This window comes from Anopheles coluzzii, chromosome 2, assembly GCF_943734685.1.
Source record: "Anopheles coluzzii chromosome 2, AcolN3, whole genome shotgun sequence".
Classification (NCBI taxonomy): Eukaryota; Metazoa; Arthropoda; class Insecta; order Diptera; family Culicidae; genus Anopheles; species Anopheles coluzzii.
The window spans coordinates 44,028,819-44,100,907 of record NC_064670.1 but is presented as its reverse complement, the minus strand read 5'-3'; the positions used below and the strand labels follow the sequence as shown (position 1 = coordinate 44,100,907).

Sequence of the window (72,089 nt, the reverse complement as noted above, 5' to 3'; positions counted from 1 at the left end):
ACGTTGGAGTTTAGAGGCCTCACCTTGGGTAAGGGGACATGACTAAACTCTTTAAATGATAAGTCGATAGATGTTGGATGGGCATAGTCTTATCCTGACAGTTCTGAATCTGACTCGCCATGGTCGGAGTTGGTTTTATTTATATTCAATAGATGTTATGGTGCAGTCCCGTGGTACAGTCATCAACTCGAACGACTCAATAACTTGCCCGTCATGGGTTCAAGCCCAGAATGGACCGCCCCCCGTAGCAAGGATTGATCTTTCGGCTACGTGGTAATGAATTAAGTCTCGAAAGCCTTCTCGAAAGAAGAAGAAGATGTTATGGGTCTCGTACATTTGGTTTTGGAATGTGTTTTTGTTCCAATTAAAGGTGATTAATATGAGGTGCAATTTATACATTGTTTATACATTGCAATTTATACATTATAGAGTGAGGTGTCGGTCATTTTGTGCCAATACTACGCTTTTAGAGTTTTTAAGAACGTTCTGGAAAGTTCCAACTGTTCTAGACATAAACGGATGCGTTAGTCGATCTTTGCCTAAGCTGCGTTTTTAGTGATAGGTTGCTATGCGTTCTTTGTCTGTCTACATTGCTGCAGTAACGCTTGAATTGCTTATGTTGCGCGTTTCGGTTATTTTCGATAAGTGTGTTTCAATTGTTTTTTTCCATGAACGGTGTGTTTTGAACTCTTCCGGATGTGTTGTTATGATATGATATGATTTGCAGAGTGTTATGATGAATGTGTTGATTTGGGATTTGGGTGTGATTTGGCTATCCGAAGTGTGTTACAATGTATTGATAGTGTGGTTTATTATAAGTTCTGTATTTTTGATATGCTACACGCCACAGTTCCAGGAAAACGATGCTTGTGATGCCCTTTAACGAAAGTCTCGACGTATTTGGCTGTTATTTCCAGCCAACATCAGTCAAAGCACATTTAACTACGTGGCGTTGTGAATTTTTTATATGGTTCAATTAAATATGATGCAAAGACGTGTGAAATCCAAGCAGGATAATTTACCCCTACTTTTTACTGCCAATCATTAGATCTCGAGGTCGATAAACAGACTAACGAGCCAAAAACAAACGAGCCTTAACAAAGAGATGGAGCCAAACCAATGGCAAAGATTAAGAAGTCAAAACGGATGAAAGATTGCCAGCCAGTAAGTCATGCGGGCGGATCGGTAAGCTAAATCCACCATGAAAAAGAAAAGCCCGAAACTCTAGCGGTACGGCTCGTTTGGCATGACTCAACGTTGTTTGATACACTGTGACGATGGGTGTCTTCGTTTGCTACACGCCATTCCTACGTTCCTTGGTAAAAAAACCAGAGATGGGCCTGGGTTTTGTGAAGCGTGCCAAGTGTAAGTAAGATGGATGGAATCGATGGAAAACCCAAACGATAATAATCGCGGCCCATGCGGCCGTGTTATATTCATGAACGATATATAGCAGTATTAAAGGTATTGAGAGCTGTTGATAGTGATACTTGGTGAACGTACCGTGCCAGATGTTGATAGACGTACTATTGTGGTAGATCAGGAATACATCGTATCACCGTACCGATGCTGATCACTAGGGTGACAAAAATGATTAGTGGAGCAAAGTACGTGATTCCTTTATTTTATTTTTTACATTCATTGTGTTTGCTGTTTAACTCATTACATTGTTCGATGTTGATGAGCAAAAAGCATAAAACGCAATTCTGAAAAATCTGTAAAATAATCTTAATATGAAATAAGCTCAGTTAGTCATTACACGTGCAGATATTATTATCTTAAACAAATGTATAAATGCATTTTAACATGATCAAAGATAAGAAAATCAGTTTAACATAAACTTTAAATCGCTCAAGTGATACCAATTACCCCTTCCAACTAGAATATTTTGCTGCTTTTCCGTATCGCAACCATAAAACTTGTTTATCTTCCAGAGAGCCCCTAATAAATAAAGGTGTTGCCTTGTTTTATCAATCGCCCAAAAAGTAGAACACGCCCTTTTTTGTCCAGGCTACCGTGACCATTTTACAGTTATTAATTTCCTTAGTGAGCCATACTTCTAGTCTTGCTAACTAAAAGACAGTAAAAAGTAATTTTGGAAACAAACAAAACACATTAGGAGCAAAATCTAGTAACAAATGCCAGAATGATATTTAAAGCAGCACATGACCGCAGAGAAAAAGGCTTTTTCTTGCATTGGCGTTTTAGCGTAAAACAGTGAAAAAAGGGAATTTATTATTCAAAAAACGATGGGGGAGTTGTTTGAACATTTTAGATCTTTTTTTATTGGAGGAATGAATAAAGCTCAAACGAAAGGAAATATTTACCGTTTTAGCCAAGCTGAAATCTATGTAAACTATTTAAATATCGCATGGAACGAAGACAAAATAAAAAAGTCTCCTCACCATTATCACCATTAGGCGAGAAAACAAAATTATCCCATGATCGGGTCCTGAGTAGACTTAAGAAGCGCCGTTAAAAGGTCGATAATATTTTAAATATTTAATCAGGTTGCGGAATCAGCCACCCGGCAAACACAGCTACAGGTGTATTTAATGCATTCATGAAGAATGCACAATTTTCCACTCTTCATTCTCTCTCGTCACCTCGAGGAATAATAAAGAATAATGTACATTTTTACATAAAATAGTTTCCAGGTGATCATCGACAGAAAGATTTTAAAAACTTTATGATACTTTGGACCTTTTTGTGGAATTTAATTTTACAAATCCAGTAAAACAAAACAAAATCGCTAGCTACTTGACAAGGTTTTCTTTCGCATTTAACCAGCCATTTTAAAAAGAAAAAAAATTTGCTGTTGTGAAAAGAAATTTCCTTAGATGTTTAAGTGTGAACGTAAGCTAAATAGAACGAAAGAAAAAACCCAAAGCCTGCCTATCAAAACAAACTTTTACCGCGCGGTTACATGAGGTGAAATATACAGCGAAATGAACTATTTGACAGGAGAAATATCTGACAGGTACAGCTAAAGGGTTGGGGGAGACACAACATCCGCTTTCGAAATTCTATAAAAAATAATAATCAGAACATTCCCTAATTCGAAGAAATTATGAACTGTTGACTGAAAATTGACGAAGTACTCGATATTGAAGTTATATAATGGATTTAATTACGATTTTGTGCACGTTATTTGTTTACATTGCACATCAGCTGATTGCTGTGATGCTTTATCCGTCAGCTATTTCGCCTGTCAAATAGTTCATTTCGCTGTATATTTCACCTCATGTGGCCTCGCGGTTAGACCCTTCACGATTCTAGTCAGCTTTATTATATGAAGTTTTACAGTTGGAGGCTGAAATCATGTAAACCAAGAACTGTGTAGAAACGAGGTCAAATATTAGCCAAATCAGATTGGCCATCTTGAATGCCATTTGACAACCGAAATCCCTTGAAAATTCATCATTCCCTCAAACATTTACTTGTACTTCAGACATACATACTCTTCCTGTAAAATGTAAGAACCAATTAATATTTTTCTTGCAATGACCAGACCGATTTATTATTTTAATTACAAGTAAAATTTTAATCGAAAAGGGCTCTTAGATGTCAAACTGCCTGTAACGAACTTTTGGCTACTTGTCAAATCGTTCTACAATACGGGACCTCGTTGCTACACAGTCCTTGATGTAAACACTCCATACAAAACCACACACAAAACTAGCCTACGATCTTCAGCCTAGATTATTCTAGCCTCAAAACCAGGATTAGATTCGAGTACCTGCTCAAAAAAAATGGTAAAACAGGGTGGTGTTTCTATTTACACCAAGATGCATTAAAGAGATCAGGTGGTGCAATCTACAATTAAAGTGTATGTAGTCGATGTGGTCTCATAGCATGTATTTTATAACCAAATTTGATCGTCTTTTTTGACACGACGGGTGAAAACTTTTGCTCAAACAGGCTCTAGTAGCTTGAAGAATACACAAAACATTTTTAAGATCTTTATTCAGAAGCAGAAGCAATAAAAATCAGTCTTCTAAATACATACACCTTGGGATAAGCCCATCTGTACATTATACCGACTTAGATAGCTGCTCGAAAACTGTTATACAATGCAAACAGCGGACAGACTGAAACTTCAGCCTACGAACTTAAAACGGAAAGGGCCTTTATGATGGCAATGTTAAAGCTAAAGTAGTAATTGCTTTTTACACAGACAGCTAAAAAAAATGAAAATGCGATTTGTATAATTGCAATACAAACATCGTACAAAAAAGTATTAGTCGTTTTTAACATTTCACTAGCCCCCTTTCTAATAGGACAAGTTTTCTTTAGTTGTGCAAGTAAAAACAATTGAACGTGAAATTCACGATACCGAATCATTTTGATTGAATTAGTCAGTTTTCATGCATGATGCCTACGTGTAAACTAGAGCAGCTTATCATCAAAATATCTATTATTAATATTTTAAAAACATACAAATAAACTCTTTCATTTCGGTGGAAAGTGCATAATTAATAAAAAAAATGATGATAATTTTGTTTATTCAAACACCTTGATTATTTGTTTGCTTCTATCTGTCTAACGCGACATTGGTTTAAAGTTTTGGGATCAACGTGCTCTACAAACCTTTAAACCACTTTTTTAAACTTTTTTTTTGAGCATTAGAGGGTTTAAGGAGTATTTTGATTCTTCAAACAAAACATGCCATTTTGGAAGCATGATCTATTGTCTCAAGTCGGTCTTGTACGCAATGGTTTTGCAGAAAAATCATTTTGTAGCTCGATAAACTTGTTCTGGATTTAATGAGTTTTTGCAGGAGGAAAAGAATTGGAGGCTCCTTGTAACTGGTGATAGGGGGAGGGGTTCTGACCGATAGGGGGGATGCTTGGGTTCTCTCGCCCGCGAGACCCCTATCGAGCACGGAGGCCCTCGATGAGACTTCTGTAGCCACTTTTATGTATGCTGGACCTACCATCTATGTTTAATCCGCTACTGTAGTGTAGGATAGAGTTGAAAGACATTCCTGAATAGCTTGGGACGATGACGTAGTATGACAAGCTTTACAACACTCCCGTTATGCGATCAAATCTATATGGGCATCTGAAATGCAGCTTTTGTGTCGATTCAAACTTACTTTCTTTTTCTACAAATTGCTCATTCTGACACAATGAATCATTTCTAGAATTTATTCATGCCAGGTTGAAAAAAACTGGTGCGAGTTTTTCAATTAATCTCAGAACATGTTGGCTTGCAGTTCCCATGATAAAAACAAATTTTTTAAAAGAAAGTTGTTTTAATCTCCTTTGCAAAAAGTAACTGCGTAATCAGACGATGGCATACTGACAATGAACGTCAGTTCATTTTTTTTCATTTGCAAGATTATCAGGAATCTTGCACGTCTCACGAATAATCATTCCACCTGGGTTGGTGATAGAAAAGTGCAAACAGTCTAGCGTCAAGGCAGAAGAAACGTAAAAGGTGTTGAAAGTGTTTTCTTAAACTAAAACCTTCGTTTAGGCATGGGGCGAACTACTGCCAGCATTGCGATTTTTTCTCATGTTACGCTGATAACGAATCGGCTACGGAGTATCATTTTACAACCTGAGCAACAGAGCTAGGTTGAGAGCATGAATTTGACGCACAAATCAATGCAGTACTCGAGTGCACTTGTCTTTTCTACGGTTCGAAGGCCACCCTAGCTGAATAACGTTGGTAAGGTAAAAGCAAAACCAAAACGGAACAAGATTTTCCACTACACGTTTTACTTTCCAGTCGAAGAGAGTAACTTCTTCTATTTCCTTCTGTGGCTTTTCCCGTTTGCTATGATTTCACTTGCACTTTAACCATCTATCTCGACCTCATGAGGCTTACAGGTTCGCGTTTTCCTCGTCGGTATGATGTGATTGTGTAGCCTTGCGCATCAGCACTTTCGGTCGCATCGAAGGCATCGTGGCATGTTCTTACTGCGCTCGTTCATTCAGTCCGCTTTGATTTCCACAATTCTGCCTACAAGTTTGTGTGTCTGTGTATGTAAAAAAATAACGAACAAAGTTTTAACTTCTTTTCCAACGTTGGTTCCACCGCAAAGAGTTGCTTACCCGTTTGTAATGCAATACATTTTCAACGTGTGATGAAAGGGCCGTTGGTTTGGTAGCTGCATTTTTTATGTTTCTCCAGAGTAGTACTCGACCGTTCTGATGTTCTGACCAACATAGAGGGTGATTTCTTATGTCTGGAACTCTCTATTTTCAATTGAATAGTCTATAAACTCACCGTTTTACTTTTTTACATAGGCAGGCTTTTCCTCCAGCTCTTTTATTTTTCTAGCACTTAAAGTTCGACTCATACGTTTAAAGCTACAACTATTATAAATAGGAAGCAATTGATAGAGAAAAGTTTACCGGTTGAACAATCGTTTGCAATTATTGCTGCATGGAGTACATTCTACCTCATAGAAGCATAAAAAGCTGTAACGAACCCGGTAAAAAATAGACTAGTAAAAAAACGAAACATTTTCACTCTCGCTCCAAAATTGTATCGGTTCGGAGAAATTCAATATGTATTTCTACATACATGGTACACTGCGTGTAGGATGTTATGTGTGGCATTAGCACACATTTAAATCCAGCTAGCCAAAAAACACAACAAGCTTGGTACACAACCTTACAAACTCGAAAATTAAATATGTGTAAACTATTGTTAATGCCTTATTACCCTTTCAGAGCGTGATGATTTCCAAATGATTTTCTTTATCTTGAATACACAAATTATGCCCTATACGGTTTATATATCATTTTAAATTATTTGTATATGCCTTTTTGAATGCATTTTCACCCGAAGTTAAAACGTAGTGTTGCATTTGTTGACATTTTCTGTCTGTATTGTTGTTTTCTTCGTAAGTCAAAATCATTTTTATCATACGCATTCCCAAGAATTTCACAATCCTTTTTCTACAAAAATTAGAAGTAAATTGAAAAAGTTGTAATAATTTAACGTAACAGCTTTATAGAGCAATAACTTCATCATCTAATGACCGCTTTCAAGGACCAAAACGAAGCAAAGAGACCGACCAGCATCCATGCAATACGCTCGAATGCAGTTTCTGACAATAAAAGTTAACTTTGAAAGCACTGCGAAGCAAAAGGAGTAAAACCACTTCTTGCCACTGCCTTCTTGCGAAAGAGAGTATTCCGTCCGTTCCCTAACCCGTCAAACTCCCACATACACACACACCTCCACATTCCTATAATCTTCACGATCACGTCAATTCATTCACTCTGTGGAAGCGTGAAACTGTGTGAAAAAGAATACTAAACTGCCATAAAAATCATTTTTCAAAGTCCTCACGTACAGTTTGAACCTGGTTCGGAGGTGCTGGAAGCTTGAAAACTTGTTCTTTCCTGGCACAGCAATGCTTCGAAATGAATAGTTTTTCTTTTTTCTTCTTTGAAACATTTCGTTACAAATTTCGTTCAATTTCCTTGCAAAGATAATTGAATGTCGATGTTGATGTATCGCTGCAGAATGATGTCGAAAACTATACTGGATATCCTTTAGCACTCGGAATATTACATTGTAAAGAGGAAGAAATAATAATCAGGTGTCAGATGCTTCATCGATTGAGATTTGAATGGTTTTGTTTTTGTTTGGTTTTGGTTTTGGTTTTGAATGGTATGAGTATTGTTTAAAATTACGAAAACTTAAGGCATTTTTAGCCCGTAATATTTTTACTAATTCAAATTGGTTCGGTCCCACTCCTGCATAACTTGCTTAACTGAAGCATAACTCTTAAGTTTTAGAAAAAATAAATATTTCCAATACTTCTACTCGAATCATTGCAAGAACTCATGACCGTGAGGCAAGACGAGGTGAAATATACACCGAAATGAACTATTTGACAGGCAAATAATCACATGTAAAGCTAAAGGGTTGGGGGAGATACAACATCCGCTTTCGAAAATCACTGGAAAAGAGTATCTTCTTAAGCGGTACATTTACAAATGGGAAGAAATGATGAACTGTTGACTGAAAATTAACGAAATACTTGAGTTATTAAATGGATTTAGTTGCGATTTTGTACACGTTATTTTTACATTGCACATCAGCTGGTTGCTGTGATGCGTTATCTGACAGATATTTCACCTGTCAAATAGTTCATTTCGCTGTATATTTGACCTCGTCTGGCCTTGCGGTGAAATTGCAAGATATTTTGATTCATTATCTGGAATACTTTGATCATAATTTCGAGCTGACAAAAAAGCCCTAAAATGGATTCTTTTCTATCGAACAGTGTATGGGACAATACGAAACTCTTGTACATTATACGTTTGTCCTTGGTTCAAGCTGGAATTCCTCAAAATATATCTTCTATAATACAAATTCTAGCAACGACTTACTGTGCGTTACTGCAGGGTTCTTGGGCCGTTTCGCTTGAAAAACAGACATGTTGCAGTATGAGCAAACTATGAAACAGCAGAGAAAACCCTAGTACCAGACTACTTTGATCTGTTACTTGATTACCTGTTTTCTTGCTCGTGTTTTCGGTTGCACACTTTCTCTCTTGCTCTACTTCTCCTATTGCTTTCTCAATCATTTATTTCACAGACAAATACATGATATTTTGTATCTTTTTAGTCACTGTCTATCTAAATTATGTGTCTTTTTCTGTATTTGACTCTAAATCCGCTTTTTAGCAGCTCAATAAAACAATAAAAGCTTTTTCTAATTTTGGGAGTTGCAATGATATTTAACGAAGAGCAGAAATATTATTCAATTCAATTTGGCTATGTTTCTCAATTTGAAATTTAGATTCCAAACAGTACATAAACAGAAACAAGCCTTGAACCAGTGGCGGATTTAACGGTACGCGGACTGAGCGGCCGCGGGGGGCCCCGCCAATTTAGGGGCCCCGTGGATGGTAATTCCAGCATATACAACAATGTGTACAGTAGTCTCATCGAGAACTTCTGTGCCCAAAAGGGGCCTCATGGACGAAGAGACTCATACTTGGTGTTTCGTACTTGGTGTCTAAAAATGATATGAGTGTCTAAAAATGATTATTGGTGTCTAAAAACGATGAGCACTTGCTTTTTTTCATTATTTCGTTTCATAGACTTGACAATCAAGTATAATTTGTAATTCGTTGTTAGGGAGTGTGTTAGATCGTCATCAAAAAGTTTGTGATCTAAGCGTTACACTGGATTCTAGTTTAAATTTCCGTTTACATATTGACAACACTGTTAACAAGGCATACTAGGCATACTGTTAACAAGATGCTAGGTTTTATCTTTCGTCAATTCCGATAATGTAGTCATGTCTTAAGTCTTATGTCGTTGTTTACTTGTATTGTGCGCTCGTGGGTGAAGTACTGATCAGTACTTTGGTTCCCGAATAGCACTACGATGATTACCACAATAGATGCAATACAACGGAAGTTTACAAGACTTGTTTTAAAATGCGACCAGAGGACTTACAACCATGATAGGTTATCGCTCGCGTTGCTTTTTGCTTGGTCTACAGACGCTCGAACACCTTTTAAGGTAAACCAATGTGAATTGGTTGCTAAAATAAAAAAAAAACGAATTGGACGTTGTTTATTAGAAACGAGCACCATCTACGTGCCTTCGAGACCTCTTCACTCTCGTAACTTGCTTGTTGATGAGTGCAGGCGTACCTTATATGGATACTGTTGAGACGTTATCAACAGTACTCTTTCTTTCGCCCGCAGTAAATTATTATTAATAATAACAAGCGTTTTATAAGCTGCCTTTAAGTTAGAATTTTATTAGGAGACGCTAAAACATCCGTCACTTGTCTCGGGCTAAGGCGAAAGAGTGAACTTTCTTCTCTCCCGTAGCCCCGATCGTGAGCCTTCGGGAGTGCTCGGCCCGATCAGTGTTGGACGTTGTCCACACTAAGCATTTACCGCGTCGCCCTCTGTCGGCAATTACAGGGAACAATACCTTCTGTGCGATTCGGTTGTTAATAATAATTAACAAATACTATGAGCCATTACTAGCTATGATAAGGCATTTCAATACATGGTCTAATCACTTTGATTGTAATTCAACGACCAACGCATTTAAAGATAATATTTTATTAATTTCCAATTTTGGCGACAGCGGATTATGGCAGATGTTAGGGGAATAAGATAGGGATTTGGTTTTGAATAGCGAAATAAATAAATTAAATTACTAATAAATAGATAATAAATAGATAATAAATAAATAAATAAATAATAGTAAAATAATAATAATAAAATAAATAAATAAACAAAATATAAACTTTAAGGGCCGAGTAGTTGGGAGATCTCAAGAACCCCCAACCCCCGCCAGCAAACCATTACGGTGAGTTACGATACCAACGGGGGGCCTCAACGCCTTTTACCGCTTAGAGCCCCCGACACCCTAAATCCGCCACTGCCTTGAACACAATCATAACATCGGTGAAAGACCATCTTCTTCTTCTTTGGCTCAACAACCGATGTCGGTCAAGGCCTGTCTGTACCCACTTGTGGGCTTGGCTTTCAGTGACTAATTGATTGCCCCCATAGCAGGATAGTCAGTCCTACGTATGGCGACGCGGTCTATTTGGGGATTGAACCCATGACTGGCATGTTGGTTAAGTCGTACGAGTTGACGACTGTACTACGAGACCGGCGAAAGACCATCACCCAATCATTATTCAGAAGTGAAACAAAGATTGGCATCTAGTAATGACTTTAAGGAAATTCATGATATATATTCATTTAAAAAACCATTAACTTTTTTTCTTGTTAGTCGGATCTAAATTGTCACACCCTTCTTCTTTTCATGTAATGACAATCTTACCATATGCCATCATCCGCCCGAGGGTTTGGAGTTTTTCCGTGTATCCGAGTTTGAATATGGGATGACACATGTAGCCATTCGGCACAAACAGGGAAGTCCTGATAGGAGTTTAAATAGGTGAGCCTATATTATCCCTCAGAGGTGCTTCGGGTCCTATTCCAGTGCTAAGCAAAGCGGTTGTAGCGCCCGAAATGTAACGAAGTACACCATGTAAGTATTTCTGCTTCGTTATTCATTCTGGATATACACTGCAAGACATATTTCCACATTTTTATTACTGGACATTTTGGACCACATCATCCAAACGTCAATCCTCCAAAGGTTTCCAATCCTCAATCCTCCTGATCCAGAGGTACTGACCAGCTAAAATTTTATTTTGTCTTATTTTGCACAACAAAAGTATAGGCTCAGGAATCTGTAAATGATTAAATAACGTATATCAGGATACTCAGTCGTACGAATGATGGTACGTATGGCTAGATACATATGGGGTCTAACCATCCATTCACATTTCTCCAATAAACATTCATACCCGTTTTAGGTTGTCCTAATATTGCACAACCCTTTTGGACGTACTTATGCATTCATTGGATGTGGCGTGATTTGGATTAACGCTTAATTTCCATGAAGCGATTTTAAATTACAAAGCTTAGTGAATTATGCATCAAAATAGTTTTCAAAAAAAATATATTCATGACTTTGTTCACACAAAACTCCATTTTCATTTAAAAGCCATTCTTCTGTCCAGCCATTGTCCTTTCCATATATTCGCCCCAAAAGCAATGAAACGCGGTTAGTGTGAAAATACCCTCCTAGCTACAGCAGCGTAGTCATTACCATGTATAGATTTAACTACGAAGCTGAATGGGTTTCAATGCGTTTCACATTAATTGTGGCGAGTATTATTTTCATTTAATTTAGTCATTCACGCCAACCCGCAATGTGCAATTGCCAGAAATTGCAATGCACGGAAAAGATGTATGTGTGTATGTATCCATTGAGGTTGTTTTGTTTTGTTTTTCATTTAACTGCAGTTGAGGTTTGATGGGAAAGAAAGGAAGAAGTGCATAATGGTCATTGTCCGATGCTCTGTTTTGTGTAAATTTGGCTTGGAACTAAATATCACTCGACATTTCGGGGCATTTGAAAGTCACATTATCCTGTATTTCGCGGGAGCCGAAAAATGACCTCACGCTATTTACGAAATGCTACATTATGATTTAAATATTTTGTGGATATGGGTGTTGTCGATTTTTTACGGTCTATCCTTGATTAATCGAGTGCAGAATAAGTACAGCTATTAAAAATTGGACTTTTTTCAAATGTTCAAACAGCCAGGTGAGACCAACCAGAATACCTCATGCAAACATGCTTAAATCACGTTAAAGTAGGAAAAAACAAAAGAATGGGGATATTTGGGATAAAGATTGAACGGAATGAGTAAAAAGAGGAGGAACTAGAAAAATGTAAAACGTGAAAAAATATCTCGCTGGGGACATATACTGTACTGGTAAAGACGGTTGCTGCAAACAACACCAAGAATACAAAGTTAAAAAAGAAAGGAACAAATGAAATTAAAAAGTTTGTAGCCAAGAACGTCTCCTCTCTCACCGACTATCTCAACCGCACGAGTACTCGTTCCGTCTAGTGGGTGGGTTGAGTGGATAGGGGTTTTTTTTAATCAGAAAGCTGTACACACATACCGAGCAGCATGTCATTACTGTTCCGAACGGTGGCAACTGTAGTCCCAGAACCGGAAGCGCTGTTATCAGCGGTTTGACAGCAACCTCGGCTTAGATCCTCGGCATTCCGTTTCTATTGTTTCGACAGCAATGAAGGCCCGTAGGTCACACGTTCACAAACTAACACAAAAGAATTTTAACCGGAGGTGTGCTATCGGTACCGATTGCATATTCAACCTCACTGTTAGCGACAATATAGCTTTTTCCTTCTAGTCCAGTTTTTTTTTTTTTTTTTTAATTTTTGTGGAACATTTGACGAAGCCACTGCCGCTGCAGTACAGCTATGTAGCATGATTTTTTTTCCTCCCGTTGGAGAGATTTTTCTTGCCCATGACGTTTATTACTTTCGTACGTTGTGGCCAAAACTACTGCGTAACACACATTCTACCTTTCGAATACAAATTTAAAATGTATGCATTCAATCGATGGTAAATTTTCATGAGAAGAAGCGTGCAAGTTTTCTAAAACTACCGTGCTGATATAAAATACATTTATTCAACTCTGGTAGATTAGATGATTGCTAAAAACTCCCAACTGGCTACGATAATTTGAATGAGATAAAGATGAATCAATAACGTCACAAACAAACAAACACAACTCGAGATGGTGTGATAAGAACATGACTTTGATTCTAGCCTTCCATTTGGCACAACGTCCTTCGCGGCCATGCCGGCTTTCGAGGCTTATTCAGTACCATGCAGCTTGGACTCAGGACGGGCATGTTATTGCGTCGTACTAGTTGACGACTAACGGTACCCCCCGATACTAGCATTAAGGACGATCGATACCGATCTGATTCTCAGGTTTAAGCAAGCTTCAAACCGCTATTCCCTGGCACGTAAAGAAACGTGTTGTAAGCGAACACGTGAGCGTACGTACGTATTCAACCGAACGGGGTTCTTCTTGCAGCGGCTTGAATCCAACACACGTCCTGTCGTTTTATATGCATTATCTTAAACCTTCTCTACAAAGACAAAGTAAAAACTGCAAGAAATAAATAAACATCACTACAGATCAACATTGCGAATAGCACCAAGATATAAGCAGTATGTAACACCGCTCTAATACTTATAGAAAAGTATGACAAACCATGCCGGAAACTGCAATATGGTCGAAAACCAAACTAAGATGACCATAGTAGCTAAACATGAATGAGGGAGAATAATGATGGTCTTGCCAAAAAATACCTGCGGAAAACATATGTATGCATGGCACGCTAACAAGGCACCATCGTCTTGCTGATGCACTCAGTTAGACCGACCCGAGCCTACAAAGCCACCGTGCTCTACCGATACCATTAAAATGCATCGGCTAGGAGGTTTTGTGGTGTTGCACCAAGCATAACGACACCGGTGGCACCCCATTCTAGTGTGTTTTGCCCCTAAAATTTACTACCGTCTCTCGATACCCGTTTAACACTGACCTCTATCAGTACTTGAAACACCCGTTGCCCTATGTGCCTTGTTCTATGGGTCAGAAGCAAACATCGAAAACCTAAAGCTACTATCAACATGGGAATGGCACCAACACCGGGGGTAGAGATATTAATCATCTAACAACGTTTCAAACCCAGTTATAACGATAGTAAAATTCGCTTCTGGATTGCTAATGCTGTTAGGGATTCTTGAAAGAGTTCTACTGATAGACTCATGTAGCTGCGGTGTTTAAACTGCTGCAATTAGTTTCTGTGCTACATCGTTTCAAGATTCACATGGTACCATTGGATCATTGCAGCGGAGATAGAACATGTTCTCGTCGGTGGCTCTTGAAGCAATAATGAGAGTCATTTGCTATTTACCACCTAATTGTATTCAACATTTCTTCACGAAAATTGCGTCCATATTAGTTTGAGGATAAGTATAGTTTGAAAACTAGCAAGACAGAATTGTGACTCCAGATTTTAGCTCCAGATGATCACAAATCGATTTATAATGTATTTACGCACGAGAGTACATAGATAAAATGTAACTGTCTCAAATGTTACACTTAACTGTCCATTCCTATACTGAGTTTGATCGTGAGCGATTAGCGATATCTATTATACAAAACCTACCGTAACTAAGATAGTAGTTTTTCGCGATTTGCGGAAAACTCGGAGAAGATAGATAAAATTAGTGCATACATGAATAGTGCAAAATACTATTCCATATCTTTTTTTTTGTTTTCTTATTTTTAAAACGATCTTTACCTAATTATTACAAAAAACTAATTAAGGGTCGTACCATAACTATACAGACACGTCCAAAAACAAGTTTTATACAAACTAATTCATTTAAAAATGGTTCAAAAATACGGTTAACGGGCTTTAAATGTATTTCGTAGTTTTTCAACATAATATTAGTTCAATAAAAATAAATTCCAAACAGTTTGTTTTGAATTGTTTGAAAATACAAACCAATGTATGAAATTTTTTTTGTAACATATATGTTTTATTTGCCATGACAGCCTTAAAAATTTAGTGACACAAAAACCTCAACAGCGAATTTTAACAGAACCCAAATGTTGGCTATTGTTACATACATAGTTATAGAATATTATAATATGCAGATATTTTCCTCCCACTACCCCCCTTACCCTTCACTGTTTGTATCTATCTCTTCCAGATTTTCTGCAAGTCTAAAAAACAACTGTCCATATAATTACGATAGGCGGTGTATTTAATGCAATGCTACAATGCTATAATAAAACTGACAGCTTTTCACGAAGAATTTGTTTACTCTGTATAGCACATTGACTGCACTCTCTTATATGCACACGGTTTATCCTATATAGGAGCACTCCTCAAGCACATTTAGCTAACGAAATTATCATACTATATATATGAACATATCGTGACGCATCCAATCAATAGAATGAGATTGAACAATTATTCACGTAAAACCATGAACGTGGATCCATGCGACATTGAAAACGTTCATGCACTTACTGACGCGCAGCAACCCTCCGGAGAGATTATGGCCTACGTCATTTCGTTCAGATGTTTAACTTCTTGTTTGGATGCCGATGGTAAAAACCGAACTTCCCGAGTTTGCACGAAAAGGAAAAACCGATTCCAGCACGATGACGCTCCAGTTTATTCGGTTAGTGCCTCTTCGGAGCTTTTTGCATGTTGATGCTTGAAATCGGGCCGTGAACGAAGAGATGTACAGTGAGTAGACGTTTGAGTGAGTGGACCTTAGCAAAATTGGAAATGAGTGTACGGTTGAATTAAGCACAAGGTACTGGGTAGCATAAGGCGACCTCAATTTGATTGTTTCGTTCTGTCACCTTTGATCATAGTAATAGCTTAATTGAGCTGCCGAACTCTATGATAATGAAAGTGGTTTTTAAAGACAAGTCTTTTAAAATAAATATTCAACAAACTACAGTAAATGTATAATTACAATCATATGTTTACGTCCGGAGTCTTTGAGAACATCTTTCTCAACTCATTATAATAATAAACAAATTTAAAAAAAAAGTTGAGTAAAAAAATACTCGCGTATTTTTAAGACTCAGTGCAAGATTTTGAAGAACACACAACAAAAAGAAAAAAAAACTTCAAATAATTTTCTTATAAGCTTGTAATTGTACTCTTTTGACGTTCCTTCCGACCCACAGAAATATCTGAAAGCTGCATATCCAATTCAAATTTACTATTAATTGAATGCGTTACAATACCCTTTTTATCATATCATGTCTAGATTCAATTTATCAACATTTCAATGTGTTAAGGAATGTTTATGGAGTATTTTAGCTTCTGGAAACCGAGTCTGATTTACAGCTTATGTCCCTTTTTGAGCGAATCTCATCGGACGGGATGCAAAACACTCTATCGAAGGTGTTTCAGCACTCACTCCTAGTTTAATCCTCTTCCGGAGAGAAAATTTATTGTTCAAAAGAAAAATATACCCATTTTCAATTTGATTTCAAGAGTGTGTTGAGCAACTGTCGCATCACTTCCTGCGTGAGCAATCGATGGTGTCGCATGAAAAGTGTGGCTTTCCTGAAGCTTTTACTACCTGCGCAAAAAGGCGAGGATTCCCCTTATTTTAGCTTTCCAGAAGCATATTTTTCATCGCCAGTTAACACTTAATTTCCCTTTCCCTAGCTTGATTATCAGTGTCACATTGATCTCGAGAAATAAAGGGTGCTGTCCATACGAAAGCGTATCGCTTCATTGAATTTCAGCTCACGTGTCACGAATAATTGAGTCACAGGAAGGGTAGAAGGTAACGCATTCGACCAAACACATTCATGCATACGGTCTTTGAGTACGAGAGAACCACATTTTGCATACTTTCGCCAAATACAGGCAGGATATTGGTGAAACCCTTTCGGTTGAAGAGAAAAGGGCAAAGAAGTAAAAACAAAATAAGAAATTCATCTTACCAAAAGTAGAAAACATGAACAGGTTTCAATAAGACACCGTAGTTGAGTTATGTAAACACACAATTGCATACATTGAACACATGGTAGAAAAAATACAGTCTTCAAATACCGAGCAACGACTAACTGCGCCGGTACTTAGCAGGACACATGTCACATAGTGATAGAAGGACATAATTTTGAAAAAGGAAACCAAGTTGGAGAACAGTACGTAATCCATTTCCTACACTAGGTGGTTTAGGAAAACCAACAAAATTTTTGAAATTCTGGCAAAACTTAATATCTATATCTACTCAAATCAGCAAGCAGCTAATAATCTGTACTTTTCATTCAGGCACAAATCAAACGAATATTTATATATTCGAAAAGAATTGTAACCTTAGGTAATTTTTGTTTTTATTTGTACTTGTTCTTGTGTACTTATTTGTGACATTTACAAACTGTACTTATTTTTTCAGTTTTCTGTATTTGTTTTTAATGAGGGTTGGCTATCAGTGACTTGATGATTACTCATGATAGTCAACCCACCGTGTAGGGTGCACTGTTGTTTCGGGGATTGAACCCATGTCGAGTATGTTGTGAAGTCGTGCGAGTTGACGACCTACCATGGGACCGGTGTTTCGTTAACAAACCAGGAAAAAATATGAAGTAAAAGTGCATGCCATATTACGTAGCAACCAGGATTGAGGCGAAAAATGAACTTACGAACTATGGAAACATACGTTTCAAAACTCGGTCGTTGCGTTACGCGAAAGCTGTACTAAGCGAAGAAAGAACATCGCCTGTGCTGGAATGAAACTATAATATCATTTACTTGACATTTCTCGTCATCGTTGTCACGGCATTTTGAGGTGTGTATGTGTCACCTGCATCTTGCCCTTGCTCCAGATGCTAACGGTACTTGAGACGCCCCGCAAAAGAAAAAGTTTTAATTCAATTCAATCCAGATCCAACGGAAGCCAATGATAAGACCACGGAATCGGGACTCTCTTGGGTCTAACTTGCACTGCGCTTCTACGATTGAATTCTACACTTCAGAATGGTTTACAGTTGGTAGACCGTGCTCAAATTTTAGATGTGGAAATAAGTGAACTATTTGCGAAGCTTTCATTGAAACTTGCAGTGCCTTTTTAGGGACCAAAAACTTTACGGACTCCTCAACAAAAATTCTGTTCACATATCTTTTTCCGTCTACGTACATTACTTGCATACTATAAATTAATTATATTTAAGTTTCTATGGAAAGCACGGACATGATTAATAAAATTTACAGAAAAGATTTTTTTTAGACTTGTTGTCTTCGTAATAAGATGAGAAAAGTTTTTTCAAGTACTAGTCAGAGTTTATACAAGAAATTCAATAGCATTATCTTGATTGATGTTACATAGAGGTAAGCATTATAAATTGTACCACGTGTACCAAAAAACAAACCAACTAACGTGTCTCCTAATTGAATTATTCAGAATTTTCAATAAAACAAATTACATAAACACAAACATACAAGCTTGTTTTTTTTTCTTCGTCAAGCTCTTGTGTACCATATCACCCACTTGTAATTAATTGATTGAAAATAATAAATACAAAATATCTAAACATGATTTCATCCTTTTCATACCTATGAAAAGGGTGGGACCAGACATGTGACACGTTGGTACTGAGTTATGTTTAGCAAATTGTATCTGTATGTCTGATTTTTATAGTATGATTATTTTAAATTCTTCTTTTTCTTATTTGGTGCAAACACCATTGTTGGTCTAAGCCTGTCTAAGCCATCAATACTGTTGTTCCGGGCCCGAAAGCCAAGCCGATCGCGAAGGTTTCAGTCGTTCTGGAGCGCTTAGAAAACCGTATGCTGCCACGGAAAAGAACGTCCCGGGCAAAGGGGTTCGGGAACGTCAACGGTCCAACTTTTTTTCATCAAACTACTTACAGTATTGGCCTACCAGGCTAGTTACTTCTCTTCCAATTTAAATTGGGAAGTCTATGCCGTGGTAGCGCCGCTACTGATTTCGTAAGGATCGTTGAGAAGGTGTGTTTTCGCCCAAACCTTCTCCCAGGAGCATCCAATCTCCCTTAGCACCAAACAAAGAAACGCATTAATAAAATGCTGGTGTAAGACTGATTTATTATAATTTTTTTTTCTCCTGGGTAATTTTTTTATAATTTTTTATTGCTCCTTTTATAGTTTAATTTACAAGCTATCTTAGCATACCAAAAAAAAAAAAAAATTAGTAAAATTATAAACATTAACAGTCACCTTCAAAACAATTGCTGCACAACAACTGTTTTGGAAAGTCAATGTCGACATACAATACTTATTAAAAATAAAATAGTGTAAAGTCCGACCGTTATCAGCTTTCGGAAGGTTTACTGTATTGGAATTATGTATAACTGCGGACAGAAGACAATAATAACGGATCGGTGATAGCTCCAAAAAAATCTTCATACACTTTTTTTTATTTGCAACATTTTCTTATGCCAGGTTTTGTGATGTACGGCCCTTCATCGATTTCAACGAAGTAAAAAAATCAGCTTGAGTTAATGTGTTTATTCAATGAAACACCGTTCTAAGCGACATTCCCCAAGACATCACATCATATCAACTCAACACATCACTCAACAGGGTCCTCGATAATATGTTACATCGCATACATGGCATGCTATCGGCAATATGGGCCACTTCCAAATTACGCAACGAAGCGAACTTCAAATGCAACAAAAGAACATCAGTGGCTTCAGGACACTACCCCGCAGGACTAAGGCGTAATAACCATCGAGTGTCATACATAAAATATGCGGTTCGGAGATGTAATATACACTCATTCACCAGACTCCACAACCAGCAGTAGATTGAAGCGTGCCGTAATACTATCCTTTGGGAAAGCTGTTGTTGTGAGCACGATCGTATAACTTATGTCATTTGAACCCATTTGGTATAGTGGTGTCACTATTCCTTCACCTGCAATACATGTTCAATCTCACAGTTCCCTTACTTTCTAGTCCTTTTTACCAGTTGTTCTCGGTTCCCATACTGCGATAACTTTTTCGCTTCCTGTACAGTTTCTCCCATACTAAAGCTACATTTCTGCTCGAAGGCTCTGTCTCATTGACCTCTATTTCCTACTACCTTCTTGTGCAATCTTTTTATGATGATGATACCGATGATTCTTCTTAATGTCCTCTCTTTTATGCTTTCCATCCCACTTCTCTCAGCAATGGATGTCAGTTCCACTCATACACTCTGCCATCTACCCCTTTTGATCTTGCACTATCCCCAAAGCGTGTTCCGGAGCTGTCTCGGATATTTGCATAATAAAATTCTTCCATTCATTGTTATTAAACCGTTCCATGGATATGAGTCTTCCGGGTGCGAGAAAAAAGTGTCTATGTTAAAGCAACATGAAATGTTGTGAATACGTTGTGTTGTTGTGAATCGACAGTCAAGGATTCGAATACAAGCGACAAGTACAATTCAGACTCTTTGGTGAGAAATGGAAAGCTAAACATAGAAAAGTAGAAAAAAAAACAAAAGAAACTCACAGGTTTATTTCTCCTCTGCCCTTTGCATTCCTTTTTCTACATTTTAGTATGATGTAGCTGCTTTGATCCTTGAGCAAGGCCTTCATGTTGCCATTCACGTTCGCATTTCGTACATCCATATTTATTGTAAAATTGTCGAAGCACTACTAACAGCAAGGATGACAATTTTCATTATTTGTAGGAGCTGAGAAAACATGTAGAGAGCTGAGGGAGAGAACACAAACACTGCCACTGTCGGCAGTCTATGAAGTTGATGGGTGGTTTGGTGTGTGTGAGTGTGTGTGTTGGTCGTATATGAGCACCAGGAATGAAAATACACAGCTACATGTATGTCAACCGACCAATGTTGTTTCTGAAGGCGTTGCTGCAAAATATTGCCAAAGGTATTGTCACCTTGCGAAATGCTTTAAAGGTACGTGGGATGATAAAGCTTGGTTTTATGGTGTCGCCATTTGAATAAATCTTTGCGTAATGATTGCACCATGAATGTGCAGCCAATGCATCAACGTTTGCTCAATTTACGAGCATTATATAGCGTAACACACGTACAGTATAGGAAGTAAAAATACATACGCCAAGCAAGTTATAATAAAATGGTAATTTTGCATGAATAATAATTGTGTGCATTCAGCCGCATTTTGTGCTTATAGAAATGTATGTAGTGACTACAGTAGAAATTACTAAATAAAAATTTAACTTGATGCACTTTTTCATATCAGTGTGATGGAGTTATTCTTATTGTGATTAATATTCTAAATAAAAAAAAAGAACAAAATACTTGATTTTCAGATGTTAAACTTTATTTAATTTAATTGCTATTTTCTATGCAATTTGTATGATTGACAAAGAGCAAGATTGATGTTGTTGTTTTTGTTGTTGTTGTTGTTGTTGTATACAATAAACGGGCAGGATAACCCTCCTCTTTCCATGTAATCAAAAACGTAAGTTTTAATCACCAAAAGTGGAATAATTCTTTGATTGACCTTTGCCACAATTAAAAGCGTTTTTATAAAACAAATCGACTAAAATAAATTAATCAACAAAACTTTCTTAAAAGAAAGACGAACAATTTCATTTGTTAGAGCGCATAAAACACTGATATTAATTTCACATCTTATAATCATTATTCACGTAATAGATTGCGTTGCTACCGTCTAAAGGGCCCTTAAATTCTTAGAAGTCTGCTTCATTTTAATGATAATATGCCTATTACTTTTACATGCATCGGAATGTTTACTGCTCATTGTAAACATTATTTCAAGAATTCCGTCGCTCATCTATTTCTCGTGTTAGTATGCAAAACAGTAGCTAACATATTTAAATGTGATGATTTGAATTTATAAAAGGCCCTTTAGATAGGCTACTATTCTAAACGGTTGCATTGCCGTTTGCGTTGCTACCGTGCGAAGTACCCTTACAGAATGTCTCTAGCCAGCTCAACATCATAGGCGTACAATTCAATCCCGTAAAATACTTTTCAACAATAACAATGCAAACTCGAATGATCTGTCATTGGTTGCTCAGTAAATGATCAACATACATTGGACAATGTTGAATAGGGATTGGAAATGAAGCTTACAGTGTTAAGCTGGCTAGAGAAACCCTGTAATGCCTGTGACTGATGGACAAAGAAAACAAAGCAACAATGTACTAAAAACAGGCATACCTTTCCTCTGGTTAACGAGTACAGTCTGTCTTTGAAGGGACAGAAAAAAAGTCTCATAAAATTTGTCCTGATTTCCGTAGTACCTATAGTTAAAAAAACGTTTTTAATCTGCAAACCGGGAAACGAAAATAAAGTTCACTTTGCCCAGAATAGAAACGCTTATTTTAATCAATCTCAATCCAAATACATGCAATCCAATTTAAGGAAAGGCAAAACTCCAGCAAGAAAAAAAGGTACAGTTCATGCCTGTGAAGAAGCACTGTAATTTCCGCCTTTTAACACTGATTTTATCTGATTGCATCCCAAACAATAGTCGAAGAAAACGCAAGCTAACCTACTACGTGTGCGTCTCAAGTTTCCGTCGTTTTGCTTGTGCTGATTCTTTTCTGACTCTTTCAAAGAAAAATGCTTCCAACCGGAAAGTATCTGCACCTTTGACATAACCAACGTGATCCATACTCTTCTTTGTTACGAGTAAGATGGGTAACGGGTTTGGTTCACTTTTCGGTTGTCGCACTCCTTATACCAGAGTACCAGTGTAAATTTCATGGTTTTAATTAAAATCAAATTCAATTAAACTTCAAATGGCCAATTCGAGATACAGCAGCACTCAAGCGTATCGCCTTGTTCTACGTGTACGTGGTTTGCTGAAACTGTTTTCAGGTAGGTAGTAGGTCATGTTTCTCGCGCTAAAGGAAGAGGCTCATCGTTGCAAATTGGTAGATAAGATAATCTCATATAACCCGTCATGCTAGGGTTTAAGTTGTTTATAATTACACAAAATACACAAGTTTATAATGTTATTTGTTAATTAGCATGGCATTCGAAAAATATACCGAACAAAGTATTTGCTTAATGTTTTATGTTTTCAACAGAATCATTAAAAGTGCTACAAATAGATAATTATTATTATTCACCGGACTTAGTCCTCTGTTATTTGTTTTGGTCCCCACTTACCAAATTACTACTCAGAGCCACCGTGAATTGAGGTGATCAAGAAAAATTCGCTAATGGAACTGAAGATGCGACCTGTTCCAACGGCTTTAAAAAATGCTTCGCTGATGGGGAAAAAGATGGTATATGTGGTTTTGTCTAACGGATAGTCCTCATTTGAGAGGAATAAAAAAATTCAAACATTGAATAGTTGTTTTTTTATATTTATTTTAACAAATTCCCAATATTGTACAGTTCTTGTGATACGCATGCTATGAAACAAGTTGGATCTCCTAGTTGGAGTTTGCCCAGTAAAACAATAAAAGTCTTATTTTGAAGGATTTTTTAGAGATATTTAGGTATGAGTAAAATAATTAATTTCATAACCAATCAGTCACTGAAAGTTGTCATACCCACTCATGGATTTACAAATAGTAACAATTTGTTTATTAGCCAAACAAACTAATAAGGCTTTCAAAACATATTAAGAAGCACACAACTGGATAGTCGAGCTCTTGCTACGGGCAACGGTCCATATGAGGTTTGAACTTATGAAGGTCTTTTAGGTGGTTTTTAGTCGTATAGGGGGATGCGTTTACCACCGAAACGCACGCTTATGTATGTGCGCCTATACACATAATCAAAATCATCCAACTTTAATATATTTCACTTAAAGCATGAATATGGTTCCGTATCGAAAGTAAATTAGAAATGCGAGCAACATAAAAGTGGACATTCGGGTAGTCATGTGGGATGATAACTCAATTAAATTTATACAAAGGCTGTTTGCTAGCAACGGCCAGAACTTTGTCCTTCCTAGGGGACAATGTTTCCTGTGATCTACCACAGCTCTTTCAACCAGCAGACTGTATTCACCTAAACCTTGCAATCAACGACCGTCAATCCTCATGGTGCCACACAAACATACTGAAAGAATCATCCAACGTTGATATGTAGGAACAGAACAAAATATGCAGCATTTGTTTAATCACAGATTTCAAGCTCTATCCAAAACCGCTCTAAACCAAGTCACCCCAAACACGCCATCAACCTGTCCTCATAAAGACAATAATGTTGTTTTATTGCTGAATCCAAAATCCAAAACCACTAGTCTTGCAATGAACGAGTGAAAAGAGGCGCACACCAATCCAACTTAGGAATGTATTTGATTAGACGGAACATTCTTGCTGGTATTTTTTCTCTCCCCGTAGAAAGAGAAGCATTAAATGCATCATCTTTATCACTGCTGCGCTCAACTGACTGTAACGCGTCACTGCAACGGATGCTCGATCTTGGAGACCTGTAAGTCCTGGAGACCAGCATGGGGTACGAAATAGAGAATGTGGTAGAAGTCGGTAGTGGCTTTAGGAATGTCGTGTTCCTAGTATTCGTCAATACACCTACCAGGTTTTGAAACAAAAGGCGTAAATGACAATAAGAATGCGGTTGCCTTACAAGGAAAAAATGTTGCACTTTCTTGCTCTGTTTTCCACCAATTGATGTCGACATTCCAAGGAATGAAGAAGCAAAATTTGCTCGTATTCACCTTTCATATCCCTTTGTGCAGCATGGTCAACGCAGCTTGTGTTTATAGGGTGGGATAAATGGTCCCAGCTTCTAGGAACGTCTTGGGGAATGCTTTGAAGAATTTTAACTCAAACTCAACCTCATTTGCTCAGTGAAGAATGCCGGTGTCACGATTTGGAAACCCTCAGGAATTCAAATCCAATCTCTGGCCTTCTCGAAGAGTGGGTTGATTTTCTAGATGCAAACGAAAAGGTTTTGTGGTAGCTTGAGGCACCCAACTAGTCACGTTTGAAGACGTTCCGACAACACGAATGACAATTCGGCACACAGAGGATGACTTGCAATTTGATTTCTTCCTTCATGCAACACGATACAGGCCCGAGACGTCTGAGATTGGACTGCGTTTGCCCTCAATGTCTTCATTGCGGATGCTTGTGGAAGTGATGGTAGATCGTGCTGCTGTTGCTGTTTGGAACTCATCCTGCATATAATTTTAAATAGCAAATGCAATTTATTTTCTGCCCAACTGTTTGCTAAACATGTCTCCCCTTTCAAGAAACACGTGGAAGTGGTACAGGATCATTGGAATGCAGCAAATAAGGACACGAAAAATGAAATTAAATCCCGTTGGACGACACTGTGCTAACGATCCGGTAAACCTCTTGCCCTGTACACCAACGACCAGGAAGAAGAAGCTTCTTCAGAAAATACTCACCCTTCTTCAAATAGGCCTGCTGCAAGTGTATCTGAGTATTGGTGCTCAGACAGCCTGACATTCATTTGCATTTTCTCGTTGCTGAAGTTGCTATTTGAAAGTAGTATATGATATTTGCATTTATTTTTGTTATTCGTTTCCCAATATTTTTTGTTCAATCGATATAAACAGATCTTCACAACCGCTTCAAACAACGAGCGTCTGGGAAAACTGCAGCTCCTTACTGTACTGCAAACCGAGGCTTTCATCAAGCCCATCGCCTTCGTTAGTTGTGCGCCATCCCACACAACTGCCGGTTTTGGGAAAATGTTGGATCGTTTTGTCCAACGTATCTGATTGGTTTTCCCTTGACAAAATTCAACGGAATGGGCTCACCTGGATGGGCTCAATGATCCGCACGCGACCAACTTGATGACGTTGACTCGAAATTTATTTGACTTCCTCTTCCTTCTCTTAGCACTATCCCGTCAACAGTAGTGCTTCTGGAGTATTTTAGCAATTCATCCATAGATATCTTCTTCCATTTCTTTCTAGTTCAACCTCAAACATAACATGGCGTACCAAGCGCACGATTGTTAATGCCGCTGTACTGTTGATACTACTATTGATGTTATTCCATTCCGTGCAATCAGGTACCACGGCAGCAGCAAGATTTATTGCATTGCAGATAGAGTTGATTGTTTTGGATGGTTTGAGGAGTGCCTTCAATAGGTTCTCAAATATGCTGATTCCTTGAAGAAACCAAATTAGAGCAAATATTGGTTCCAAGTTGTGCTGAGCGACCTACCAACATGCAATGGATAATTATAAAACTGCCAATTTGGTAGATATATCGTTACATATTTATCGTAAAAAAACATTTTATAGTGCATTTGAAATATTTAAATAGTTTTTGCATATCTTAATTTGTCATGTTTTTTAAAAGTTAAAGCCTAGATAAACCAATTCAACCATTGAAATAGTTTAATTAGTTTAGTATTGATAATTTAGTAAAGAGGCGAAAGAGGCCAATCAGCTGAAAGTCTCTATAAAAATAAACAAAAAATAGATAATTTAGTCAGTGATATGATTTTTACTTTTAAATCTAAGAAATGAAAGGAAGTATTTCCGATATACAAATTCACATGCAGATACACTTTCCATTATTGGGCCGGTTTTTGTATGAATCCAACAAGCTGCAATAATCTACACTGAAAATCTGGGGCTAGTTTTGTGTGTGGTTTTGTATGGAGTGTTGATATGATTTCAGCCGCCAAGTTTCAAACTCCATATAAAACATCTATCGTAAACCCACCCCAATGGTCAAGTGGTCCGAGAGCTGCTGGGGCAAAAATGTGAAGTGGTAAAATAGAGGCATTCAAAAAAATCATTCCACCTGCTATAAGAACTTAACTGAATTCATCTATTGGACGTAAAACTCATGTCTCTTGCTCTCAGGCTTGCAGGGCTATAACAATTGGTGTACCATCGCTGGGAAATAAAATTCGCTTTTCTGTCCCTTACCTAATAATCTGCAACCTATTATGCTGTACGAATGCAGACAAAATGCACATTACGATGCGAATTTTGCCATAAATAATATAACGAGGAAAATAAACGCCCACGCAGAGTTCATAAACAAGCTCCAATAACAGATAAATATTATTATGATATTTAAAATAGATCTCGTGAACCAAGCTGCCTGGGGTTTTTTTCATTTAATAATGATAATAAGCAACAATAGTCAATTTTTAATAATCAGATAAAACGTAGTTCCGACATAAAATTTAGATAGGAATTTGAAAAGTTGTGATCTCATAATTTTGTTATCATATTAGTTCATACAATGTTAAATTTGAAACAACAAACACGGGTCGTTCACATGAGCATCAAACGATTCAGTTTGCATAATTCAAATCTTTCATATAATGCACAAGGACATATATCCGTTTTTGTCAAAACGGTAATCGAAAATCAATGACTAGCATTGCATACTCACAGACTTTCCCAAGGTGTTACACTTCCTCTTATTCCACTTTTTGCTGATGAGGTAATGTCGTCACGATCTCGCGTCTGGTAATGGTAATTCAATTATGGTTATTACCCGGCTGATACCAAACGTCCAGCTGAACATTATCCTCATCAGCCAGGCTCTACCTCCACTTTGCAATAAGTTTAAGCAAACTCAACTTGCACAAGTATCTTGTACTTGTGATCAATGTTCCTGCATTTTATTTTTTGTTACTCTTTGCAGCTGGAACAAATGGACCAATTTATCAGCGTTTCAGCAACGAACTACAAGAACTATAATTGCTTTTTCCATACGTAGTTTCCCACCAAACGATGCTGCAATCTTTCGGACAATCCTACGCATGCATGCCCACTCAGCCCATAGGTGTGGCTACAGTACACTTCCATACCGAAAAACATATTGAATTCATAATTGAATCCAATCGAATGGAAGCGTGGTAGTGATACATCCGAGCGTGGAAGTTTTTGTCGCTTGATTAATTGTGCTCGCTCAAAACAAGCTCGCGTCCTGTCCAGAATCGTTTGTGGCTGATGGGCCGTGGTTCTATAGCACAAATTGCTCACTGTTACCGCATCAAAGCCCCCAGCTCCACAAATGCTTTGCAAAAGGGACAATAAACGAGCTTGGTTTTTGCTTGCTGGATGTAGCTTTGTCGCCTTTTTATTTTTAAAAGCAATCTGAAACACAAAAAGCATCATACTCCTAGCCGCGTGGAAAGCTTTCAGTCTTGGTAACAGCTACGGGTAAAGCGATGATGTTTTCAATGAAAAATAAAATGATTGCGATGTTTGTTGACGGAACATTTGACAGGTGAGGGAAAAAAATACCAGAGAATAAATATATCTGAAAAAGTTGTTCGTTTAATTTAATCGGATTTCAATAAAATCCTCCCTATAAACATTCTTAAAAATATCTTGATTTTAACCCATTTTTGTGAATCACACCCTTTTTTAATCGTACTCCTCGCTACTTTCGACCATCTCGATCATTTTTTAATACTATAGACCATTTATTCCACTTGCCAACCTACGGCTTTTGGTAATAGTATTGACATTTGGTCTTCTCGCCAATGTTTACAGTTTTAGCTCAGTTGAATTCATCTTTCTTTTTCTTTTTTTTCGTATTGCCAGCAATCTCATCGCGTTCTTTACAAATTCATTCAAACATCTAACACTATGAAATATTCAATTACCATCGGTTAGGACTCAACCTTTAATCGGTTGTAAAATCAGTTAAAATTTATATTTCTCTTGAAATGTTACAAAAAATATAGAATTGTGTACATTTATGAGAAAATATTACATAATGTATTTCAAACAAACACTATTTAACTATTTTCTATGCAGTGTGATTTTTAACAGTGCAATATTTGTATAACTTATGACTATATTTTTTTAAAAATTTTTATAAAAAAGACGGAAATTTTAAATTGTATTTTATTTTCAAGCATAACAAGTAAAACAGAATAAAAATACTTTTACGTATGTGTTTGCGCCCACACCGAAGCAACCAGAAAGTACTTATATTGCACTATAAGCACTCTCGGGACTATTTGCGGTTTTTTTTAAACTCGTGCTAAATGAGGCACATTCCAGCACTAGCAGAGAAGAAACCAGACTCCCGGCTAGTACAAGCTTATAAATTGACGAAAAAAAATGTGCGTCGAAATCACACCAGGATGCCGAAAATACAAATCTGATGGAATATGCAGAGTATGTGGATTATGACCACCACTTTTGTGCCCCGTGAGGTATGAAGTGAGAATGGAACGCTTTTGCGTCGTACATAGAGTTGATGAAATTGTCGGTCTATTGGTATTTGGTCTACCGCCTCCATTAAGGGAGCAAAAAAACGCCGAAAGCACATGCAGGCACATCCAAATAAAGTGAAGTAGAGCCGTTTCCGACTCGAATTTTCACTATCAGAATGGAAAGAGGTGTCGGTCGAGAAAACTGACGGGTAAGAGATTCCGCATTTGGTCTTTGTCAATTTGTTTTCAAATTTTCCCATCTCGTTGCATCTCAATTGGGGATGAAGAAGGTGCCATAGAGAATGCTACAGTTCTCAAAATTGCAATGATTCAGAGTAGATTCACATGCCTTCTTTTATATTTGGTACAGCAAACTGCACAGCAATTGAGGCCTTCAGCATTCGAGATCCCTTCCGTACATGCCATCCCTTACATCCTAACTTTTTGTCCTTCATCAGATGCAATGTCTCGCAATTTGTCACAATAAGATTTCTGCTGCTCGATAACAATTAGTCAAACGCAAATGAATGAAGCGAATTAATATTGAAGGCAGCATACCACTCGAGGGGAAAAGGCGAGGATGTGATCGTTCAACTTTGAGTTTCAGAACAGAGCTGAAGGACAAAAGAATTCAATGCTGTCTTGCATTTTTACTTATCTAATGGAAGTGACCAAGGAAAAAAAGTTTGCTGTTGAACTTTTAGTTTAGTTAGTCAATGTTAAAATAAACTTCAAGTGAAATGTACATAACTTTCTATTTTCCAGAGGAACAGTGCATATCCCACCTACGTATGTGGTAATGTTGGCCGTTGCGTTTTGAACCTAGTACAAAAGTTCCGTTCATTTTTTTTGCCGTTTCGTTCCGATCCTTTTTACAAAATCGTTCAGTTCTTTACCACATCAATGTTGTTAGCAAGGTGCTATTGTTCGTGTGTTTCGTTCTATTTATCACATTTCGTCAATACAAATCGCGGTAAGCGGAAAAAGAAAAGGAAATTGTGTAGCATTTATTATGTATCATAATTCAATTTTTAATGTATGTATGATGAAGTTGGATTTTGTTTCATAAATTTAGCTAATTTTAATTTAATAAATTGTAGTTATAACATTAAAAGTCGTACTCACACTGCAAAACGGATTGGAGGAGATTATAATATGATATAATATGAATATGAAGTATGTATAAAAAAAATTATTTTGTTTTTAGTCCCAGACTTTATCTACGAACTATGTCTGTTAATATAATTCTGAGTTTAAAATAATTAGTTTAATTAAAATAGTTAGTCGGTTTCATGTTACAGTCATCAACTCGCACGACTCAACAGCATACCCGTCATGGGTACAAGTTCCGCATGGACCGAGTCCCCAAACGTAGGACTGATTGTCCTGTTATGAGCAATCAATAAGTCACTGACAGGCAGACCTTGACCGACAACGCTAATTGCAGCAAAAAAGATAAAGTTTAAAATAATACTGGGTAGTAAAGGCATGCTTGATACGTTTCCTTATCCTCGAAACATGTTCAGTTATTGGTGGAAAATAAAGACATCCCGACGGTTAGTAAAGAGGATGTCACTAAGGAACTACAGCTTATCGAATTTTGACCAAGCCAAATCAACAAAATATGCGAACTGAAACCCTTGATCTCTTGTGAATTATTTAACAAAATAATCCGTTTATTTATTTTAACGAAATTCCTTAACACTAGTATGAAAGGCTCGATCCATACAGAGGTTGAATCCATTTTGGGCACGTCGTATGACTTGACGACTGTACAATGGGACAGGTCGTGTCACTAATCATAAACATTAAAATTTTTATCTTTTACAAACAATTATAACATTCGAATTTTATTTCGTTTTATTGTATAGTCATAACTAGTCATAATAGAGTGCAACCTATTCTTGACTTTAAACAAATATTCCTACTTGAAAAACCATCTGAATTAGCCAACAGGTTGTATTTCACAAGCTGCCGCGTCATTCTTTCCATGAAGCAGGATCACGCCGGATTTCGCTAGAATCCCAAACCAAAAACTCTAAATTTGTCATCCGGAAACCGTAAAACAAAACACTTTATCCGACCGTTCAAGCTTCGGTTGCTAATCATAATCCCATTAAGCAACACTTGATATTTATTATATTTTTTCTTGGATGGTTTTCATAGCCTTTGTTTTTCCCACTTTTTGCTACACTTTTAGTGAGCATCAACGTGTCTGTTATATTGTCTACAAAAAAAAAAAAACAAAACAATAAAAAACATCACATTTGTCCAATCTGCATTTGTCTTTTTGGTACAGTAAAATTGACCAACCATGTGCATTATTAAGCACCTTTCATATATGTCATACGACCCTTTCCTACGATTTAGTCTTGCTTGAAAGCCTCCAACAACAGTCTCGCTTCTGTCAAACTCGAAATAGTTTATATCACTCGAAATAGTTTAAGTTCCGGAGTGGGATACCGAATGACTCCTTCTACTGCATAAACCGGATGTTAAGATACACCACGGTTTTGATGCGGTAATTTCCTGAGAGTTGCATGAGTTAAAATTAATGATGAAAAGCAAAATATAGTTCTTGCAAAATGTGATGAAAAATATCTGGTTTCAGCAAGTTATTTATTATTACATATTCACTGAATTTTTCAGAGCTATATTTCCTTGTGTCTCATAGTACAGTCCTTATCTGGTATGACATGATCATGCCCTTCGACATAACATCATGGGTTCAAGCCCCGAATGGACCGTGCCGCCATACGTAGGACTGACTATCCTAGCATGGGGGAATAACCCATAAGTCACTGAAGCCAACCTCACAAGTGGTACAGGCAGGCCTTGACCGACAACGGTTGTTGAGCCAAAGACACAAAATCCGTGATGTCAAAAAAACTGTAAAGAAAAAAAGACATTAACAACAGAACTCGTTCTAACAAACTTTATGTCTGAAATATTGTTTTGTACAGCTGGGTTAACAGCTCACAACAAGTTTCAAATATAATATTATTTTCTTTGTTTTCGAAAAAAAAATTACAATTACCATGGGCCAGGTTCCTTAAAATTGAATTTTAGGTTTGTTAAACAGCGAAACCTTAAAGCACGCATATAACTGCTTAACAAAGAAATATTGTGTATACATTAAAAGGAAACGGCAAAAACTCATAGATATATCAAAATAAACAGCGTATTTTTCAGAAAAAAGCATGTATGCGTCGAAGAAAAAACGCAGGTATACTTCCAGGTGACCGCTGACATATGACTGTGATTAGGACCGAAATATTTTTTCTAAATCAAAGTGTTTGAAAAACTCGTATGTCTGAAGACTGTTTATAACCGAAGTTAAATAATAAAAACTAATATGTCGTGTATTTTAATAACAACAATAGTATTAGTAGAATGTAACATTTTTATCACAACAATCTTTAATACGTAATACGGCAAAGCCGTTCGTCCCGAATAAAACATCGTTTTGTTTATATAAATATTAGGTAGCTGGAGGATTGACAAAAATTCTTCAATTTAAGCAAAATGACACCTACAAACTGTCAAATTCATCGTATATGTGAATCATCGTATTGCCAATAAATTTTATGTAGAGGGTCTTCTGTACTTATAAAATTAACGTATTTAAACATGAAATTAAGCTGTTTTTTCGATTTGTTTCAAAAACCATTGAATGTTGGTATACCAGGCTGAGGTCACTGCCAACTGCCTGTCTCCTTTTCCATACATAAAGAGACTTTATTTTTTCAACCAAATTGATCCTTCTTTACTAATTATTAAAAATATGCATGTTCAATGAAACTGTTGTTTCATTTGATCGGAAGCGCAATGAGACCCACAAAACAATGATTTGTTTACATCGTCAGAAGCTAATATCTGAAAAAAATTTATTACGATCTAATAATTTTGATGAACATTTTCAAACAATTGTACTGTTATGAACCGTCATATGAGGTAATGGCAATTTACATTATGTCGTCTAGGCGGTTGCTTTTTTTTAAATAATTGTATAGTTCTTAGTTGAAAATAACTGCATTTTCAAAAGAGAATAATTTCATTTACAATTGAAAATATACGCCTTCCAGTAACCACAAGCATTCAACCACACAATTTCAATACATGAGAAAAAGAGGTGAAACGTACACCAACGCTAGACGATAAATTAAATTTTTACACCATCCACAAACCACTGACCATCTATGGCGCTTTGCCATACTACCTTTAGTGGAACACATAGAGAATAAAACCACTCTGCACATTGAAATCAAAGGAAGCGGCTGCAGGTGTATACCTCTGATTGTTGAGCATTACAAAACCAAATTACAGCCACCCTGCTCTATTCTCCTTCCGAGCAAGGGGGAGCCATTCCAGAGAATGTTGTGGTGCTGCCAGGAAACATCCTTCAGCTATCCATCGAATCGAGAAACTCGCCGACTAAAACCATTAATTAAAACACGTAGCTGCCATAAAGTAGAACCACGCCGTCTAGGAGTTGTGTGCTTTTCATCGCGAGCTAGCGCGCCTCTGAATTGTTACAATTTATGCCGGTTAGCATTGCGATTATGGCTCATTCACATTTATACGGGTATTCTGTAGTGAATAGACGTAGAGCTTGGTACTAGGCGGTGGCTATGAGTAGTCGAGAGTAATAGTTGTGTGCGGTTTATTCAAATTATTTGTGTAAAACGGCACGTGGAATGTAATCTACTTAAGGTGCGGCTGCGGTGACTGTTAGGATACAACAAACAAAAACTCGTAGCTGAAATGAACGAAATGCCTCCAGGAGATTAAAAAGCAGCTATTATGAAGCAAGTAGATACGATACGTTTGCGGTCCTAGATAAGAGGATATATTTTAATGAGAATACGGCCAGTTACTATATTGCCAGAGCGCATCAACACTCACAGCATGATGCGTAGATAATATAAGCTTATGATACACTAACAAAGTTTACGTAAAAGTCCAGACATTCAACAACAAAATTATCCAATATATCAAACGAAAAAGATAATTCAATACGAACGGATTTTTTTTAATTTCACTTCTGGCAAACTGCCTCCATTCACACATTAACCGCTGGTCGCTTGTGTTTAGCGAAATAAGTTAACGTTAAAGAAGCAAAAGAAAAAAACCAACCTATCTCCACCATGCAATTCTTCTCACGATATACTCATAACATAGCAATACTCAGTAGCGTCTCATAAACATACTTGCCGCGATATTTGCTTTCATGCCATGTTGCTGAACAAAACCGGTAGATGAAGGTGAGTCATTTTTTTTAAGAGTTCAAAACACAATACAAAATATTAAATAAGACTTAATTAAGCTCACGGTGCAATGGGGCCTCCTCTCATCCCAAGGCGAACAATCCTTTGGGCACGTGTTCCATACTCAGCATAATCACCTAGTAGCGACTGGGTGAAATGGTTTGGCACATCATTTTAGCATCCTGAGAGCTCTTGAGAAGTCGCAATATAATTAGTACGCAAGGAAAGGTGAGTATGATGTTTCCAGTAAGCAAACGACAGCCGGCGGCATACGATTTCCACAGTCAGTGAATGTGTTAAGCTGAGCAATTGGAGCATTCAACAATAATGAACGGTCCAACATTGACAATGCTGCATTCTGTGTAATGGTTGTGTTCCTTTTCGTTGAGAACAGGTTAAATTTTATGCATTTTTTGCCTGAGTCAACCTTAATTGCTCTTGTACTAACTAAGAGATGATGCTAAAAACGTACAAAATACTACACCTTAGCTAGGGAAGAACCTTAGCCAAAAGTAGAGCGACAGTAAGATCAAAACAAAATGAGTTGATATGACAATCTTTAAATTACCAGGGTCAAAATAATACGGCGCTTGTTTGCATATTTCATGTAAGACCGATTGCAACACTAATAGCGCGAAAAAGCACCAGGAGACCAGGTGTTAAACTATTACAGTTTTTGTTTTGCTGCTAATACATTAGTAAAACACTTTAAACTCAAGTGCGAAACAAGAAAATAACAGGAAAATATATTGTTGCAGGGTGCTAAAATTACGGACAAGCGGCGTGAAACTATATGCAGGAAATAGTTAAACCTTTCAAAGTTTTTATTAAAACTTCTAACCAATATACATATAGCAAGATGAGTACAAACTGGCAAAAGTAGACAAACACTTATGCGACTGAACGTTGCATGCACCTTTACGTTCTTTAATACATAGAGAGTTCTCAAAGTTGTTATTTCTCAAAATAACGTTTGGTCTAAGAACTACTTCAGCTAAGAAATAACGTATTTTGAGTTCCTGCTAATGCTTCACCTAACAGCGTAAGTTGTAGTCCGGTACTGATATGTTTATAAGTCGAACTGTGTTGTAGAAAGACGTCAGATATCGTAAAAAAAGGCTTATCGTTAGAAATGAGAGCGATTATTCCCCTCCGAAAAACATGAAACGAGATGCATCTTATCTACTCCTTCTTATTCTCTTTTCGGAACAATGCTGAGAGCTCTTCAGAAAAGAATGCATTTCAATTTGTCAACCGAATTCGGGTTTTCAAGTAGGTATACTTGACATGGTTCGCAAACTATTGCCTCGTCAATGTAACCAAATTTCATAGCAGTTGATACATCGTAGTACTTCGGAAAGGCAAAAACAAATTGTACTGTTATTCGATTCGGGTCTGTGTAGAGTTGAAATAAAAGGATGCAACACAGCCAATTGTTTGTATTATGTATTTGGTAACATTTATTTCTTGTGCATTGCCTACAAATGTATATTTCTGGTTGAGGAAAAAATATATTTCACGGTTTAATGTCAAGATTCAATTACGATAATGAATCTGTCTTAAGCCTCATAGAAAAAAGTAGTACAAAGAAATTTAATTCTTAGAAAGTCGTTAATGTTCTTTGCCTGAAGGATGACTTTTAATGTCTTTTAATTAACTTTCATGCAAACCATTGCCGTAATAAAGCTGAGTTTACGTAATTTTCAGGAAAAATCGGTGAGGTATACAATGTAAAAAAAAATATTGCAAATGCAATGCACCGTGCTGACTTTACGCTTCCAATGCGTTATCCTCCAGCGAGCTGAGACGGGCAGGGTGATCAAAATTACACCATCCGGGGCAGAATTTACATCCGGCGTTCAAAATCCTCACAAAACCCATTTTCTCCCCTGCCACCGGATACACGAATTCGGTAACGGTGAGCTAATTACACAATGCGATGCAGAAATCAGTTCACCCATAATTCACCAACGCCGGAAGGCTCATGCTACATTACCTCCGATAAGGAAAATGGAGTAATGAGCTGCCCAGGCCCTTGCTAACCCTTTATGATTTTTCCAACCATTTTGCGTTCACCTCTATCGTGTGTGTCCAGTGGCCGGCCGTACTGCCGCGAATGTGCTGCAATTGCTGAATTGCTTACCGTGAGAGACAAAGGGTGTTTGCAGTGGAAACAAAGGGCTAGGGGATCGCGGAGGAACCATGTGACCAAGCGTGTTGAATTATAGATGGCAAGAGCCGATTGGAATGCAAACATTTTAATCAAATATGAAATATATGACGGGCTTTTCGTACCTTTCTACATATTTGTGCAGCGCGCAGTGGCTGATCGAAAAGGGGCGTGAACGGGCGGGCTCTTGTTGTGTGAAGCTTAGCAAAGTAATCGCTTTCCGACGGGTTGACTCACGAGTGAAATTAATATGCTCGAGCTAATGGCGACCGTAGTGAGGCTGTTTGGAATGTAGGCTTGGTAATGTGTCAATTCCAAGACACGTACGTTATTCAGATGTGCTATGCTGTATCACATTAATTAGCATCGTGCGCTTCTGTGAAGGAATTGCAAGAATCGGGCAGCATTGTGATGAATTGAATTGTTTATGCTAGCTAGAAGCATATTAATTTTCGATGAAATTTACGCAAAACTAGAAAATTAAGTACTACACGTAGTTATCGATGATCTAGTTGTTCGATGCCATCTGTGACAAATCCTATAATGGTAAGAATTGGTTCAATTCTCACCTGAACCCTATTCCAAAAGACTGACAATAAATACTAATGCAACAAAATATGCACAACTTTTTCATTCGATCAACCTTCTATTTCTTAGACTTAATGAACTTTGATTTTGTATGTGATTATTATAAGTTTATTAGCAATACGACCGAATCCGTTCCTTCTGGATAACAAAATTAAAAGTTTATTGAGAAAAATAAATATTCTTTAAATGCAAAGCAAAGTAAAATAAAAAAAACACTTACTCTTCTACTTGGGCGGCATATTATATTGATATACCAGATGAAACACCAGTAATCCTTAGCACCGTTCATGGCCAATCTCTTAGTTGACCGATTGAACACAATCACAAAAATTTCTACTTTTTATTTGCTTTGGAAATTGGATTGAATTGGTTTTCTTCTTCGTAGAATTTCCTTGTAAAATTTCATATGAAAATTACCGTATCAGGGAAAATCAAAAGTGGAAAAAATCCTAAGTATCACTCCGAATTAGTCCAAGTTTTAATGCACATGAGGTCACTAATTAAAACTCACTAGTCAAGCACCACACGACGAGTAAAACGGGAGACCGACAAAAGCACACAGATATCAAATAAAAGTGCTTTTCGACTACAAAAGCTGCCAAATTGCTTTGTCAAGAAAAAAACACTAAGCCGATTGCATTATGCATAAATGGAATCTGGAGAAACCATAAACACAACTAAATCGAAAGAAGTCAAACAGAAAGTTCTTCCACCTGCTCCCACGCTATTCTCGCCAGCGATGGCTCTCGGTATAAATTAAATAATCGTGTCCAAAAGTAAATAGAGTTGTTCTTGCGCCAGAAACTCAATCCGTATGCATCAGTCAGTGTGAGGCAGCAAAGGACGCCAATGAGGACCGAAAACTACTATCGTTTGCGTTTTTTTCCGCCGCTAGCTGGAAACATGCCCGTTCTTCGGATTAGCAGTCGTTCTTGCTGAATAATCACCGGAAGCACTGCTAAAACACGTTCACAGTCGGTGCAAATGCTTTTCGACCATTTCATGGCGATCCTTTTTATAACCTGTTTTCTTTTTATTAGGAAGACAGGAATAGACCTGTGCTTAGAATCCTATGTCCGACACATCACTACGGATATGAATGACGTATTCTAAGACACAGTGCACAGAAAAACTGTGGTACCATTTGAAAAAGGTCAAAATACACATAAATGTTTGATAATACAGAATAATTTTTAATGAGATAAATAGTTTATTTTTTCTTAATTACTTAAAAATCTATTGCTAGTATAAAGTATAGCGTGGAAAACAGATACCATCGCAATGGAAAATTTATATTTTTTATAATATTTTGCCGACTGTGAAGCATAGAACATACTGCACATCGCCGCCGTGTACTAAGAGCAAATTTTCGAAATGCACAAAAAGATGGTTATTATACTTTCTCAGTGGCGGCTAGTTTGGCTTGAGTCCCATGTGCTTCATTCGTTATGCAAATATGCTCAAAAGACCATTTCAACCAGCTTTCACGTATTATGGACGGTTATATTCGGTTATGGCTTTGTTTGCTTAATGACCAGAAAGCGTTTACCTTAATAAAACCGACTTCTTTTGCATTTGAATGAATCAACAAACACATGATTTTGAATGAATTCAAAAATTTAGATAAATTTCGGTTTTTGAATATCAATTCAATGCAATTAAAAATCGTCATACAACTACATCAAAATAATTTCATGTAGCCTTTTAAAAATGTACTAGTCTAAAGAAAATATCTTCAAATATTATGCAAATGATAAATATTAATATTTAGTCATGCTTTTAGAAATTTTATTTATTACACAGAATAAAAAATCTTAATCTAAAGGATCTTTCAAATGTTAATTGTATCTTTATACAGCAACCAACCTTAATGCAAATACTACAGGAAGCAACGATGTTCGCCAATGTGTACCAAAAAGAATAGCAACCATATTTCAACCTTCTATCGTTATCATAGCACTACTTTATTGTAAAGATAACATCAGCGAAACATTAATACACAGCTGCTGCTGGTAATTAAGCTATCGTTATTGGCGCATTCGTTAGATAATTCACACCCAAAATTTGTACATAAGGTTCAAGGCAAAGTATTTTTAATGCATTAAACAAATTCACATTCATGCAACACAATACCATAGAAATTTCTTTGGGGAAAATTAGGGATTTTTGATCATACAATGTATTCTACTTCATCCTAATTACTAATGATTACGGTAGTGTATTTCAGCGTGTACAACGATCGCCCGTGTTTAATGATAAATTATTCATTATTTTTTGAAAAAAAAACAATATATTTTTTTTACAAAATTTGAAAACAATAACAACAGCTTTAATCAGACCAATTTGATTTACATTTTTTTCGTGCTTCCAGTACAAATGAATGGAAGATCCACAGTTTACCTTTGTATTCTTTTGGAGCTTAGTTTTTGACCGCATGCGAATGAACTATGAATTTTAACAAACAATTTAAATAACCAGTGAGCTCAACTGTTTCCTTATATTCTAATCCTTTTTCTTTTACCTTGTGCATTTCATTGGCAACACTACTTATTTTCCCGTATTTTTTTTGTGGATAACCATGCACTAGACTATGTGTGTACATAATCTAATTTTATGTCTCAAGTGTAATCGAAAAACTACTACCCGTGCGTAACGACCCCGCTAATCTGATTTTAGTCATTTTTGACCTAACGGGTTCGTAACACACGCTAAAATACAGTAATTACCATTTATTTAAAAACAAACCACGACTAAAATATACTGTATGCTGCTACTCACAATCCTTATTTAGTCTGGATTTTATCGATCTATCGCAATAGAATGAACAGTAATAAAAACCATCGTTGATGTTATTCCCAATTTTAACCAATTTTGAAACAAAAATCCTTACACCTTCTATAACCTATTTTTTCCTGTTTTATGCGTAATGATCTATACAATATTGTGATCATAAAAGTTTACTAGACGCATTTGTATTATTTAATTCTATGCTATAGGGAGACGAACCGGATGTGAATTTAACCAACAACTTAAGCTATTGTTCACCAGTTCGGTAGCACAGCTAGCCAGTTCGCAGACCACAAACAGGTTTATGAATTATTTAATAGCAAAATACAGAGCTACGTAAGAGGACAAGTTGAGAAGATGGTTTGCGGTTTCAAGTTTTCAACACTATTCAGCAATTGTACATCCCTACAATCCAAGCAAAGATCATCCTCGATAGCAAACCGAATGTAAGATAAATTCAATAAACCACTCGATAAGCTTCTTAGCGAGGACAACCGTGCTATGGAAGATAGTGCAAAGTGTTCGAAGAGTGAGATATCTCAAATATACTCAACAGCATGAATCAGTTGTTATTTGCACAGACAGCATGCAAAATGCATATTACTGGAAATTGATTTAAGCTATTATACATTGCTAACCGCAAATGTATGGTTGACTGCTGACTGCAAACAATTTGAACCCATTTATTAAACCTATTTAGTTTGTCGGAATTCCTAAAAGTTCAGGTTTATGCCTTATTTTATAATTTATTTTATGCATTTTGTCTATAAATTTACTTTCAAAATGTTCGTATATTATTTTCAAAACTACATGCGATACGTTATCGCAGCCTTAGTGATTGAATTAGCGTGATAAGAGAAAATCCAACTAGCCAGAAGTAGGACACGGTAATTCGATTAAATGAGCTATTCAACCGAAAGCTGATAGATATCTGAATGTCTCCAAGCTTCCTTTTCGCTCCACATCGTACCTCAGCGCACCTTAGGCTTCTATTCAACCATTAAAGTATGGGTGCTTGCTGTTAGTGTTCCAAAGGAACGAAGAAGGCTGCAATTGCACTGGTTGTTCGATGCTCACTGACATATCATCGCCAATAATTGAACGCTGATAAGATAACTAAATTGAACCGTCAGAGCTAACAAGCACCAGATTAGATTTATTATTGAGCTCATCAACCGCACATCGGGGCTGATACAGTTACCGGTTGACGCGTTTGAGCATGACACAGATTGTATCGAGCATGATCACATACAACTCTATTTAAAACAACTTTCTATCGATAACCCATTCTACTGATTTATCCTTGCAAAGTATTCCTTGCTTTTCCGTTTTTGGTAGTATCTCTCTTTGCTTAAAATCTTCCTAAACTAATAGGAAAAGCAAAATTGTACGCGATTATACTCCACATGTAATGAAAACTAACTTATTAACCATTAGATTCAATCTACTCGTGCTAAATATTATTATTATTTTAATTCCCTTCCCTCAACTTTGGATCATTTCGTTTAGTTGCTTCTACTGCCATAACTGCTAGCGGTAACAAAACAACTATTGTGACAATACAGTGCAGGCAAAGGATGAAATGTAAAATTCAATTTAAAAGTCATGGAAAGAAACTCCCAAACCAAGTTATCGGCAGCTTGTGGCATTGAAAAGCGTGCACCATAAATAACAACCAATCAAACAGAGGGAGGAAACAGAAAACCAGGACACCAAGTCGAACTCCAAAGTCCCCAAGAACTTGCCTCTGGAAACAAATGAAAGGACACCGAAAAGTGTCATGCATCGGTGAAGCAGCATCCGATTGGCTTATTTAAACTTCCATTTTCACGTGAATGGTATGCAATAAGCTGCTTTAAGGATTGGGGTACGGTTCCTTGCACGAAACTAAGAGTTTTGCTCTCACAATCACCACTCCCGGATGGTTCTTCTATTCATGCTTACTATATATCTCAAAATAAAATCTTTAACGATCTTAATAAAAACGATATAGAAAAATACATATTAGTAAACTCTTCTTTATATTGTGTGAATTAATGTTTTAAATTAAAAAAAAAACATTTAGAAAAAAAAAATATTCCTCAGAAACAAGGACACTTTAGTCATTTTTGTGCCCATGCTCCATCTGTGAACTTTATTTGTGACGAATCATCTAACATTCGTTACCAAGCAAAATAAATAGAGCCTCATTAGAATTGCCCGTGCCAGTACCATCACTTTGCAACCGTTTGATGGTCGGATCTTTTCACCTTCATGCTTGAGTCTGCAGCTTTTATAATGTGTAGTCTCTTTGTCTTCTGCTTTTAATTCACTTTATGGCTTTTTCTTTCTGGACAATTTGTTTAACTTGCTTCAGGTTTAGTGAAATAAAGTATGGATAATTTTTCAACAGCATTGATAAATGATGAGCATAGCAATATTTTTAAAAACTGCTATGTTCCTGCAAATGCTATACAAATCTCTTTGAGCTGTTTTTTAGGTACAAAGAACTATCTCAATGTTTAGATCGCAAGTATAAAACGTTGTCGCTGGGCTATATGTAAATGAGTTGTTAATGAGATGAATGTCGTACCATAAATTCTTCAGAAATTTAATGTAAATTAAATTATTTTATTATGACAATTTCGATTATAGAATAGTCTTCTGCAGCATTCCTTCATTGCTCTATGACAATTATTCCAATGAATAAATAAATGACTATCTGGAGTGTGCAACGTCGTCGTTGATGATGATGATGATATGTCCCACCTCATACCCCTTCACAGGGTTGAGGTAGACGAATTATCTTGCGCTAATGGGTTAATTAAATGTTACAAACAATTTCTAAGTATAAAAGGAATGTGGCTATGCAACCATGCCCAGGTCACAAGTAAGAGGTAGCACCTGTATAGGTGATCTGCAGCCCTTTCCAACATGACCAACACAGCACCTCGTCCAAGTAGGCCATGCCAAGAGACATCCCGAGCCTACACCTACAGCCGGGAATGCTTTATCTCCTCTGTCTTCTTTGTACAAGGCACTCAGAACCACATATGACACGTGCTAGTATCAATACTATGAAGTTACAATTTTTATAATTCACAATATTTACTCAATGTTTACTTTTGTTTAAAATGAAATGCTATCTTTAATCATCATTATTATAATTTTGTTTAAAAAAAAAACAAGAACCTAATCCATTGATAACATCATGAACTGCCGAACATGATGCCGTACTGGGGATCGCTGTAGAAAACCATCTTGGTCGGGCATGAGTCCGGCATCCTCATGACATGCCCCAGCCTACGTATCCTGTCCGCCTTTGCCACCGTCAGGATGCTCGGTTCGCCGTACAGCTCAGCAAGCTCGTGATTCATCCTTCTCCTCCACGCTCCATGCTCGAACACATCGCCAAAGATGATCCGGACGATGCGTCGCTCAAGCCGTCAGTTGTACTATTCACTAATTTACATGAAAAATAAACTAAACACAATATTGATATTTAAAGCAACTAACACACATTTGTTTTTTTAAACTAATACAGTGACTCCGCAGAAATAATTCACCTTGACATTTCTAACAACTCTTAAAAAACATTGATATCCTGGCAACAGGTGATTGATTTTTTTGGATCGTTATCTCTTCGAATAAAATAATTCTGTCAGATCTTCTGACCACTTTCATTCCCAGGTAATGTGGCAAGTAACCGTGATGATGAGTATGTATTTCATTTGAAAATAAAAAAAACTGGGATGAATTGAGGTTTTTCCTTTACATATTGATTCGGAGAACAGCTGGTGAACATGGATATTTTAATAAAATTGATTATGATATGCTAATGTAAACCTAAATCATACGATGAAGATTCAATAGGCTATTTAATGGCCATTGAAACTTTGGAAGCAAGTTACTAGGGGCATGGAATTCCCAGAAACGTAATCTAATTGAATTAATGAGATGGAGAAGCTGAAGAAAAGGTACTACTCGACAAATGACAAATACCTTCGTATTACATATAATTATGCTTTTAGATGCTTATTCTTTAAATGATTAAATTTAATTTGAATTTTGCAGGAATAATTTCGGAATTTATCTGCCATTGAAGTTGTAGAATACTATAATAAACTGTACCATGGGACCGATTTGATCATGGGAGTTTTATTTAAAACCCCACGGTGTTACTCTTTGCAATGGAATTCTGCTTCTTAGCAGAATTTACATTTGCCCAGATCAATAGATTTTACAAACCAAACTATACACGGTTAAATGCGTTTTGACATCCATTACAATTTTCTTAATATATTATAGCCTGTACAAATCCAACATTTTTGTAGGCTTAATAAAACAAAAATATAACAAAAAATTTATTATGTCTGTCATTTTTTAACTTTTCAATTTGTAAATAAAAAAAGGTGGTTATATTACCAGTTATATGAAGTAAAGCCGACTCAAAAATGAAATCAAATGATAGCGTAAACTAGAAGTGCCTCAACATTTCAGATTAATATTTTATTGATAGTCATTTACTTCATTTCATTTATTTGTACAATGAACAATTAAAATACTTTACTACTTCATTCCTTTTGTTTCAATTGTAATTTTATAGTCAATATTTCATGTTAAAGTTAACATACCAGTTCATAAGACTTTTTTCACAAGTCTTGAATACTGAAAATACATAAGACAAATTGTAATTGATGGATTTATTAATTGGATGTGACACAACTGTATATATGAAGAAACACATATACATTTTTCCATATCTAACACTTATTGAGATACAGTATACTAGTACTTCAATATCATTAACCAATTTGTAGTCTTTAAGGATACTAGTTCTTGTTTCTTTCGATTTCTTTAAAATATTTCTTGTTTTGATCATTTGCAACCGTCACGTTGCGAAATCTTTCGATGAATTATTTCAATTCAAAATTAATGTTCCTTTTCATGAAAGACATTTGGCAGTAATGATTAAGATACCTATACACGACTTTGCAATGACCCATGCATTCTATGTTGTTCGAAATTGGCAAACTCACACAGATCAGCATCTTAATTCAATACAGGCGGTCCCCGAGATACACGGTTAATGGGGACCGAAAACGGCCGCAAAATACCGCGTATCTCGAATTTCCGCGTAAGTCGAATCTCGTGATTTCCAGCTAAAATATCACAAATTTTCGTGTAATTTTGCAAGTAGGGAGCGGTTTTAGTAATTTTATGAATTATTTGATATGATCCTGACTGAATATAACAGTTTTAAATCATTTTAAAAAGTTTTTAACATTGGATGGAAACGGAAATTATTTGGCAATTTACAATTGATGTGTCAAAACAGTACAATTTTCTCAAAGAACTGTCAAATTAAAAAAACTGTCTATCTCCGAATCCGCGTATAAGAGGTACCGTGTATCTCGGGGACCGCCTGTATATAAATAGGGTAACTGTACCAGTTTTCGGCAGTGTACCTATTTTCGGCAGGGTAGCTAAAAACGTGAAATTCTGCACAAATGCGGTAAAAAAATTCACAAAATACAATTTTGCAGTGAAAGTGTACTTATTTGATATTCACATACTAAGTTTCACACCATTTCATTACGTATTTTCCAAAATATCAAATAAATTGTGCTTTTTTTCGGCAACTTTGATGTCAGCCAATCGTTCGGCAGGTTTTGTGATTAAGAGAATCAGAACAGTAAAACAATGAAAAAGTGGTGTATCCCAAGCGCCACAGATTAAGCTTAAACGACTGGAAAATTGAATATCCATAGAAAAAAAAATGAAAGCTCCACAGCTTCATTGGTTTGATCAATAGATGGCGTATTAAAACCAATCATTTTATTGCTATCCTTTTCTTGCAATGTGTTTCGACATGTTTCATCTTATCATGACCTATATAGCCTTCTAACTTTCCGAGCAAAAATCTATATGGATGGTCGTGTGGTCAGATACGTGGGTATCAACACCAACGACCATTACTCAAATCTCACTTGCTTCAGTGCTGGTGATTTCCGTTGGAATTAAGTATTTAAACAATCGTATCGCCGTTCTAGTTCTAACGATGCATAACTTCAATGCGAAACCGTACAACAGTACAGAGGAAATGAGAAAGCTCTCCTCCAAGCGAAGAAGTTCCACTGGTTGGGGTATCCCACCAACAGAGAGCGCCACCAGCTTTTTTGCTATTTTTAGAATGCATGAGTCGTTTGCCGTCTGCTAAACGAAGTCTTTCTGTAACGTCCGGTGTTGGGGTGATATAGGAAGGAGGCCGATTGCCTGCGCCTAAACGTATGGTCTAAAACAGCCGAAGTCATACAAAATCATGAAAATGTCTGCGCCCTTGTGTTCCGGCGTCCTCGTGAAGTTTACCGAGCCGAACCGAACAGTTGTGTTCGATAAATATGTGTGCGTATCAGGTAGCAGCATTTGTACTGCTTACCTGCCGTATGCCGCTGTGATACCGAGCGAGACGCAGAGACAACGCATCAAAAGGACATGTGTAACCGTGAGGAAATTTTTCTGTGTCTCTTTTGCCTTGTCCTTGCCTTTAGATCCTGATGAGTGAACCATGCATACCTTTCGGGTACGTTCGGGGTATTAGCTCTGTCCCTCTCATGTTAATGGGTAAGATAGAATCGTATGCCATCGGCTCTGCATTCGGGCGTGGGCAGGCCCGTGGACGCTGTCTGTTCGCACACATTAAAACTCCGGACACAACGTTTAAACTTTACAAACATATATTACAAAACTGCTTAAAGCTAACACGCTAAAATGAACTGTCCGCGGCACGTCTGTGTTCCCTCGCTGCTGAACCCTGAAGAAGGCACGATCGGCTTCCGCGCACGATCGCAGCCTCCCGATCGCTGACACCGAAACGTCTGTCAGTTGTCGCACAGTCACGACAACCCAGAGTACCAATGTCGTGCGGCGCTGCTAGCGCCCGCAACACTTTCTATATTCCGTTTAGGTAGAGAACTTGAGCCGTTTAGAAGCCGTTTAGTGGTCGTTTAGTGGATTTGTGGCACTTGGGGACCGCCCTAAAACTACCGATTTTCCATTTATCCTACCGAAAATCACATATATTTGATTTTTCAGTCATTTAAACTTAATCTGTGGCGCTTGGGATGCTGTTTCAAGGATTGCTAACCTCATTTGTTATTTATCGCGCTGATGCACGTTTGTTTGCCTGGCACTTTTTATTTTTATCCGTTAAAATTTAATGTTCATAATTAGTAGAAAATGTCAGTTGCGTGGATTCCGAGAATTTTTCGTCAAAGAAAATCATTTAAATTTGAATTTGAATCTCGCTGTCGGCGGTTAAAGCTTACCCGACAGACAAAGAGAATGAAATTTTCAGGTGAGGGGAAGGTAGAAACACACGGTGGGGGTCCGGCCCAAGATCGGATCCGAAGTCCGTTGTTTTGGGCTGATAATTAATGAATGGCGGATGGAGTGCTACCACAGGGAGAATGCGCTCTCTTGCTCCTTCTTCTTCTTCTTTTTGGCACAACAGTCGCTGCCGGACAAGGCCTGCCTGTACCGACTAGTGAAGTGGGCTTGGCTTTCAGTGACTTATTGCTAACATCGGTCTATTCGAGGCTTGAACCTACGATGGGCATGTTATTAAGTCGTTCGAGTTGACGACTGTACCACCAGACCGGCGCTCTCTTGCATGCATTTAAAATACACGAGGCGCTCTCACTGAAAAGAACGCTCGCTCGCGCTGTTTTATTGTATTTTCCTCATACCCCTTCCTTCCCGTTTCTCCCCGAACACGCTGCTCTAGTGCGAGTAAGACACCGATACCAGCATGCCGCTGCGAGAAAACCAAACTGAGCGCGCAGGCTGAAAGTGAACGCACACATTCACATATATGTTATTGTGTGAGTGCAAAAACTGCGTGGAAACCAAAACACGCTCACGCCGCTGCGTAATTCCGTGTATTTCCAACCCCTGCTTCTACATGCCTCTCGCCTGAAAGTCGCAAACTTTTTCATTCTCTTTGCTAGCCGGGTAATCATTAAAATAATATAGCGCGTGGCCACGGAGCTGAAAAAATGTTGCAAATTTTTTCAACTTTGTCAAAATTGCTTGTCAACTGCAAAAAAGAGCTTTTCTCGTGGCCGCACCAAAAACTTACACGAGAGCGAAAAAAAGCTCCAACATCTGAATATCATCGATATTTTGTTTAAGAAGCACTAAATAGGTACATAAATCAATTAGAATCATGCATTTTAGCATTATTATCATAACAGTGGGTCACAACTGCGCCAAATAGCTGTTTGTTTACGCTTTTTCACGAACGTCAAGTTTTGTCAACCTTTGTCATTTTTTTTCCTGGTTGCTCCAGGTTACAAAATTTTGTCAAAAGCTCAAAAAAGTGACAAAAGCTCACATTTTGAAAATTTTGTCAGCATTTTGTCACTCCCGTGGCCTTTCGCTTATAGATTAAATTTAAATTGTTGCGTTCTCAACAGTGCTCCTGCCGAATTCTGCCAATATAATCTGGCCACACTGGTCCGCAGGTCAGGCGAGCTTTTTGGCGGCCACCGTCGCAAAACCGTCGCAAAACGTCAAAACCGGCGTCGCATGTACTGCAAACCGACGTCGCCAGCGAGCGAAACTCGCAACGATTTCGAGGCGCTGGCGACGGTCGTTTTTGGCGTTTTGCGGCGGTTATTGACCTTTCGAGCGAGCTTTTGCCCTGCGGGCCAGTGTGGCCAGATTATATTGGCAGATTTCACCAGGAGCACTGTTGAGAACGCAACCATTTAACCTTCGTTTCTATGACCAAAAATACACCCTCATCTTTATGACCACCTACCCAGGTAGGTCATACATTTTGTGTGGGATTTTGCATTTCTGGATGGTAAATTAATCATATCTATTGGAAGTAGGGTAACTGTACCAGTATTCGGCAGTGTACAGTCTGTTCTCGAGTTACGCGGTTTCTGCGTTCCCGACGAATCCGCGTAACTCGAATATCCGCGTAAGTCGAATTTCACGTTTTTTTTACTAAAATACTATTGGTTACTCGGAGTTTTTGATTTAATTTAGTTCTTTTATACACTTTATCATTTATTTGATATGATTCGTGCAGAAAATTTTAATATTTCTGGCTTTTAAGCGGTTTCAATTTGTTAGGAAAAATGCAATTTATACCGAACTTGAAGCAAATTGTACTAATTTGACATTTAATCTGTCAAATTTGAAAAACCGCGTATCTCCGAATCCGTGTAAGTCGAGAACCGTGTAACTCGGGAACAGACTGTACCTGTTTTCGGCAGTGAAACTAAATAGGTATAATTACGCAAAAACGCGTAGAAAATTTTCTCAACATACATTTTTTAAATAGAGATATGCTCATTTGTTATTGATATACTAAGTTTCACATCATTTCCTTGCATATTTTCGAAACTATCAAACAAAATGTGCCGTGTTCAACATGTTTGGCAGATTTGCTGTCAGTCAATAGTTCAGCAGGTTTCATTATTAAGAGCAAAGTCTTTTAACCGTCATGTGTTAAACCGCCTACCCGGGTAAGTTTCGCATCTTTATTTCAAAATAACTTTGGACTAAAAAATCGTATCGACTTTAAATTTTAAAAAATGCCTCAAAAAAGATGATTTCTACCCATGTGCCAAAAATAAAAATATCAAAAATGTTTCAATATTTTTCTTAATTATTTAAGTTTATACACCCTTCACATGTACAACCGCTTACCCGGGTAGGCCATACATTTTGTATGGAAGAATTATGTTTTTCGTAGCTAAAAGAGTATATCTTTTGAATTACTTGTTAGATTTGAATGAAATATATCTTATTTTTTTTCTTTAAGTTTTCATTGCTTTCCTTCCTGTCGAACGCTTGTAGCGTATCAGCAGGTACACGCTGCCTGATTGCTGTGCAATATTACAATATTATACCCAAGCGCCACAGATTAAGCTTAAACGACTGGAAAATTGAATATCCATAGAAAAAAATGAAAGCTCCACAGCTTCATTGGTTTGATCAATAGATGGCGTATTACAACTCATCATTATATTGCTATCCTTTTCTTGCAATGTGTTTCGACAAGTTTCATCTTATCATGACCTATATAGCCTTCTAACTTTCCGAGCAAAAATCTACATTAATGGTCGTGTGGTCAGATACGTGGGTATCAACACCAACGACCATTACTCAAATCTAACTTGCTTCAGTGCTGGTGGTTTCCATTGGAGTTTAGTATTTAAACAATTGTATCGCCATTCTAGTTCTAGCGATGCATAACTTCAATGCGAAACCATACAACAGTACAGAGGAAATGAGAAAGCTCTCCTCCAAGCGATGAAGCTCCACTGGTTGGGGTATCCCACCAACAGAGAGCGCCACCAGCTTTTTCGCTATTTTTAGAATGCATGAGTCGTTTGCCGTCTGCTAAACGAAGTCTTTCTATATTCCGTTTAGGTAGAGAACTTGAGTCGTTTAGAAGCCGTTTAGTGGCCGTTTAGTGGATTTGTGGCACTTGGGTAATGTTTTATAACATATTGTTGTAAAATTTGTAGAAATTTATAAATTAGGTGCCCAAACGTCAACCTCTGACAGTTGAGAGTGAAGCGAAGTGATGCAACCCGATGACAGTTGTTATGTCAAATCTTAGAAATAAACCGGTTCAATTGCCACTTGAAAACCGAAAAAGCCAAACGTTTTTTTCGGTGTGAAAAGTGTGAAGTGAGATTTAGCTACGTTTATAAATTAAAATTTTAAAAATTCTATCAATATTTTTCAATAAAAAATGTGCTGTAACTCCAACACCCCAACCAGCCTTGCCGCATGTTTTGAGAGGATGCTTATGTCTTTTTGTTGTATTGTTGTAAATGTTGTATTACAATTGTGGACAGCTGTGTGTTTTAATGCTTGTTGTGTAACAATATGTTGAAATTAACTCTGAAATCACCTCTTTGAAAATTATACCAACCACTTCAAGCAAACGAAATAGAATTGGCTGAAAGTTAACACACACATTCATACTTTTGTTATAGTGTTACTGCCGAATAGGGATGGGTGTTTTGGAGCGCACCAATGGCTCTGAAGCCGGCTCTGCACCCACGGCTCCAGAGCCGGATCCACACGAATAGCTCCGGAGCTGGCTCCGCACCAACAGCCCCGGAGCCGGCGGCGAATCAATGGCTCCGGAGCCGGCGGTGAATCAACGGCTCCGAACCAACGGCTCTGGACTAACTTTTCAAAAGAGACGGCATTGTATGATAGCGTAAAAAAACGAATTTATCTTCTCGCAAGTGTAGAAGCTAACACCCGATGTGATTGCGTGATTGTTGAACAAAACTTATCGTTTTTTTATAGATAGCCTCCTATAGATTCCTTTCAACATTATTTACTCAGCTAATTATGGATCATGGATCATGGAATTATGGATTATGGAAATAATTATGGCTAATTATGTGGAGGAGGTTCCGAAATTGTCTGGAGCCGGTCGGATCCAGTTTTTAATAAAACATGATGAGCATATTTTATAGATCGTCAACATATATTTTTAAACAACAAGCAAAACAATTGAAAAATGTATATAACTTTTGAAAGAAACGTAAGTAAAACTTAGAAAAAGACTAATCATGCGGCCTAGCCGGTGATGGTGGTGGATTTAGAACATATTTTTGACTGAAAAATATCTTGATAAGATTTTTAAAGTTCTAATTTTACTACGATATGTTATAAAACATGATTATGAACCTTTAAGACAGATTTCATTCAAATCTTACAAGAAATTCAAAAGATATACGCTTTTAACCACGAAAAACATCATTCTTCCATACAAAATGTATGGTCTACCCGGGTAGACGGTTGTACGATTACGTGAAGTTTTTTGGTCGTACACAAGACGGTTAACCGTAGAGTTGGCAACCAGATTTACACACATAAGTTGGCAACCGGCATACCCGGGTATTCCACACGTTTTGATGCAAAAAAATTAACGATTTTCATAGGCAAACAATGCTTTCTACATTTTAATGCTGTGAGCAAGTAATGCCGACCATATATGCTCTTCTATTTCATTTATGCATTAAGTTTTTTTCATTTTATTATAAAAATAACGGTCAAATTGAAATTTGGAATCGCTTGAATTTGACTCGAAAATAAGCCCAATACGAAAAGAGGAAGAAGAGAAACGTCATTCTCCATACAAAATGTATGGAATACCCGGGTATGCTGGTTGCCAACTTACGTGGTAAAGTTAAAAAAATTCAATATAAAATACTTACAGACTGTTTAAAATTATATTTTATGCGCCAAAAAATCAGAAATTAAAAGTTGGGAGGCTACGGAAAATTTCAGCATATAAAAGCAATGAATCAAAAGTTATTTCACTTTAAAGTTAGAAAAAACCCGGGTATCCGGTTGCCAACTTAAAGGTTAAATGGTTGCGTTCTCAACAGTGCTCCTGCCGAAATCTGCCAATATAATCTGGCCACACTGGCCCGCAGGGCAAAAGGTCGCTCGAAAGGTCAATAACCGTCGCAAAATGTCAAAAACGACCGTCGCCAGCGCCTCGAAATCGTTGCGAGTTTCGCTCGCTGGCGACGTCGGTTTGCAGTACATGCGACGTCGGTTTTGACGTTTTGCGACGGTTTTGCGACGGTGGCCGTCAAAAAGCTCGCCTTGACCTGTGGGCAAAGTGACCAGAAATACCGATGTATACCGATGTATCTAGGGTTTGAAGGAAAAAATCTCAATTTCTTTATTCATTGAACTTTAAAACTCAGCCAAACAATCAAATAAATCAAAATAATCCAGCGAAAATCAAATGACAGCACGTACGATTAAATCGTATCCGATGGAGCACTGTTGCGGCCCTAAGCGGTTGCGTGGAGCCCCGAGAAAAAGAAATTGCCACCATTGAGAAAAAAAATGTGCATCTTAGTCCTTCTTTGGCTTAGAATTCATAGTGCAATTTTCATATCGACACTTCAGAAAAACCTTCATTTGTGTAACCACTGAACCAAATCTTATCCATATCCTAGGTAAAGGATGCATATTCTTTTGAAATGGAACTTTCATTTTGCGCAATAGTACCACCCCCCCCACCCGCATCCCGCTTAACACTTCTTTCGCTTTCACTTCTTTTAACTCGAGTTAAGTTTCGAATTTTAACCCTATTCCAGGCAACCGGCTACCCGGGTAGCCAAATCGATTTTGATTGCTCATTTCTCTGATTCTAGAAATCCGATTGACTTGAAATTTGGAATATGTGTGTAATCCACAGCCATCTTTTACTGGAATTTTTCGTAGAATTTTTTGAGTATAATTAACCTGTTTTTTAGAATTAAATTTTTCAATACCCCTATTCCAGGCAACCAGGCTACCCGGGTAACCAGCAACTTTGGAAGCTTATAACTTTTGAATGCGTAATCCAATATTGATGCAATATTCTGATGAAAATTAAACAAACTAATGCAGTTTCTATAACTGTTCATAGATTGGTTCAACTCGCTACCGTTTTTTAGTTATAGTTTTTCAAAGTTGGTAGGATTTTTTTGAAAATAATTACAAAATGTTAAAAATATTTTTTTCAGTACTTTACAAAATTTTCACAGCAAAATGACTCCAAAAGCTTTGAGAACTGTATGTTACACGTATTATGTAAATTTTTCAGAATTTTTCTATGAGCCATAAAAAAGATAAAGGAGTTTTGATTTGAATAAAAACCGTTACATTATGACCCTTGCTGGTAGAAAGACACCAACATCAAATAAACTTCACACTAATAGTTTTATTTCAGTGTCTTTACAATATATAATCAACATAACTTACCAATAGAGACCTTTTTATCAAGTTTTTGTATTTGTCGCAGATGTGCATTTTATAAAATTATTATGCCCACTGTATTGTAACGGTTTTTATTCAAATCAAAAGTCCTTTATCTTTTTTATCGCTCATAGAAAATTTCTGAAAAATTTACACAATACGTGTAACATACAGTTCTCAAAGCTTATGGAGCCATTTTGCTGTGAAAATTTTGTAAAGTACTGCAAAAAATATTTTTCAAATTTTGTAATTATTTTCAAAAAAATCCTGTCAACTTTGAAAAGCTATAACTAAAAAACGGTAGCGAGTTGAACCAATCTATGAACAGTTATAGAAACTGCTTTAGTTTGTTTAATTTTCATCAGAATATTGCACCAATATTGGATTACGCATTCAAAAGTTATAAGCCTCCAAAGTCGCTGGCTACCCGGGTAGCCCGGTTGCCTGGAATATGATGTATTTTTGGTTGCCAGTGACAGGGTTAACCTACCGAGAACTACCGATAAAATATTGTTGCGCCTACCGAATATCGCCAATATAATCTGGTCACTCTGATTTTGATCACGAGATCAACTGGTTCGTAAACAGTCAGGTGACAAAAAAAGTGCTCGCAGATAATTCCATTTCATCATCATTCCGCTCGAAATATTCGTCTTCCAAAACTTCCAGCCGTCGGTACACTCTCCAAAGATGGCCAAGTTAGGGGTAACTGTGACCCTGTTTCTGGCATTGGCCGTTTTTGGCAGTGCCCGTGCTGCTAATGTTCCAGTTTTCGTCTGGGGCAAACCATCGTAAGTATTCAAGGGCTTAGTAGGAGTCGGTATTATAGCTTTATTTTACATTCCCCTCTCTTCCCAGTGTTACGTACGTTCCGGCACTGAGTCTTTATTCGAGCTCCGAGTTTGGCGCCTTGGTTGAGGCACAGATTGACGAAAAGACTTTCACCATCGTGTTTGCAGAAGACCGACTGTCGGCGGAAGATCTCAGCCAGTGCAAGCTGAAGACGCAAACTTGTTTCAAGAATTTGCAGAAGCTGGAGCGTAAGTCGTACCTCCCGAGTGTAGAGGAACCATTGAGCGTGCTGGAAGGTTCGAACGCCCGAAGCGTCCAGCTCAGGCCCGATGGAACGCTCAGCGAACGGATCGTCCCACAGGCGGGCGGAATCGTGGTGGTGAATCTGTCAGGTGATGACTTTGCGTCACATGATGCTCTCATCGATGCTCTTTATGCACGCCTCCAAAAGGAGCATCCCAACATTGTGGCCATCTACACCGGCAAAACGCCCTCCTTCAGCTATTCCAGCTTGGTGCGCAAGACCCGTCAGGCCGGGCAAGAGCCGGAACCAGCTAAGGTGGAGCTGAAGACCGATGGATTCCTGATGGTGTACGAAAAGTTCATGTTCGGCCAGGCCGATGCTGCCGAGCTCACCGTTGCCCAGCTGGGGGAGGCCACGAAGGTCGAAAATGCCACCACGGACGTTGTACAGATTCGACTGACTGGCGCCGGAGCACAGGTTGATCTGTTTTTCCTGCTGACCCAAGGCTCGTGGGAGATTACGGGAGTGTGGTTCGACAATCAGGAGTACTATCTGCGCCATCGGGTGCACGTTAATCAACACTTCTCGTACAGCTGCAATCAGTGGGAATACTATTCTTACGATTTGCAGAAGAAGATCGTCTTCGAGGAAGTGCAGCTGCAACCGTTCTGGCCGGGCGCAGATGGTGTAGCACCACCAAACAATCGGTTCGGAGATGCGTGGTACTGCGTCGGATTTACCACCGGTGGCATCCTGTCCGGACTGTTCTTGGTGCTTATCTTCATCATCATCGGCTCGTACGGCATTGCCTGGATGATGGATATCCGCACAATGGACCGCTTCGACGATCCGAAGGGCAAAACGATTACGGTGAATGCGGCCGAGTAAAGCAGCTACTGCTTCCCCGCTCATAACTGCGAACGATTCGAGGCGAAGTTTCGCTAGTAGTACTTCCGTTGAGCGATGGCCACTGTCCTTGTTTACGGTTTGGAATTGGAATGAGAGAGAAGACAATTTAAATACATTTGGCCATTCCTGTTAGAGCACATAAAGTACGGTGTTTTGGTATTTATTTATGTAGTCATCTCAAATACATGTCTTGTTGCAATAGAGAAACTTATATAAGAACTGTACAGTATCTTAATTTTAGGTCCCTATCGGCCTTGTTCCGATACCACCAAAATTATTATTCAAAATATGTTAATAAAAAATATAATTCAGACAGGTCCGGATCATCCACTACGCAAACATGCCGATTCATGCCGATTTATAACTCGTAACGGGTAATTCAGACCGAGCCGCCCATACGGTTCATGACTATCGGGTCTCGGGTATCGTGGGAGTATTGAACAGGACTTTGGTTGTTGCGTCAAATAAGAAGAAGAAGAATGGTTTATTCGATATCCAAAATGGTTCATTTTAATGACCTTATTCAATTGATAGAACAAATTAGAGTGATAGTCGCAGTAATGGTCCATTCAGTGATCGAATGGAAGAGAAAGTGATTTTTTGTTAATTTTTTATGATATGTGTGTCACGAAATGTAAGATTATCAGCGTAGATCATTAGATACTAAACGAAGAGGTAATTTAATCATTTTATGGTTCATTTTTCATTTAGCGTAAATTTTCGAGATTCTCCGTTAGTATCCAAATTTCATCGTCAACTATAACACATTTAAATCATAAAAATACCGAAAAAGGAGCAGATTAATCGTTACCTTTTATAACAATTTTGCATACAATTTCGCTTAAATAGTTCTCTCTTTTAGAGATCAATATTTGGTCGGATCATAAAATGGATCTTGAATACAAAATAAGAACAATAAGCAAGACTTCACTCTACATAAAACCGTTCGCCACGATTAAGTTAATTGCCTTTTTTTGATCGCATTTCCAGCTAGAATCTAGATGAATCAAAAATTTTCCAGTAACATTTATTTGTTTTTTTTTTCGCTTTCTTTACGACTACTGTAAACAAATGCATTGTCATCCTTGGCGAAAACAATAACGGCATGATAGATTTTTACCGTTCATTATACTTTTTATTAACATTTTGTCATACAAAATTGTGTTTTTTTTACCAATGTAGGCAGACAACCGTTAGTTGTCTACATCTACTGACACTTTTGGAGTATACTATTTATGTTGCCTTCCGCAGGTTATCAATTATTGACTCTTTGCTGTGAAACTACCTCCCGACAATCCTTATTAATTCCACTTTTAACTTCGTCACATCCGCTTCTTACTTTCATCACAAATTTTAAATGTACGGCTATTCACACATCTACTGCAGTTGATATGACTGTACAGCTACCGGTTCCAAATTTGTACGGAAGCTTATCGCTCCGAGGTGCAAGCAAACATCATAACAAATCAGAAGCCGAAGGCCACAAAACAAATTTACTGCTCCACTTACGCTCACATTCTGTACGTGTCAGTCCACTATGCACAGCACTCTGCACCGTTTTAGACAAGGCGCACAGAATCTCCTTTGTCGACCGACGTGGCCCGACGCACATCGAATCGACGCTTGCGCATATGGTAAGCGAGCACCCCGAGACAAACGATACCGAACACGGAGAACGTGTACACTAGAACCTGGAATGTGACGTAGAGTGGTGATGATCCTACCACCGGCTGCTGCTCTGCCGGAGGAACGACCACGTCCGCGGTGACCATTGTGTTCAAGCGAACGGAAGCCGTTGGTTCATTCGCAAACATTGGCGCCATCGTCGTCGCAATGTGACCAGCCTTCATCGGCTCGGACACTGTCGACCACGGCCGGGGGGATGATGAAGCATATTCCGCAATTTCCTGTTCGATGCCATCGCCAAAATCTTCCGCGTAGTAGTCGCTGTAGTCGTTCGCGGCCTTGGTGGTTGTTTCTACGCCCGCCGAGCACAGCTCCACAAACACGGAGGAGAAGATGAGTGAGTTCGAAAGTCCTTGCATGTCTGCCCGCAGCTTGTGTTTGCGCATCTTGCTTAGCATACGCTCCATGTAGGTGGCGTTCCAACCATTGCCACAGATCTCGAGCACTCGCAGTTCGGGCAGGTATTCCCGCAGCTCGATAAAGTTGATCGTCTCAATGCGGTTGTAGGCAACGATCAGGGACTTGAGCTTGTTCATGGAGGAAAACATACGGAAATCAAGCTCCGTCATATTGTTGTAGGACAGGTCGAGCAAAGACATCCAGCTTAAGTTGGCAAACGTTTGCTCGTTGATCATAATGCTGGTATGGCTCAGAAACAGCTCTTCCAACTGTTCCAACGACCCAAACACACTGTCCGGCTGTAGAGGATTATTGCTTAGGCTAAGCTTCGAAATGTTTTTCATCAGCATAATCGGTGTCACGTCCGTAATGGCGTTATCACTCAGCAGCAGATCGGTGATGTTAAAACCGCTGCCCGATAGTTTCGCGATGCGGTTGTGGTTCGCTTGTACCACCTTCACATGATCACCCACATGTAGGCTGGTCAGCGAGTTGTTGTGCAGGAACAGCAGTGTTACCTTGAGGTCAGGAAAATCAAACGTTTTCAGCTGATTGTACGATAGGTCCAGCTTGAACAGATAGTCTATGCTGTCGAAGATGCCAGCGGGCAATTCGGTGAGCATGTTGTTGCTTAAGCTGACTGATCGCAACATCGGGGTGGAGCTGAACAGCGTCGGTGGCAGTTGGGTGATTTGATTTCCCGAAAGCACCAGCTGGGTGAGATTCTTTAGCCCGTAGAATGCATTCGGTGCGATGCTGGTCAAGTTGTTCGAGATTAGATAGAGGATGTGGAGCGCATCCAGCCCGCGGAAGGTGTAGTCCTCGAGCGCGCTCAGAACGTTGCTTCGGATGATGATCTTGAACAGAGCGGGCGTCTTTTCGAATGCTCCCGGTTCGATGCGACTGAGCGATCCTTGAAAAATTTCTATCGAGGTCAGATTGGTAAAAGGTGCGAAGGAGTCCACGGTTAGAATCGTATCGTTGTAGCGCAAAATCAACAGATCATTGATGTTCATGATGTTAGCGGGGCAGAACATCTCTGGGTGGTTTAGTACGGTGCTGTTTGCGTTGATTACAACGCAACTAGCTGGATGACACATGCATAGCGCTGCATCCGCCGAATCGAATGAAACGACGGCACTCAGAGTGATGCCCACCAGTAAGCTAATGCATGATCAAGAAAAAGAAACGAAAAAAGACGCACAAGATCACATTCAAGCACAGAAATATTGAAGGCGTTCCGTTGTTTGCAGCGTTGCGAATTCTCCATAATGACGACGGATAGACGGACTTACCCTACGTAGCTGAGCTTCATCGTGTTGAGCAACTTAACTAATGAACCTCACTGGATTACTGTCGGTGATTGACTGAACGATGATCGCAAACTTGAATCGAGATTGGATCGCTCGAGCTAAAGGGGCATTTCGGTGCGAGTGCGAGTGCCGTTATCACCACCAGGACGTAAACGGTTTCTCGTGCGAACAACACACATGGAAGCATCGATTGTCAATTCTGTCTTCGTTCCAGTGGTTTGCGTTTTTGTGATAAGAAATCGTCTTCGTTGTTCAGCTTGTTGCGCTCCGTCCCCTGGCGGGTACGGTTGCATGCTCGTGTATGAGATGATCAAAGCATTCATTCCAGACAAACATTTCTCAAATGATTCGGTATCAAAAACTCGTTCCCACTACTTTGCTGAGAATAGCAAGATACTTCTTTCGATCGAAAATTTGTTGTGCTTGTGAGCAATTAATGTTCCTCCGTGTAGTATAGTTCATTTGGCATTCTTTATTGTTTTACACGAGTTGCATCCATTCGAAACTGATCAAGTGTATACAGCCAAATCGGACCAGATTGCTTATTTGCTTGTAAGAATCTGAAGCTTATCAAGAAACCGTTTCGCAAACTTGCCATCGATAAATATAATTATTACATGCATTTACAGGACTATTTTTTGCAAATCGTTTCCTGTTCCCTTATCAAATCATTGGTTTGCATGCACGCCTCGAATAGAGAAAACAATTTAGCCGAATGTAACAGACCAATACGCGAGTTTTGGAATTGAAATCTACGCATCTATGCATGACTGCGTTTGCGGTGCCCTTTGGCACTCTCAATTTGCTAGTGTTTGAAAAAAATCCCATGAATCATCGATTGACTAAGACCTACGTAGCAAAGCGTAGGAACACAAGAACCGATGCCTCAAACCTTCAACTGATAGCGCAGTGCGTTCCAAACAAATACTTTAAAACGTCAAGTTGTTTGTCTTAATGTTCTACGTAATTATTCATAACATCTTGGTATTCCGTACCGGCGTCTCCTCAACAGCTGCACTTCCTGTATGTTATACTAGCAATAAACTCGGTACAGCTTTGCTTCTACTAGCAACATTTTAGCACAATGGAAACGTTGTCCACATGAGACTCACTAGCCGTTCAAATCGCAAGAAACCAAACTTTCGTGCGAGATGGACGTTCGTCGCTGGATGCGTTCCTTAAGCACTACCGGAAAGTATCGACTATCGACAAACAATTTACCCAGCAGTCCACACACCATACACAATAGCAGTGCAATGACGACATACTCTGCCGTCTTATCACCTTCACGACCGTGTTCGTGCCTTTCCCCGGCACGATCATCATCGCCCAGCTCATGGTCGGTCTCGTTACCGAACGCTGGCGTCACCTTCAACGGACACTTCGACTCGTCGAACAGGTAGTCGCTCCGTATGTACGGTTGGATGTCATGCTTCTTCAAGTCGTCGATCGCAATTGACAGCGAGGTCGAGTTCCAGGGCAGATCGTAGATACCGAGCGATTTCAGGTTCGGGAAATTTCTCTTGATCGAACCGATCGAGATGTTAGCGATCGGGTTGCCGCTGATCATCAGCCTTTCCAGCAGCCGCTGCGAGGTTAAATTTTCCAGATCGATCTTCTTCAGATTATTGTACGATATGTCCAGGAAGCGCAGCTTCCGCAAATCGTGCAACGTTTTATAGTTTAGGCTGATGTTCGTGCACTCGATGTTGAGGGCGGTGATTTGCTTCAGGTTCAGGAAGTCCGTCCCCTTTTGCTGCAGATTGTGCGAAATGTCCAGCGAGCGAAGTGTATCGGCACATCGCTGCAACCAATCGAATCCCTGCAGACGGTTGTGGGCCAGATAGAGCTTCTCGAGACTGCAATTGCGCCCGACGGTTACCGTATCGATGGCGTTGTGTGAGGCATGAAACTCACTGCAGTTTCCGTTCACGTGTACGCTGGTCAGATTATTGTACTTAAGGTTCACCTTGCGTACGCTAATCTCCGTCCAGGACATGTCGACCAGCTGGTTGTAGGACGCATCGAGGTACGTCAGCGCAACGGCACCATCCGGAGGGAACCAACTATCGAAGCTGAGCAGCAGCAGTCGGTTGTGGTTGAGATCGAGCGTTTTTAGCTTGCGCAGCTTGTGAAACACTCCACTCGGCAGGCGTGTCAGGTTGTTGTACGACAGGTTAAGCTCTTCCAGCTCGCCCAAAAACTCGAACGCATCGTGCTTGATCTCGGCGATACGGTTGTGGTGGAACAGCAGATACTGCAGCTTGGGGGTTTTGGGAAACATGTGCGAATCTAGTAGCGTGATGTTCGTTCCCGTAATTTCAATGTGATTCAGCTTGTTACAGTCGACAAAGCTGTTCGGATCAATCTCGCGGTAGAATAGACTGTTCAGTACGATGAAGCTCTCAAGGTTCGGCAGCGAGGCAAACATCTTCGTCGGCACACCGATTATCTTCTTGTTGCTGATGGTTAGCTTCGTGATGAAGCTCCAGTTGAACTTGATGTCGGTGCTGGACGATTGGAAGACATCGTCAAAGTCGATAAACTCACAGTGCGGTGGTTTTTCTCCCTCGTGATCGAAACACACGTCCACAAAATCATTATCCTCGGCAAATGCGATCGATACCGCACCCCATACGATGGCTAGTAGCCTGTTGGATTCGGTAGCACCAATTGTACAATCAGATGAATCTTTGTGAATTGCCACAGCTCTTCCAATACTTACCAGTACCGAAACATGACGCGCGAGAACGGTAACCGCTATCCAAAACGTCGTAATACGTACTGATGTCGTTCGGTGCTCGGAATAAGCTACTGTATCGTGGAGCAGGAATGTGCAGGGGATTAAGAAATAAGGCACATCCATAGCGTATGCCACACCACTGCCCCATACAGTTGGGCCAGGGCGCGTTACGGAATCCATCGACACTGTGGCCAGTGTAGACACAATAGACTTAAACCTTAATTGGAGAAGATTGGTTCACCGTCGTGCATTTCGGGAGAGCGATCTTAAAGTCGCAGTATCAGCAGCACGACCGTAAGAGAGAAGCTAGCGCGCGTATCGAGCTGTAGTAAATCAAATCGTTGTGGCAGTGTATGATACGATTTCATACGAATACATCTGTGTATGCGGATGAGGATGAATGGGTAACAGATCGACTTGGGATAGGAACCAGCAGCGATGGAAAGACATTTCCGGTGCATGTGTACGAGCAAATAATTGTGTAAATCTGTGTGTGTGCTACATCGTAACGCTATCTGGAATAACGCGCCTGCGAGGTATGCAATCGTGCGCTACGTATCGTAATGTGACCACCAAGCGCCGTACACTTTCTTGTAACACCAACAATACACACATTTTTGTCATAACCTTAGAATAAACATTTCATGTATGTACAATTTTATGTTACAGTCCGTGTTCGATCGTTTTTGATCTTGCGCCATCAATCACGGCAAGGGAATCATTTAATCAACCCAACCCCATCCAATACGGTCGAGCTGTCGAGCTACGGTGATTCGATTCTCACGCACAACTAGACCGTAGGCGAAAGATCGTCACAGGGACGGTCGGAATGCCCACTTCCGGTCTGTTGAATGAATGAAGAAGAAATGTGTGCTGGGGAAATAAAAAAAAAGACAAAAAGCTACGGCCTCGGAATGAGAAGAAATCTAGAGCTGGCGCGAGCAAACCGACACCGATCTGGCGTGCGCTGGCTGCCCGCCGTGAGTCGAATTTATCGATATTTAGTGTCAGATTTATGCGTTCAATCGTATGGCACCGTGTGTGGCTTCAAAATGTCTTGGTTTGATTGCTGTGGTGGTGATGGTTGTGGAGGTTATTTCTTCTTCGGTTTCGTTCCCATTCCCCCACGAATGCAGTCGATCGCGGGGGCGGGAGCAAAGAGAGGTATATTGGGCATTGAATGAAGCTATGGACGCAAGCGAATGCTCGATAGTAACAACTCTCCGTTCAAGTTGAATGAAATCGAATTTATAAATCTTTCGCTTTAATGATATGATGTGCTTCGATGGGGTCGCTTTAGTAGTTGACAAGCAGTTGCAATTTAATTCATCTCGGAGTATGAAAATATAAAGGATCCATGGATCAATCAATACATCGGAAGCAGTGGACAAGTAGAACTGGTATGCGTAGTGTGTGGTCCAGACGAACAATATTTTCATTGGATAGGAAGCAGAGATTTTTTTTGTTACTCCTATTTTTATGTTTGAGATTTACAAATTTTGTTAATAATCTATACAATGAATCCTATATCTGTCTACTGAGTGTGTCGAATTTCGAGCTAATTTGACTGGCGTTAACCAGTTTTTCACCGCCAGTGTGACATTTACCATTAAATTTGAGCGCATTAACGTCGTGCAGAAATGTGCAGCCAATATTTTCCCGGAGGTCACGGCGGAGGTCGCATCGCCAGCCCCATACACACCAGTGAACCACTTCATTCGGCGAACGATGATTAACAGCAGAAATAACCTTTAAAAGGGGCCATTATTGGCGCCCCGGCTGGTGGACTAGTTTATGCTGCCGGTTGGAGCTTTCCCCTTTGCGCACCCTGACCCCACAGCGCTCGGTGACAGACGCTCTCGGTGACTCGGTGCTGACAGTAGCGCGCCGTACGATTCGCAATCCAGCCCGCCGTTAACCTCCCATCCCCCGCAGAATTTCCACCGAGCGTTGAGATTAATAAATCAAATAAAACACCGCTTGCAATCGAGGGAGATCAGTCCCGAAGCGCCATGGTCGCGTTCAGTGCCGGCATGGCGGCATTTATTCGTCGTTTGTTTTTTTTTATGTTGCTCGCTAGTTGGGACTCCGTCTTTTCTCCGCTGCTTTCCATACCGTTCAGTGACGCTTCAAGGCGATAAATTATAGTAATTTAAACGTTGTTTCAATATTGAGAGTAAATCGTGATACAATTCCATTTTCGTGAGCACACCTCCTGCGACGATTGTTGGGCGTGCGGTGAAGGTGTAGCAATTGCTGAATTGTAAGCGTTTTTTGTTCCAGCGCGTCATTCAGTGAATTGTTTTTGCATTTGCTGTCCTGCGATTCTAATAGGTTTGATCGTTGTGAGGCATCTGTTATCAAACGCATTTAGATATTATTGTAAATAAATCCTATTCTGAACTCGATTAACTTTTTTATTATTATTTTAAATTCCAAACTAACCAGACACAACTGCTTAAGCATTCGTTTTCATGTGTATTACATGAATAGATACATTGTACACAGCCACAATTATGTCGGTCACCCGTAGCTTAGTGTCCAGTCGCACTTAGCGGTCCACTTTTGAACGGTCGGTGATCTATCATTTTTGGTTGCTTGCAAAAACTAGACCTCCAAATCCTTGCTATTCCCTATTTTTTCATTCGAATGCCTCTCACTCTCTCCGTTTGTAGACCGTGCCCTTTTTACTACAGGTTGTCCAGCTTTGGTCAAGAATGACAAGTCGAAGTAAGTTCCACCGCTGTGTAGATTAATTACGATAAGATCCATTACTATCCACTTTTACCAGATTATTTACCAATGGTTGGGGCTGCGGCTGGTGTGTCAGCCATGCAGGGTCAGCTGTGTGTGTGTGTGAGTGTGTGCGCCAAACTCTATAAACACTAGTTTTGCTTTTTCGATGTTGCTTTACTGCTAGTCGTGAGTTTCTAATCTAAACGTGTGCGGCAGTAATCAATCAACGCCGGGCGAGAACGGGATTTGGCGATTAATGTCTCAAATACTTGACCACTGCAGGCACAATACAGGGGGAGGTAAGCGTGTTAGGGATCATAAAATAATTATGATATACTTTTGACACGGCCATTTGCAGCCGATCAGTCACGATCCTGTCCGGCTGGGGTGTTTGAATTTGGATTATTATTTTCTCCCGTGAATGTTCTTCACTATTTAAACGATGGTGAGGCAGTGGATGTTATGGCTTGTATAATGTGCCGTTTAAAACAATGGAACAATAAATGGTTGGATATTTCGTACACGGTAAGGTGTGGCAGGTAATTTAAGGCGAAACGGTATGCAATTGATACGCAAAAAACACCAAAAGAAACTCAATTGGTCATAAAGCGGTGCTAATGTTTAGGTTCATACTTGGTTATATGCTTTGCCCTGTTGTGCGGTCGTAATTTGCTACGGAACATAAATTTCTCACTTGCTTTGGATACATTTGTCTTGGGCTCATTGCAATGATCGAGTGGGCTCGTATATTGTGTGCCAAAATGATCTCTTTAGCAAATTCTCATTTCTTTGCGTCATTGGATGGGTAATGAGGGTGCGTAAATGTTTTGCTTGTTGTGTCAAAATTATGATTGAAGTCTTCATAATATGAAGCAAAGAGGATTGTTACAAGATCAAATGATTTCTAAATACTCAAAACTGTTGTGGTTTTATAGGACACTTTATGTAATGGGAAAAATAAGTCAAAAGCGAAAAAGTATTGTGTTAATAAGTTGTGACGTGCACTTAATGTAAAGACATATGTAAAGGATGACGAATATAATATTACTTAAAAAAACATTTTATTTTAGGATCATAGTTTGATTGATTCATAATTAGTTTCCCATAACCTTTACCCTTTGTAAAATTTGCGTAAACAGTTATGCTTTTTACACAAACCTTTGTTACTGATTATTTGTTTTACGTTTCATTCCAAAGCAGTTTCCTTCTGTGGCGCATCAATAGCACATTTATATCATACTAGTCCTTTTTTGGATATCTTTTCAAATCTTACACATCGTTTCATTCTCTTACTGGGGTTGGTGGTATCTGATAAAACGCCCCGTTATGGAACGTTACTCACGCTACGCAAGGATGTTGGCATAATCATTGCTCACCGATCAGCTCGCAGGGAATGAGGTTCGAATAAAGATGTCACCGGTAGATGGTTGTCGGCACCGTTGCCAGCTAACTTACTGGCCGGTATAAATTCCAATCAGCGGCAATCTTCTACAGTAATGGCCACCAGCAATACGCGTCGAACGTTGGCTTGTATGGTGCTTATGGTGTTTTTTTTCATCTGGCAAGAGAGCGATAAGTTAACAAAGCAATGAGAATAGCAAATGATGGCGATGATGGCGCAACAAAAACCGAAAGGATCATGATCTTTGCTCATGGCGTGGGGAAATTAAACGAAGCTATAAATTAGTAACGTGTCCTGTTGAATGTTTATAGAACATATTTTATTACTTCATAACTGGGAAATGAACATATCACTTGTTAGTATCGGTAAGTGTACTACAGGTAGATTTTTTGTTGTATTCAAGAAAACGGAGTTTATCAATAGTGAGGAAATGTTTGGGTTTACTATTGCAACATTAAACGATTAAATTAAGCTATAATACAAAATCACAACAGTCATAACAGTATGTTTTCAAACAAATTCAAATGCATCTGAAATGCCAGCATAAGAAAAATACATTGCGCATGAGCGCGAAACGTCACACAGCAACGGGTGTCCTCACCCCAACACACCGCGTTACGCGTCGTTCGTAGCCAGGACATATATTTCTAGAAGTCCCGTCAAAACAATAGATACTGAAAACTTGTAAACCTTTATTGTAGTTGTAGTTACGTAGTGTTCTGCAGTGACCGGTGTGCCAATTAATCTGCCTCTAAACCAGCGCTGTGTTGAACGGACTTGAAAGCTGTATTGCTCGGCTTACTCGGGAAGGATACAACCGAGGGCACATTCCGTTGGTGTACGGTATCTTCAGCTTCTCTTTTGCAATAGTGAAGGAGTTTGATTCAATTATTAATATATTGACGATGCGTTGCTCGGTGTGTAATTACTATTCGTGGAGTTACTTTATCGCGTTCGGAGAAATCTTCATCTCCTTCCACATTGCCCGTGCCTTCCTGCACTGTGCACGGTCGACGAGCTTTTCGCAAAAGCTAGCTTGCGATGGTGGTAAGTAGGGGAGTGGGAAATTGAGGGGAAAGAGGCACTTTTCTATGACTCATCGGCTTGCGTTTTATTCCTACAGTGGAGCCTATCATCGTATTGCTGGTGTTGTACAATTTGCTTTCTCTGTTACTTATCATCGGTGTTACAAAGGTGCGTATGTTGAATAGTAGCATAAAAATTGAATTTCTATTAGTAGTTTTTTTTATTTCTTTTATTAGCGCAATGAAAAATTACTACAGATTTATCAAACCTGCACAATAACCCTCAAAGCATCGGCTATCGTGCGACGGATAGTGCTCAGCGCGACCGAGTATGACGGGAGGAATGATGGTAAAACGATAATAGAAATTAAACTTATCATCGTGTTTACGTGTAAGTAGTATAAAAATCCTTACATCTATGGTTTCAAAGCAATATCTTACGAGCTCTTTCATTCATACGAAACAATCACATCTCGTGTTGTAGTAATATTCACCCTGGAAGCGCTCGTGGTCGCCGGTGCCTGTCGGAAGATGCGTCGCGAACAACAGGAGCAGCTGTACTACATAGATGTGGTCTAGTGGCGTCCCGATAAAGGAGCTGGACAACCACATCTGGAGCAATGCTAAGGGAAATGCAGGCTAGTCATTGCATCTTACCCGTCCGTCCGTCTGTCGCACTGTAGCAATCGCGGTAAATTATCGGGGGTTGTCAAAGGAAGCTGTTGCCAAAGGAAGTTTCAGTTCGTCAAGCAGTCCGCCGCCTTGGACTGTTCATTGTCATTCCATCCACTGCGGGAGTGTACCGCTCCCGATGGACACGTTTGCAATTAAAAGCCATTCAACACATATACCTTGCATATATTTACATTTAACAATCGCGTCGTACGTGCTTCTTAGAGGATTATACAGCGGTGAGAACTTAATGATACCAAAAAAACAAACAAAGCAAACATAATTAGCTCATACAAAACTCTATTGGAATGCAACAAATTACGCGTACCAGTGCATAACTAGTACTCGTTGGCCGTGACGAGAAGTGATACCGGTACTTTTTGGCTGACACATACCTTACCCAGTGCTTTTTGTAAAACAGATTAGGAAAAGTGCTATAGTAGCAAATGAAATTCGCAAAACTTCCAATCGAAGGAAATTAGTGAGAGGCCTGACGAAATATGTTCGATTTTTCGATGCATTTAGAATAAACACGATCCCTTACACATGTTTCTAGCATTGCTTTGTGGATTTGAACGATTTTCAGTGCTATCTGCTGTACTCAACTCGGAAGTTCGTGCGCTCCGTGAACAACGCCCTACCAGTTGATCTAAGCAGAAGAGAAGCATTTCATCTCTGCAGCTTTTTCTATCCATTATCTGGTCAAAAGTTTCACCCTGACCTGATTGTTTACATTCGAATCTATGTGCAGTGCTCGTGATAAAACGGCGTTTGCTTCCACCGTCATCCACGCGACAGGAGCGTTCCTTTCACGGTCACGATCGACACCAAATGCGGCGCCGCAAAACGCAAAGAGGCTCTCCGACGACGAGGTGCGGACCAAATCCATGATAAAATAGTAATAAGAATTGAAAGGGGTGTTGAAAAAATAGTAACACTAGCAGAGAGCGAACCCGTCGTGATTCGTTATGGTTTTCAGCGCGTCAAGTGATCGGTAAGGTTGGCCCCAGGTGTAATTTTCTAGGCCGGTTAACATGTTAGCAACACGGGCAAACTATCCCTCTAGAGATCCCAAGACAGCAGAGCTGACGGTCCCGTGGCGAATTCAACAAAAGAACGATCACGTACTGTGCAAAGGCTGTGGTTGTGTGGACAGCGTACGTTTGGTTTGCTTTTTTCGCCCAACAATGCACATTGGAGTCCAATATCTTCGGACGGGTTGAATTATTTTGATGGTGCGTTTTAAAATGCATTTCAATTTAAATTTTGAATCGAAGAGGCAACCTTTTCAACCGATCTGTTTCGGAAGGCTGGAAAATTCATTATGCAAAACATGTACCTAGTAAACACTGAACACTGAAATGAACGGGTCACAACTGTTTGATAGTATGGTTGTCCCACAAACAAAAGGGAAATCAGAGCAACGGTCCATCCACACATCCGACAGTGTATCTAGCCATGGCTGCCTGCTGAGTTGCGTCTGTGTAAATCAGCGGCACCCAACACTCAGTGCGTTTTCAGTGTTACGAAAGGTGAATCCCGGGAGGTCTGACACTCACCGGACTGCCGACAATCTAAACCGTATCGTTTGTTTGCCCCGCGTACCGAAAGGACTTTCCATTTCGTTGGATTGAGCTACTGACCCTCGAGGGATCAAAAGGTACACTCCCGGGGTATCTGTATCGGTCGAGAATGTCGGCGTTACTGTGAGACGTTTCTCATTATCTCCTCAGACGATCAGGAGCAACAATACGTTGTCAGGTGATGAAAGATGACGCTACCCGTGATGCTTCAACCGTGGGAAGAGTTTTGAATAACCTTTGGTGTTGTGTTAGGATTTTGTTTTAATTATTTAGTAGTTTTCAACCTTTATGTAGCTTTATGTAGCCTCCCGTGTAGTGGCAGCCCATGGTATTTTACCATTACCCATCCATCCAAAATTCCCCCTTTAAAAAATTCAAATCCCCCCTTGGGGGGAATTCCTCACCGGTTGAAAGTCGCTGATTTAGACAATGGAATCATGTACACTTAAAAGTTTTAATTGAAATTACATTACTACTGTAACTATTATTTTTAATTCTAAAGATATTGTTTGATCTAATCCAGAACTTACGAAGTAGCAATTTTGTCAACCAAACTTGATTCAACTAATTGAATTAAATCAGAAAGTCACCTTTCGAGCTCAAACAAAAACAAAAGAATATTTACAAAATTGATGTAAATATTACAGATCCACAGATTAGGTTCATTTTTGCGACAGTTTAACATAAAACTAAAAAGATCCATCGATTTTTTTACTGGAACAATTTGGCTAAGCCAGACCATTCTACTGAGTGTTGTTGATGAGTAGGTTAACCGAGCCCACCGTTGCACTAAACCGGGTGGGTTGGAGAATGGGCTGGACCGCTGTCAAACAAATTAACCTGTCATTCCGTAGACATGCGTGTGCGCGTGTCGTCTGAGCTTTGGCAGCTTATCTGCCATCATCCGTACCGCCCCAACGCAACTATGCATCAACGAGCGACTATTTACAAAGATGATAACTACAAATTTACGCAGCCCACTGTTGGTATTCCGATCGATCAATCTACGGGTGCCGGGCGTCCCTGTCGTAGGACACTTCTGGTCCCCAAGACTCTGCAGAAGTTGTGAGCATTAAAAAAACACTTTCCGCCCATTTTTTTTGTCCAAACGTTGCCAGATAGGGGGGAGTCGTCCGGCCGGGTTTCACTTTCGCGTGACCATGTTGGGGTTGTGCATGTTAAATTGTTGATAATTATGCTATCTTCGAATTTATCACCCAAGACACTTGGGAGCGATCGTTTCCCGGTTACACACTCGGGGAAAGGAGACCTGCTTTGAGCAAGTCACCATAAACACACCCAATTGCAACCTAGACGTTCGTTTAGGCTTATGTCGCGTGTAACGGATTTCGTTTGATCGAGCATTAGTTTCGAGTTGGATGCTGAGCAACGATTGAGCCGATTTGTCCAATTGATTGGCGCTGTTTAGCATGAGCGATAACAGCGTGATAATGATTGATCGTTTATCGCTTATCGCTGCTGGCATCGTTAGCAGCAATGTTTCACGATTTGACTGGTTGCTTCGATTTGTGTATGCTCTCATGTCTGCATCGATGAGCATGTGTGCGCTTCCATTCGGGTTTGTCTGTGATACAATGTGATCTGGTTTATCTTCAAGCATCTCTAATAACAGTCGGAGAAAAAGTGTAATAATGTATATTTAAAATATCATCGAAACGAGAAATCACTTCAGAGCATCTGATTGGTGATTAATTTCATGGATTAATCAATATTGTGAGTGACTGCACAAACCCATCTCACAGTCTTGTTATAAACATCGCCTTTACAACATGGCTGCTGATGATCGACTTCATCAGGACCGTCCTTGGGATTGATTTTTAATTGCTATTAATTATAAAAGATTGATAATTTATGATGCATTATGCAAACATGCACCTATCACTGATGAAACGGTGAATGAATCCAGGGCCGAGTAAACGGGATCCTATCTTTAAAGAAAGCCCCAGGAGGACGTTAAAAACGCCCACAAAAGATCCCAATTTGCGGGGTCTGGCGGCCGTCCATTTACCGGATCCCGAGGGCGTTCGTAGGCGGATCTTGATATCGGAACTGGATGGAAAGCCCGTTACAGTGAATTCCGCGTCAATGAAGCACTTGCATTGAGAGCAGCACAGGAGACCGATTATGTGAGAATGTAGGAACTGTGCCCAACTATAGCTGAAAAGAACTAGTTCCAATGCTTTACGAACGCCCATGTCCCGGCGCGGATGAGTAATTGAGGCTGGGTGTAATAATAAGCGGTAAGTATCGTGTTTCGATGGTTGATTGGAAGCTGCCGGCGCACTGTACACGCCAAGCAACACGGCCATCACGGTTCACCGCTATAGGTTGTGATTAAGAACGAAGGATAACTTCGCTAGCAAACATGCTTATGGATTGTTGGTATTGGAGAAAAAACCGTGATATTTTACGCTCTGGTTCGTTGAATCCTGTACGTTTGAAGTAGGTAAAGCACAGGCATTGCACTCAAATCGAGCGATCAAATCGAACCGATTGAAGAAAAACAATTTGTGTAACAAAGTTGAACAAATCGGGTGGTTGAATAGATATTATCAATCGTTTAGAGATGATAATGTACCTGCACGAAATATCTAGTCCAATCAGATGTGCGATAAAGGTCGATGATAGCACATTGTGGTTGGAATGTGGATAATGGGAGTGTAGAGGATCATGCCGATTGGTTCTTTGTAAGGCAATAGATCGTAAGACGTTTTTCATTATATGTGATAAACTACCAGACCATGAAGTGATTGATCAAATGTTTTAGTTTAGCTGGTCATAATTTTATTCATTTTTGTTACAATTTTGAAGAAACGTTTCAAAACAGGATTCTACAAAAAAATCGACTTTTTCCACCATAAAAAATCTTGGTCAAAATTCTATACAAAGTATGCCACATTCAACCAAACTACCACCCTGCTT

The 72,089-nt window shown here is 38.9% G+C and overlaps 3 protein-coding genes across 3 annotated transcripts; 2 read left to right on the top strand and 1 right to left on the bottom strand.

Moving 5' to 3' along the window:
* The first annotated feature begins 54,203 nt into the window (after positions 1-54,203).
* Positions 54,204-55,730, top strand: LOC120948258 (V-type proton ATPase subunit S1). The gene is made up of 2 exons (XM_040364394.2): positions 54,204-54,433; positions 54,501-55,730. The coding sequence occupies exons 1-2, from the start codon at positions 54,333-54,335 to the stop codon at positions 55,564-55,566; spliced, it is 1,167 nt and encodes a 388-aa protein (XP_040220328.2). The 5' UTR covers positions 54,204-54,332; the 3' UTR covers positions 55,567-55,730.
* Positions 55,731-56,698: 968 nt separating this feature from the next.
* LOC120953511 (uncharacterized) lies at positions 56,699-61,797 on the bottom strand. The gene is made up of 3 exons (XM_049607599.1): positions 61,711-61,797; positions 60,098-61,636; positions 56,699-58,836 (listed from the first exon to the last, which is right to left on the bottom strand). Exons 1-3 carry the CDS (start codon positions 61,722-61,724, stop codon positions 57,147-57,149), a joined length of 3,243 nt encoding a protein of 1,080 aa, XP_049463556.1. The 5' UTR covers positions 61,725-61,797; the 3' UTR covers positions 56,699-57,146.
* Positions 61,798-66,458: 4,661 nt separating this feature from the next.
* LOC120952873 (uncharacterized) lies at positions 66,459-68,108 on the top strand. The gene is made up of 4 exons (XM_040372420.2): positions 66,459-66,913; positions 66,990-67,060; positions 67,129-67,282; positions 67,376-68,108. Exons 1-4 carry the CDS (start codon positions 66,772-66,774, stop codon positions 67,468-67,470), a joined length of 462 nt encoding a protein of 153 aa, XP_040228354.1. The 5' UTR covers positions 66,459-66,771; the 3' UTR covers positions 67,471-68,108.
* Positions 68,109-72,089: the final 3,981 nt, after the last annotated feature.

Excerpts from the sequence above, each read along its gene's own strand:
- LOC120948258 (XM_040364394.2), top strand. The coding sequence starts at position 54,333 with ATGGCCAAGTTAGGGGTAACTGTGACCCTGTTTCTGGCATTGGCCGTT. Across the intron at positions 54,434-54,500 it reads TTCGTCTGGGGCAAACCATC|TGTTACGTACGTTCCGGCAC; the intron begins GTAAGTATTCAA and ends CTCTCTTCCCAG.
- LOC120953511 (XM_049607599.1), bottom strand. Across the intron at positions 58,837-60,097 it reads TCTTGCGATTTGAACGGCTA|CTTACTGGTGGGCATCACTC; the intron begins GTGAGTCTCATG and ends ATCATGCATTAG.
- LOC120952873 (XM_040372420.2), top strand. The coding sequence starts at position 66,772 with ATGCGTTGCTCGGTGTGTAATTACTATTCGTGGAGTTACTTTATCGCG. Across the intron at positions 67,061-67,128 it reads TTATCATCGGTGTTACAAAG|CGCAATGAAAAATTACTACA; the intron begins GTGCGTATGTTG and ends TTCTTTTATTAG. Across the intron at positions 67,283-67,375 it reads ACTTATCATCGTGTTTACGT|TAATATTCACCCTGGAAGCG; the intron begins GTAAGTAGTATA and ends CTCGTGTTGTAG.